The sequence below is a fragment of the Wolffia australiana genome, chromosome 14 (genome assembly GCF_029677425.1).
Source record: "Wolffia australiana isolate 7733 chromosome 14, ASM2967742v1".
NCBI lineage: Eukaryota > Viridiplantae > Streptophyta > Magnoliopsida > Alismatales > Araceae > Wolffia > Wolffia australiana.
This window is the reverse complement of record NC_135848.1, coordinates 5,138,546-5,210,634: the sequence shown is the minus strand read 5'-3', so window position 1 is coordinate 5,210,634 and position 72,089 is coordinate 5,138,546. Positions and strand designations below refer to the sequence as shown.

The window sequence follows — 72,089 nt, the reverse complement described above, 5'->3', positions numbered from 1 at the left end:
ACAGAGGCAAAATTAATTGGACCAATCAGTTGAATGAAATATGTTTTGATCTTATGAAAAGTTGTCCATTTAATCTGTGTTTAAGAGCAAATAATTTGATTTACTTAATTCCACTTTCACATGGCATGTCTCCAAAATTAGTTCCCATTTTAAACACATATCAATGGCATAAAACCTGTTCATCAGACTATATCCCCATGTTCATATACATTTTGCATATTCTTTGTAGTCTACTAAGCATATTTAGTCAACATAGAAGGTTAGGAAGATCAACTGTAAGGCCCACCAAACATCACATATGAAATGGTTATTAGAAGTGTACAATTTTTTTATTCTAAATGTATGAATGTTCTAACTTCTTGATTCTGAATTTTTCCATGTCTGATCTTTCATCATAACATAATAGACTAATGGAGTCCACATTAAGTACCATGCCAGAGATATCGGACGAATGCCTTGGGATAGAGGTTGATGACAACAACTCGTCCTTAACGACAAGGCAAACTTGGTCCAAAACTTTGGACAGGTTCATTGATATTGGTCGAAATGAGTACCGATGTGCACGTGAAGTGTGAAACCCCACACACAAGGTCCTCATCCAGAAAAATAAGGATAAGAGCATAAACATTTTCTGGAGAAAATTTTTCAATAGGAAAAAATAAAGCCCACTATGAAATCAGGGGTGTTTCAACCACGTAGGTGACATTGTTTCAATACGACTTATAGCCAAACAAGTTATACCTCCACGGTGTCACCCTAGAGCAAACAAAGGATGAATTTGTTAGAGTTATCTATGATAATGATCTAACACATGAATCTTCAAGGAAAAGGGTTTCCAGGGATTGTGGTTAATGGATATTATGTGGTTGTCGAGCCAAATCGCACCACCATATCTTTATTTAAGTTCATTATTATTCCAATGTGATGTTAATAATGAAGTCCATGAATCCGTGCAATGACCTAGTGAATAATGATGAGATCATTATACAAGGGTTGCTTGTCTTTAAACCTGTAGTCTAAATATTCCTTTTTGATGGATAGTCGAGATGGACATTAAATTATCTGGATATAATTATACTATTCTGATCCTACTTATATTATAAGTGGGGTTGATCCTGTGACTATTAGTGTGGAGACACTAAGGACTGATGGTGGGTACTCTCTCAAGAAAGAGCTCACTGAATTCATTCGAATGAATCCCTGAATGGTGTTACACCTAAATGTCAAGGTTGTATAAGTGATCAGTTGACCTAGGACACCAAGGACATCTCGTGGATGAAAAACTATATTTTGACTATGGCTTACGAGTCTCTAACCATGGGATTCAAACAAGTTATAGCTCGGATATAGGAAGAAGCTCTCGGAGATGATTGAGTAGTCAAGATGGGATCATTCGCCCTCAGTATAAGAGGAGATTAACTCAAGGAAGATGATGCAGCTAAATTTGTGGCCAGGATAGTGAGGATATTAGAGAAGTTGTTCTCAATTGATCCCCATTACACATCAGAACTAACCAAATGATGGATTAAGGTTTAACGATCAACCATACCCTAAGTCATTCAAGAGTCTCACGTGGATGAAGAATTATACATATATGGAAACTGATGATGGTAAATGTTCCATGAGAGAGTTCAAACACTACTCGGTATCTTCTAGAGCATGAGGTGTGACTTGGCACCTAACGTGCTGGAAACTCCACCTATCGATTGGGTTCAATCGATCAGTAGTTAATTAATCTATATATTGATATAGTTCATTATTAAGGTTGGCTAATCATTGTTATTGCGCCACTAAAGTTATTAGCTAGAATGATACATGGGCCTAGAGGATCACACACATAAGATCATAGGGGCGTAGGTGAATATATTTTAATGGATGGATTTTTTGAGAAAATTTTTTGTAAAATATAAATAGGGGAAGAGGCACCCGTTTTAGGCACCCAGACCAGCCAAAGCTAAGCACCCCCCTTTTCTTCCTTCTGAGCTTTTCTCCACTATTGAAGAAGAGTCTTCATAATGAGAAAGTCCACAAGATTTTCAAGAAGAGTTGGAGAATAAGAAGTGGAGATCCAAGATGAATCTGATTGCGTGGATACTTCTAGAGGCCAGGCACGTGAAAGGCTTTAGAGCAACGTCAAAGTGACCAATTCAAAGGTGGAACAAGTTCCGCACAAGGTACACGTGATATATTATGTTTAAGAGATCAATTGGGAATAGATCAATCATTCAATCACGCAACTAGAATCCAACATCGGGAAGAATGTTTGTTGATAAATAGAAGGAAAACTGATGGCCATGTTTCTTGACATGCGCACCATCTCTCTCACTATAGATGCATGGACATCATGAAACAACATTGCCTTGTTAGGCGTCATAGCCCACTAAGTTGACACCAGAGTGGAAGCTTTGTGAGATGGTTCTTGGCCTCCATCAAACCAAAGGATCACATAGCATGCAAACCTAGCAAGGATTGTCATGGAAGTCGTCTATGAGTATGGCATTGAGTCAAAGATATTGACCATTACAACAGACAATGCATCAAATAACAAAACAATGTTAGCGGCAATGGTGGATTAATTGAAAACTGGCAATCTATAGTTCACTATGGACTAACACATACATTGGGTCGCCCACATCCTCAACCTCGTCGCCTAGGATGGACTTGAGATTATTTGTAAACTAGAGATGCCAACGAGCAGTGTCCTATGCATATAAAGTCAAAATAGAAGCACTACAATACGCTAATGATGGAGGCAAATTGCGTAGTTATTTTTAAATTGTCGTTGTAAATTTAATTTTCCTACAACCAAATGAATTTGATAAAATATATAAATTTACTCAAATGTATAGTGTGAATAAGGTCGTATCCACGTGGACTGGCCTTTAGCGAGCTATTCAATATTTGAGTTGTTAGTTAATAAGATATAGTAATAATAGTAAAGATAATTAATATAAGAACAATTAAGTAATTAGTAAATACACGGAATATTAGTTTAATGAGATAACGAGAGAAGAGAGAAATCTGATATTATATGTATATGTATTTTATAGATACTAATAATAATAAAGAAGTGAGATATTAGATACTATATTTAAGGTGATAGCAATATAATTAGTGAAGAAGTATAGAGTACTTAGTAAGAGTAATTAGTAATAAGGGGGAAAAAGAAGAATACGAAGAAAAGAGTTAGATAGATAGGTATACGTATATTCAATTAATGGTAATTAAGTAAGCTAGAGAAGTATTTGTATATATAGTAAGAAGATATATAAGGAGAGAGTAAGTATCTAATATACTATACTAAGTGATTATATAGGTATGGAGAAATATTAAGAAATAATAAATGGGTAGTGGTAATAATTAAGAGGTAGTTATATGAATATAAGATCACCTATACTTATAGAATGCTACTTATGTAGGAGAGATATTTATTATAGAATTAATATGATTATTTTATATGTTTTTATATGATTTAATATTTTTTGTACATTTTTATGTTCGATTTCAGAAGTTGAAAGGCCTGATTTAGTAGAACATCTAAGAGTTGTTCGACCAAATACTCAAAAGGATGTCGAACTAAGAGAGACTTATTACTTAAGTTTTATATGTTTTTTATAGATTTCATATAGGTTTTTAATAGTATAAAATCGGGGTAGAAGAGGCAGTTCTGTCGAATGCCCCTCGGGTGTTCGACAGAATGCCCGATAGAAGTCGATTAGGTAAGAGGAATGAATATGTATTTAAATTTTATTGTCAATAAGGTCAAACTTAGATAAATTGATAAAAGGATCAAAAGCACATAATTTTTTTGTAAATATGCCTCAAAGAGACTGCAAAATCAAATTTCAATGAAAATTCAACCTCTATATAGATTGAATCAGAAATCAAGCATCAAGAGTAAGTGAAAACATAAAAACCAACCGAAGAAACTCATGAGATAACCTGAATCGTCCTGATTCAAAGAGCTAGAGTGGCGGCACCGGTCATCGCCGCCTAACACCAGTATTCGAGTTCCCTGGCTCTTCGCCTCCGTCCGAGTGCAAACCAAGCTGCTCCAGAACTTCTTCGGCACCGTCCTCGCTGTCCACAGCCGCTGGAGCTGTCACAATAGTGCCAAACGTAGAACGGATCTCCGCCGCTGTTGAGGGTTTAAGATCGAAAGATGATTTAAATGGGGGCCTTCGGGCCCCCTTTAATGGCTTGGGATAGGCCTCCCAGGGCATTCGATGGAGGGGGAGGGCCGTGAGGGTCCTCCCAGGCCGTTGGATGGCCTGGTGGTCCCCCCCGTCGGCTAATAATGTCCAGCCAGCATCGTCAACGGCCAGGAGCGGTGTTAAACCAAACTGTCCCTGGCCATTCGATGGGCCTCATCTGGGACCAATGGCTGCGATTAAATCACAGCCGTGGACCCAAATTAAACGCTGTAGCCACACCTGCCATGTCAGCCTGCCCCGTCAGCTGCCCCATCAGTCACCTAGTCAGCAATCCACTCTTCTAATTCATCTGGTGAGGGGTCTGGCGTCCGCGTCAACCTCGCTAGCCATAGGTAAGCCTATAAAACAAATAAAAAATATATTATATACGATGAGATAGATCTCACCCTTCGATCTTCTTTAAGAAGATGGGATGGCTGAGATCATCTCCCGCAATTAAAGTAAACCCGAAAAGACATGGGCTCCGAGCCGAGTTGGCTCAAAGCCTAGTCTCAATTTATTCTTGTTTTCTTAAGATCACTATCTTAAGAAGACAGGAATAAAATTGAATTAAAATGCCATACCTCCCCTTTTTACTGCGCTCTTGATACCTCTCTATGGGCCTGTGTGGGCTCTATGTTCCCTGTGCCTGGCAAGGCCTGCCAGGCGCTGGCCCTTGCCACCTGCGGGAGGGCATGAGCGCTCGCGCTCGCTTGCCTGTAGCTGGCTTGGGCGCTGATGCGCCTGGTTGGCTCCTTAACCAGCCCAAAATCATTTTTTATATATATGTTTTTTCTTTCTTCTTCATTTCATTCCCTCTATTTATTTCTTCGACTTTGACTTCGTCCATGCGAAAAATTGAACTGACATACTAGATAGAGCATTAAAAATTACAATGTCTTAAGCATATTTTTACTAAGAAATTATTGAGTATGTAAAATATGTATAAAAATGACATTAAAATGCATTCATTCATCCCTTGCCCTATTAAGTGCATGAAATGCAAAATTCTTATAAAATTGGATACAATAAAATTGAAATGATCCCAAAATGACTTTAAAATGTGTATGATTACATTACACATGTTGGGTCTATCACAGGACAACCATTTGAATCACACATGGACGAGTTTACATGATCTGAATTGGCTCATTTAAGAGCAACTGTTGGGTAAGAGCAATCATTAATGACATTCAGGGCTCTAACAAAATAGTGGTTGACTGTCCAACACGTTGTAACTCCACGCTTAATCTGTTAGAGGGCACTCTTTCCGAAATGAAAGTGCTTGACAATATGTCTCTATAATTCATCATTACACCAACGAAGGACTACGTCATTTGTGACAGTGACAGGGACGTGCTTGATGAATATGTGGGATTCCATTGTGCGATGGTTCACAATTTGTTTTCTCAGCAAAAAAGTTTCTTATCACTAAAGTCACAGCATTAAGCGGTGCGATCACAACCCATCTTAAAGATGTAATGCATAATTCATGAGGAAGATTGTCATTAGAGCTGAGGGATGTGTCAAGGACAGTGTGTGGTGTAGTGCATGTGAAGCTCATGCTAATATGAAATGTTGCTTTGTCCCAATCAAGCCTTTGCTTGTATGGCTATCTTGGATTCATGTTCAAAATTGGACACGGTGTACCCATCATGGAACCAAAGTGTGCCCTCTTATCTTGGTTATTTCTTCGAGAATGCATCAGATCTAGATACAGGCGATCATGAGTACAAACAGGGACAAATGGCGCAAGACCAACAAACACCAGCATACATCAACTTTACATGTTAGCTTTTGCGGTGGGGCCATCGTCATCAACCACGCTCGATGTCCAAGCAGGAACTGGTGAAGTACCTTAACATCTCATGTAGTGGTGAGGAGGAAGATATCCCTTTGAGATAGTGGAAGCAGTTTGGGACATGATACTTTCCCAGGTTGTCAAAAATTGCTCTTGAGTATCTTACAGTGAGCCCGACAAGCGGACCGATGGAATGGCTATTCTCCATTAGTTAAGAGCACTGAGACGTGGATGATGTTGTGAGCATAGTTTCATCGTCTTGACAAATGTTCCTCAGACTCCGATCACGATGATAATGATGAGGAAATTTGCGACCTGGCAAGTACGTACGGTCCATTTATTTCATTTGATCACTTATATTATATGTAGAGACTAATTTTTCCTTGACTAAAAAAATAACAAACGAGATCACCTTGGAAGGTATTATGTGGGATGCAACACACACGTTCAAACTTATTTTAGGCTATGTCTTCCCTTTTTATTTCTTTATGACTTTGTTATGCAGAATTTATGTTGGATTTTTCAGACATAGATGTGTTGGAAATCAGAAAGTATGCCTTCACTTTGTATCGCTCCATCTTAACCTATCCTATTGCATTGCTTCTTCACTTTCCTCTCTGTTTCATTCTTTTCTCTGTACCTCATGCTTGATATGTATCTCCATCTTAGCATATCCTCATTCTCACATCACTCATATTCTCATCCTGATTTCCTGGCTGCATTTGAGCCGCAGCTGTTATTTATACATGTGGCATTGCTTTATCTCTACCTCACTCTTGATATGCTTCTCTTCCCTCTCAATGTCACATCATCAATTTCTCCCCACTTTCCGTTCAGACTGTTACCATTTATCTCTATCACTTATCATTTGATGACTTGGACTGTATCAATATCAATTCTCATCTCTCTCCCTACCCATTTTTCAATAGCTTCCAAATCTCCCTCAGATTATTTTGGATCAATAAAACAATTTATTTACCAAAAAATTATCATATATGAAGTGGAATGTTCATCCAATTTTAATCGTACACTGTCTAATGCTCGAGAAGGGATAATTTTTTCATCCTGTATCAGGAAAGCGTCCCATCCGGGGACCGGCAGACGAATCTACATCCAGACCAACATCCGAGCACTAGGACAAGATGATTTCTTCGTCCACTTATAATAAAAACATCTCGTCCGCATCTCTGCGCTATATTTCTATGCACGAAATGGTGTAGTTTGAAAATGAGATACATGCTTCGAGGACTTGAGTGTAAAGTTAGAATAAATGTTCAAATGCCTAAATTTTAGGACGTTTCCCACGTACGAATATGACCAAGATGCACCAATCTCCTATCAAAGGTAAGTGGAAACTAGGTTTCAAGAGAAATCAGGGAAAGAGTTATGCAGATAATTGGTAGTACACTGAACAGAAATTTTAGCTTAAACATGTGTGTGAAATATTGAAATTTCCATCTTAGTTGGATAGAATACAATTTAAAAGTTTTACAATAGATAAACATTTTAACGGAAAAATATTTCAAAGTCAAATAGACCAAAATTTTTACTAACATCTTTAATGGGAAATATTAATGAATTGTCTTTCAATAAGAAAATTATTAGCGAACAAACTGTTTCTCAAAGGCATATGAAGTATAATCTTATCAAGTTTTGATAATTATTTTTTGGACATATAATTAGAAAATATAATTTTCTGCCATGAGATGAAATGCATTGGCTTAAGTTCATTCTTTATATCTCTGTATTATTTATCATGTCATGAAGTGCAATGATATGACAGTTCTGAAGGGTTATCAAATACATTGACTTTAATGTCATTGTGGCCTTTACTAGAATGCATCTATATATTATTGGTAAATTCACTTCTCATTGATCATTTTTTACTCAACAATGCAAGGATGATCTTCACATCCCCATGGATTTATTAATGTTTTCTATTGCTTACTGGAATTTATTGTGTTAAAAATATTGATAGAGATCAAGCTCGGTAAGGGAGTGATTAATTAGACAATAAAAACCCCATGTGACTGTTGACTTTTAGCACTGGATTTTTTCCGGCTTCTGATAACACCCTAAATTCTGTATTTAATTCAAGTAATTGGCACAATTTTATGCATTTAAAGATTTTAAAATTGGGTTGTTATCATATATTTACATGCTAATTAATTTTTCCAAGTAATTCTGATTTTCCCCTAATTTTCTGTAAATTTATGAATTTTATTGAATTTATTTAAGTTTGGAATAATTATATGTGAATGGAAATGGCAGTGTTTAAAAATTAATTTTAATTTTAATTAATGTGGGGATGTATTACGGAATTTTCTAGATTTTTCTAGAATTTTATTAGATTTGTTGGGAATTTATTCGTGGAGGAAATTAATTTTTAAATAGAAAAAGGTATAATTCTAAGGAAAAAAGAGTTTTAAAGTAATTTCTAAAGTCAGAGGGGTTTTTCTTAAACTTTTGTTGCAATTATGCCCTTTAAAAGAACTCTCGGTCACCCATTGCAGACCTAGAGATCTAATTCAAATATTTGCAGGGTTTTTATGCAGTTAACAAGGATTTTTTAATGGTTGTTAGGAAATATGAAGGAGAGAGAAAGTGGTGGGGTATATACATAACTTTTTTGGGCAGCGTCAATCTTTGCGAGCATATTTGTTCATGGACTTTTGCGCAAATTCCCAAGAATTGTATCTTTAGAGGCCACGTGGCCAAATCTCATTCGTCAGATACAAATCCGACGGCTTAAATGCAATACACATTTCTCTCTTCCCTTAGGCGGTAAGTTCACAGCCCCTGATGTGCATACAATGTGCATGCAGGGAGGTGATGTGGCAAAGTTTGATTTGCTAGCGGCTTACAAATGTACAGGTAAGTATGTATCGTTATGTATCTTGTGTTCTTTTTATTTTTTCCTTATTTCAGCCACGGGGTACGCGGTGCGCCGTGAGAGGAGGCACCAAAAAAACTTTGTGCCAGCCAATGGGAGATCGACGCATGATTGTGTGTTTCAAAATCTAAAATTTAATGAGTAAAAATTGATCCAACGGCTCAGATTGGTCAATTTTCATTTATTAATAGCTTTTGATCCTGATGTCAGATTGAGGTGATTTTTTTATGGATTTTCTCATCTTGACCTCTTTTTTTATCTATTTATTGTATCATTCAGATCAACACTACATTGATTTATAAACAGTAATTAATTATTGGGGGTAAATTTGAATTTTACCATTTAACCTAAGTATAAAAGCCAAATTTTGAGATGAGGATTTCATTCTGAAATGGGTTCTATCATAGCTGAAAGATAGAGTAGAGCACCAGCCTGGATCATCTGTATTTGGTACTTTTTAACTGCATTGTATTTGAATTTTAATGTGATTTGGATTAAGTGTTAGTGAAACTTTTGATTGTTATTCTTGATCTTGGTCTGAATTTCTAAATCACTAGACTTGAGTGGAATGTACAAGTCCTTCCTTAGATCAAGAGGAGTGAGCATTGAATGGATCTAACTATTCCAACTGCAAATTAATAACAAGAAAAAAGCTATTGAAGATTAAATTAATCCTAATTAGGGTCAAACTATTCCATTAGATCACTAATTCAATGCTTTACTAGCCTCCCTTGGACGATACATATACTTATCACTATACATCTTAAGTTAGTGTTTTATGAACTTTATTGTATGAGCTAAAATAAAAAAACGATAAGGGATTATAAAATTGCATAATTCACCCCTAATTTTTGGCTCATCTTCTTCCTCAGTAGGTTGATCTTTTCTTGATTTGATTTGATTAAAATTTTCATGGCCTTTGACTGTTTTTCATTTTTAAGGAATTCATTAGGTTTGACTATAATAGATGTAATTGATATGATTTGAGATAATGCGTCTACAAATCTTAACACTTTAAGAATCTATTATTCTCTTTTATTAAATAAATTTTTTCATTAATATGGAAGCGCATTCTTTAAATGGATACAAAAACTTCCATAAATTGAGAGATACAAGAGGAAGCACTAGGGATCCTGCCAGTCTAGTATAAGTTAACTTACTTTTGAACCAATATACAACTATGGTTAAAGAGGTGATATTTCAACAGTCATTTTAACATCTTCCTTAAGACTTGAGGATCTAAGAGTTTGATCTGATATTCTCCTTTTGAAATTGGACGATTATTCGGGATCCTTTTCAAAGAGATGTCCCCTCTAGTTAACAAAAAAATAATCTCGCAGCAATTTGTTTGTTATAAAAATAAGCATGTATGCTTAAAATGTCATATAAGTATGAACATATTTATGGTACTATTGCTTATTTTTTAAAGTTGAATAGATATGATTCAATTCATTGCATAAAATTTGTACTTAAAAATCAGTAATAAGCCCAGCCCCTACTGGGCCATTGGAACAGTTGGAAACCAGATCAAGGAAGGAGCAGCCCATCTGAAAGGGCATGTAAAAGAATCCATTAAGGGGCTCTATTGGTCATGTAAGGTCTTATGATAACTATCCACCTATCACAGAGCCAAATCTGCAATAAAACAGTTCTTTGAACTAGTCTCTCGATTTATCCATGTGGCCACAAATCCGTCTAATCTCCTTATCTTCTGTAACAAAGCCTCAAGAGTTCCATGAAGATTGCTCACCATTCAAATCACTTGAAGATGTGAATGGCACTCAAGAGGAAACACTAAACCAAGTTTGATTCATAGAAGAAATTATATAAATTGAATACAGGTTCAAATAAAAAATTAGCTCACGACCACATAATCTTGAGCATGAAAAAATACACAGTCATTTGTCTCAGACCTCTAGAATCATAACGATCTTCATAACATTGGAAATCCTTGTTATTCTTACCATATAGTATCACAAGGTAGGGATTTGAAAATAAAAGACAAGAAAGGAGGCACCCAGGTCTTCCTCATGTGTGCACCTAAAACTAGGTGTCCCCCTATTTTTTCTAAGATGAGCATGTATTAGTCTAAAACATTGGGTCCCTAAAATTTGATTTATCCTCAGATGTCCAAAAAATCTTATGTGGGAGACCCTGAAGAAATATGAACCAGACTAATAAGTAACTTTAACTGCCTCATAACATTCATCGACCATCCTTATTGACGTACCACAAATCAGGCATGTAAATCAAAGGGGTTATGAAGTCATTTAATGAAATGAAGATGCATTTTTATGTTAAATTCTATTTTTATGTGATTCTTCATCCACTATGCAAAATGTCCTATTTTTAATGAGTTGTTTCATGTCAAAAAAAATAGTATCAAATTTGTTGATTGAGTAGAAAGAAAATAAACAAAAAAAATTATTAAAAAAATAATAAATAAAATATATAAGAAAAAAATAAAGAAATGAAAAATAAAAAATGAAGACTCCCAAAGGAGCCACCAAGACATGTAAATCAACATTTATTAAGGGGTTATGATGTCATTTAATGAAATGAAGATTCATTTTTATGTTAAATTCCATTTTTAAGTGATTGTTCATCCATTATGCAAAATGTCCTATTTTTAATGAGTTGTTTCATCTCTAAAAAAATAGTATCAAATTTGTTGATTAAGTAGAAAGAAAATAAAAAAAAAATTTATTAAAAAATAATAAATAAAATATAATAAAAGCATTAAAGAAATGAAAAATAAAAAATGAAGGCTCCTAAAGGCCGCACATCGCTGGCGCCACCCACAGCCACAGAGAAGGTCATAATGCGCAGTGGTAGCCACAGGCGCAGCCCAAAGTCGGCACCTCGAAGCAGCCCCTCAGGTAATGCCAGCAAGCGCACAAGGTACGTAGTGGTATACTTCAATTCACTTATAGATGGTTACGGAATTTATATACTGCTTCTGCTTTTTAAAAATGACAATATGGGATCTTTAAAACCCAAATTTTCAAAGGCGATCGGGCCGGGGCCACAGATGGGCGACAGTATGATTGCAGCCCATCGGGCAACGATCTTTAAAAAACTTCATATAGAACCAGACCGGGCTTCGACCAACCCGGCCCAAAGCCCATATCGGTTCGGGCTTTTATTATTAATGTGATATAATCTTGATAGTCGATCTTCTCTTAGAAGATCGAACGGTCAAGATCCATTTTAACATTTTTTCCCTTTTTTATTTATTTTCAGGTGACAACTCAGCATGGAACTTTGACATGGACAAATCGAAGGCTGACACGTGGTCAACCAAAGCTGACTTGGCAGGCTGACGGAGCAGGGGTCTATCGGAATTAAAGGGGTCCACGGCTACGATTTAATCGTAGCAGTTGAACCCTCAATGAACTAGATCTAACGGTCAGAAGAATCAACCTGTTTTCTTCGCCCCCCACCCCGCCATCTTCGTCCCCCGAAGGTCAGTCAACCGTTCCTGACCTATAAAAATGATGTAAATTGGCGGGAAAAATGATCTTTTGCTGCCAATTTTCACGGCATAAAATCAACTTTTATTTTTACGGCGGAGAACCATTTCCATCTTCCCCTTGCTTGGTTCTCTCGGTCAACGGTTGTGACAGGTCGGGGTGACCTGAAGGGAGAGCAAAAAGAGAGGAACATTAGAGGAAAGATCAAGGAATACTTACCTGAAGGATGACGTGGCCGGAACAAAGATCAGGAGCCGTCGACGACCTCCATCCATTGCCAAAATCCTGTAAGTAATTCGATTTCACTTTAGTTTTAATTGATAAATCATTTATTATAAAGAGAGGATTGAGGAATTATCCTCATGATTTCTTGAATTAGTATAAAGAGATGATTGATTCTTGAAGTCAAAGTTATTCGATTTCGAGCAAAAGAATCAAAAGAACAAAAAAAACTCATTCACCCATTTCTTCAATGATTTTAAACAGCCATTTTTAAATATCTTTAGACCAATTAAAAATCCGTAATAATATATGATAAAATATAGGAAGATAAAATTCCTATTCTATAAATATTTTTAAGATAAAATACCTTAAAAATCACTTCTGTTCATTCTAAATATCCATAAAAGTCAAATATTTTCTTTCAGGCATTTAATCAAACACTTTTACTTCAATATTTGACTCTTAGTTTTCTCCAGAATTTCGACCTCTAAAAATTCCATAAAAATATCCCAAATTATTAATATTCCTTCACCACAAACATATAAAATTTGAGATCTAGATAAAATCATTAGGTGGGACTTCATTTATAATCTCATTATCCAATTCCCTCTTAGACATCACAACAAACACCTAGTGGTTTTTGTTTATTACGATTGTGGGGAGTTCCTTATTCATACACTGAAGTTCGCCAACCTTCTGCTAAATTTTACCTCATTCTCCTATTTTGAATCCAATTAAAAGCAATAATTGAATTCCCTTTTAGAATCGTCCTCCTAAGTCCCTTCGTTTCTTTACTCTCTAAGTCAATAGTCAATTCCAACTCGACTCTAAGAGCCAATCCCTGTGGAGAGGACCTTGATCGATACTATACAATTTTGAGTAATTTTAAAAATTAAGAATTTTATTTGATTGAAGCAAAAATAACACAATGACAAATTAACACCCATTTTTGCGTCGTCAAATTGGTGCCATTGGCGGGGATTTGTGTCCCCTTGAATGAATTGAGTTTTATTAGGAATAATTTCTACATATTCTAGAATTGTTTTTCTATTCTTTGATACTTGTTGCAATTACTTGCCATCAATTGAAATTATCATAGAAAATATGAGTTGGATATGATCGTTAGTATATTTGGCAAGCTAACTTGAACATGGAATTTTAGTAAGTGAACAAAGTAAAAAAGAAATATTCAATTGAATACAGGTAAATATCTCACCTATCCTTTTTACTGTGATTTGTGAAAATTTGTTCAATTGAGATAATTTTCCTAACTTGTTAGTGCAGAAGGAAATCGAAATTCAAGTGAACTTTTATTTTCCTTTTTTCTGAATTTTCTTACTGTTACTTTCATGCCACTAACTCATAGTGCACATATAAAAATTCAGGTATGTCATCACTATTTTACTGCAATTTGGAGTTTATAATCTGATGATATAGATTTTATTGAATGTGGTTATGGCTAGAACGATAAGGAATAAAAAAACCCCTTATCAATTCTACACAAAAGGCTTAGTGTGCCTTTTTGTAGTGGCCAGGTTACAATTCTATTTGAAGGTAACCTCATTAAGAGTACACTTTGATTGAGGAATAGGTTCAAGGAAATCCACCTCCAAGGTGGGTTGGTAGCTTATGAACAGGCTGAGATCATTACATAACTCCATAGTTGAGCCATTTGATTCGCCTTCAGAAGAAAAGGAGCTCTCATCTCACAACTCAAGCTCATCGACATTGGAGAGATTCATCATGGCTGCAGGCGAGCACAGCAACGAGAGGATGAGGTTAAGGGATCATTCGACCCCTTTTCAGTATAGGCCCATCACCATGGTGCATGTACCTATCGGTGAAGGGATAAACTTTAGGATCGACTCTCATACCGTTAGCTTATTACATATTTTTATGGGGAAGACCACCGAAGATCCTTACCGGTTAATAGAATACCTATCTAGGGTATGTGAGATGAACAACTACCAACATGTTCCCCTAGAGATAGTCAAGATGAGATTATTTCCACTCACCTTGAGAGATAGAGCAAAATAGTGGTTTAGGAGTCTAGCCATGGAGCTGAACTCTTGGGAAGAAATAGAACAGGCCTTCCTAAAGAAATTACATCCTATTGGAAAGACAAAGATGATAAGAAAGGCAATTAGGGAATTTCATCAGGAAGTAGGGGAACCATTCAATGAAGCATGGGAACGTCGAAGGGAATACACAAGGACTTGCCCTCATTATGGAGTGCCCAAGCATGAGATCGTGCAATTTTTTATGAACATTTAAATCACCATGATCGAATGATGTTGGATGCAGCAAGTGGAGGTGCCTTTATGAGAAAATATGATGATGAAGCCTTGGAGTTAATAGAGTTGGTAGCTGAAAACAGGGAGCATCATGCCGCACTCGCATACCCTAACAGGGGAATTACCCATAGAAGAGGAGAAATTATAGATGCAAAGCTTTTTCAAACAGATATGATGACGGATAAACTAGATAAATTATTTGAAACTCAAAAGGCATTGGTGGAAAGACTAACACCAACTAGCGTTCCTCAAGAAAGGTTAGGGCAAAATAATCAAGATGTACCATTCTCATTCATGTAAAATACCAACATAGAGCATGAGGAATGTGAGGTTCGAGATGAAGAAGAAATGATGGCAGTACAAGAACAAAATCGTTACAATCAATACAGCCGACAAGGTCAACAACACAGGTTGTTTTATAGTGATCGGCACAATGGCCATCCTAGCACTAGCTATTCATCTGGATTGAGGAGGGGAGTTGACCCGTCATATCATCAACCTCCCAGCACTTACCACCGTCCATCACCACTTGTTCAAAATAATCCAGCACCTGGTGATCTTGCTACTCAAGATATGTTGAGAAATATGATGGAGCAAATGACACTACTTACTCGACGAAAGGAGGTACTAATGGAGCGAGTGGAAAGACTCGAGACTCCCTGCACACCTAGCATCAAAGGCAAAAAGTGGTACTTGGAGAACCATTTCATTCTCAACCAGCTGTAAATCCTAGGAACTTAGGCGCACCACCTAGTAAACACCAAGTGAATCATATCAACTTAGAAGAACAGGTGAACAGCATTTGACTGTTATATCACAACTGCGATGTCCCGCTCAACTATCCATCGAATAGGAATATTTACAATATATGTTTAAAGAGTAGTGATCACTATATTATGAACTCATCATAATTCACTAAGTCATTAAACGTATTCATGGACATCATTATAAACATCACACGGAATAATAATGAACGCAAATATTTTATTCAATGAACTTAAATAAACATGGTAGTGTGATTGGCTTGACAGCCACATAATATCCATCACTTCAGTCCTAGTCATCCTGCATCAGTGTGTGATATTCACAAATATCATTCTCGTTTAAATATTAATTTTTCATGTATTCTATGTGTTATTTTCAATTCAAATGATCGTAAATGTATACTATTAGGGCTTAAAATTAATTATTATACTTTTAGATTGATTTAAAATTTTCCAATTTACTGGTATTTTTAGAAAAAATTTCTGCTACAAAATTCATAAATAAAATAAGTTCATATTTCATATTTTTGTATTTATTTTAAAAGTAAGGGGTTATTATTTTTTTAGAATGGTAGTATGAGTTTTCTCTATTTTTTATATTGGTCTTGGAACTTCATAATTCTAAACTTATGAAAGTAAACAATTTTATCAGTCAAATATTTCTATATATCTTGATTTATTTATTTATTTCTAACAAATAAAAACTCAAATTATTTTGATTTAATCTGCTTCCTCTAGTGTCGCAGTCTGATTCATAAAGGATTTGCATTGATCAATCACTGGTTGGGATGAATGCATTATGGCATGGATGGTTATTTTTAACATGTCGCAATGTATTTAATGATGAGTAAAGTGTTAAATACAAAAAAAAATCAATTTTCTTCTTTTTCCTTTTCAGGGTGCGACATTTTAAGCGCAGAAAATTATTTTAATGGTTAACAACCTACCAGAGAAATCAAGGTGTGTGTTAGCACATTATTTAAGGATGTTGATGCGGAATGACGGGTGGGGATGGAAAAAAATTTCAACGTCAATGAGGTGGGTGCAATGCGGTTGACAATGCAGGAGGTCCTGAAAGAAATAAAGGAGCGCTCAAAGGGGCAGTTGCGAGCGTACGTGCAGGCTGAAGCCTAGTCGCCCGTGAAGTTGTCGACAGAAGTTTGACGTGCGTTCCATCAATGTCAATGGCATCATTGGTCGGGGAATGATGGAGGCGTTCAGACTGCCAGGATTAGTGGATATTACAACGACGAGGGCACCGAGGTGAGTATCAATGTTAGGAGCGTCGCTTGCGGCCGATGGCAGTGGCAGGAACGGTGCACGAGCGGCAGCGCGAGTAGTGGAGCAGATGGCAGTGCTAGCATTGTGCAGCGGCAGCAAGGCTGACATGGTCATTGCCGCAGGCAGGTGGGCACACGGTAGTGGCAAAGTCAGTGCTGACGAAGCAGGCTGTAGCAAGGCCGCGGCGCAGCAATGGTGCGCGTTCGAGGCACTATGGCAGAGCTGGCACCATGCAAGAGACGGTGCAGTCGACACCGCAAACGATAGGCAGGGCAGCATGTGATGCCAACATAGGCAGTGCGCAGCGGTGGAGAAGATGATGAAGGTAGTGAAGTCAGCGCCAAAGGCGGCAGAGAACGCGGCACGTGGTGAATGTGAGGGCAATGAGCGACGATGGCAAAGGTCGCGGCGAAGGCAGCATGTGGCGGTGCAAGCAGAGAGGCGGTGGTGCGGTTGGGGGTGTGTTGGTAGAGCGGGCGGCAGCAATGTCAGTACATGGTGGCGGCTGATGTCATTGTAATTTAATTTTCCTCAAATCAAATTCATTTTAATAAAGATGTAAACTCACTCAAACTTATAGTTGGAGTAAGGTCGTCTCCACAGGGCCTAGCCTTTAGAGATGTATTTCATAATTGAGTTACTTGTTACTAAGCACTAATAATAATATGAAGGGTAGTAAGTATAAGAAGAAATAAACATGTATATGTTTAATAGGTCGACTATAGTAGTATAGTATGATTTATATAAGTATATTATTTATTATACAGTTAATATATATTATATGTTTTTATATTTTTATAGTCAATTTTTGGCAGTTTAAGGGGTAATTTAGTCTAACACCTGAGAGGTGCTCGACAAAATGCCCAAAAAAGATCAAAATAGGGGAGATATATATTTTATATAACTTTTATATGTTTTTTATAAGAAAAAATAGTAAGAAGTAGACGAAATTCTGTCGACACCTGAGGGGTGTTCGACAGAGTGCCTCTGAGAGTTTTTATATACAAATTTTTAGATACAAATTGATAAAAGCCTCGAATGCGCATAAGAAAAATTGCTATATGGACTTTGATCAAAAATGAACTTGTTGATTGCTGAAAATAATACTAACCAATCTATAGTGTTGTTTCATCTAATTGCAACATAATAGAAATAGAAAACCTCACTAATCCGCCCTAATTCGAGGAGCGAGGTGGTGGCACCAGTTGCCGCCGCCTAGCTTCTGTACGGGGGTTCCTTCACTGTTCTCCTTTGGTGCAGATCCAAGCTCTCCTAGCTCTTCACTGCACCATCCCGAGTCCTTCAGCACCTGCTAGAGTTATCACAATATCGCCGCAACCTTCTAGCCATGGAAGGGACCTCCGTCGTCTCCTTTGCTTTGCGGCAAGAGATGAAGAAAAATGAGCTTCCTGATCTCCTTTTAAGGGGTCTAGAAGGGTCCTCTCGACTCCTCAAGTGATCAAGCTTGATCCAACGGCCCTCCAGGGGCCATTGGAATGGCATGTGATCCCCTTATCGGCGGCCTACGCCGGCAAGCCAACAAGGACAACGACTAGGGGACGAAGAAAGACTGTATTGCCCCCCAACCGTTCGATCTTCCTTTGAAATGGGTCAATGGATGCAATTAAATTGCAACCATGGACCCATCTCTAATCGGCGTACCCCATCATCCACGCCAGCTTGCCCTATCAGCTGTCTTGTCACTACTCTTCATTCTAATTCGTCCGTCAAAGGGTCCCGTGATCCTCTTCATTCGTCATAGCCAATCAGAGAGCCTGAAAATAAATAAGACAACTTTAAATAAAATGAGGCAGATCTCACCGTCCAATCTTCCTTAAGAAGATCGAACAGTGGGGATCATGTCCATTTGCTTAAAAACAGCCCCAACAGACACGAGTTTCAGGTGAGGTCGGCTCAAAGCCCGGCCATGATTTAAATTTCATATGATCGTGACCCTTTGGGTCGCGATTATTTTGTAGCTCATCGGCCTAGCTCGATGCGGTGCTGAAAACAACAGCCCATTAGTTATCCCATATTGGAGAAGTTTAAAATTATAAAAAACGTAAAAATATGGAATTTATTACAAATATAAATAACAGAAGACTTTCCTCACATGCTAAACTCTGTGGGGCCTTCGTGGGCTTGCTGATGGTGCCCTTGGCTGAATGCAGATGGGCTTGTACAGGGCGGTGCCCTTGGCTGAATGCGGATGGGCTTGAGTGTCCTGCGTTTGCCTGCCTATGGATGGCCTGGGTGTTGCTGTGCCTGGCTCGGTCCTAGCTGTCCACAATAAAAAAAATTTTATTTATTTTTTTTATATGTTAACTTTTTTCCTTTGTCCTTCTCTCTTTGTTTTCTTCTTCAAACTTGACTTCACCCCTGCAAAAGCATAGATGACATACTAAATAGAGAATTAATCTCATTATAATTAACAATGTTTCAAATATATGTTTACTAAGAAATACTTGGGCTTGTAAAATATGTAAAAAATGACATTAAAAATGCATTATTTAATCACTTTCTCTGTTTAGTGCATGAGATGCAAATTCTTGTAAAGTTCAAGATAATACACATGAAATTATCCCAAAATGGCTTTAAAATATGTATGATTGCATGCCACATTTTGCGTCTATCACTTACTGATGGAAATGATGAGATATTTTTAACCATTTAGAATGATATTAGCATGTCTAAAAATATTCTTCCATGTTGTGGTAAAAAGTTGGATATGAATTAGTAGTGAAGGAGGATTGTCCATAAGTAGTCGAGCAAGGGGTGAAGCCAGTTTACACTCTGCCATGTTAATTTTGGGTAGAATGGTCAAAAAATATTTGGACTGTGAGAGAAGATAACCACTACAATGAGGAATAAGTTCAATGCCTAAAAAATAACATGCTTCATCGTGAGTAACAAAGTATTGATATACTTTCAAGTTTAGTAATAGTCATTTGCGTGCCACGAGAGGATGGACCAAGGATTAAAATGTTGTCAAAATAAAAAATCATGAATTATGTTGCATTTTTCTCGTATTTATAAAAAAAGGACATGTGATGAGATAAAATTGTATTGTTAATTTTACTGCCATTGTAATTTTAATCAAGTAAATTTGTTAAATTAGAAAATTCACTAAGGTTTTAATAATGGGAGTGAGGTCGTCTTCATAGGGACTGGCCTTTATAAGTTGATCTAATAAGTGAATTAGGGTGATGGAGAATTTAGGATGATAATAAGGGTAGTTAAAGATATTGGTTAGAGGTTGAGTAGGAGAAGTATTAATAATAATAAGAATAGTGAAAAGGTGAAGATAAGTATAAAGAGATAGCTAGGGAAATTGAGAAATTAGAAAAGGAAGAGTTACTATGATTGAGTGATATTTAGGGAGAATTATGATTATATATACTAATAATTAGTAATAAGTAGTGACATGGAGAAGTAGTGAAATGGAGTGTTCAGATAGTGATAAAATAAGATAAATATATCACCTTTTATGCTTAATATTTTTATAGATATTCAAAATAGTAAGAAAGTAAGATGATGAAATGGATTTATAATTTTACAATAAAGGGATGTATTAAGATAGGAAGTTGAAGCTTTATATATTAATAAGCTGATAGAATAATAATATATTCTTCTTAGTAGAACATAGGAGAATTATTTATTTAATTAATATTAGGTTATGTATAAGATAATATATAGATATAATAATGGAAGGAGAATTAAGATTAACGGGAGATAGGGAACGGATATAATTTTATTTAGTTTTAAAGGATTTTAATTAATTAAATTGAGAGAGGAGTAAGATAAGATATAAGGATAAAAAAGATTAATGAATAATTAAGTATATACATTAATATATAGCTAGGGAATATCATATGGTAGCATACTATGGTATATATAGTTTATATATTAGATAGATACATTTTTGGTATTTATTAATAAGTTAAAATTGATAAAATTTGTGTAAAATACCCAATGCTCAGAACGTGTTTGTCAAAATGCATGAAAGAGGAAAAACTTAGAAACAAGATTGAAAACCAATTCCAACTTTGATTTGAGTCAAATTTACGAATCTAAAGAGGGTAAACTTATAGAAATCTACCTTATGGAGTTCAGACGCTCACCTGAATTGACCTTATTGGGTTGGCAGAAAATGAGGGCGCCAATTGCTACCCCTAAGTGTTGGTGTGTGTCTCTTCCTGTCTTCCTCTGTGATGGCGTGAATCAAAACTATTCTAGAAACCATAAGTAACCGCCCTAGGCATTTCGAGCCATCGAGGAGGTGTCACGGTACTCCCTTGGCCCATCCCCCCACTAGAAAGGTATCCAGCCACCGATGTGTGTCTCAAATGGAAGATGTCAAAATACTAGGTCTTCAAGGCCTTTTTAAGCCCTTTGGAGGGACTCCGGTTACCGTGGATGAAGTAGTCCAGCCAGGGAGATCCTCTAGGGCCCATCAAATCGCATCTGGAAGTCCTCTGTCCCCGAAAAACCACTGTCCAGCCGGTGGTGTTCATGGCCAGGCTTGGAGATGGATGAATTTTCCCCTGGCCATCCAATCTATGTGGTAAATGGTCTAATGGCTGTGATTATATCTTAGCCCTGAACTCTTCTTTATCTGATGCACCCACATTTGCAATGTTAGCATCCTCATCAGCCTACCCCATCAACGTCTGCCCACTTGATGTTCTCATGGGGTCCTATAATCCTCATCAGCGATCGCGACCAATCAAAAGCCAGAAAAAAAAGAAAGACAAATTAATCAAGTGAAGAGTATCTCGCCATTCAATCTTCTTTAGGCCCAATATGGCACAGGCTTCGGGCCGGATAGACTTGAAGCCCGATCAGCTTTTCTTCCTAATTATCTTAAGCTCGCAGCTTATTGGGCCGTGATCTCTCTTATTTCTTGTCGGGCTAACCTGGTGTGGAGCTGAAAGAAAAAGTTAGATATGTTCCATATTGAAAAAATGCTAGAAAAATGAATGTTAAGTTAATGCCAAGCGAGATGACAAAATGAATTAAATGAACATTTTCCCTGCATGTGCAGGCTATCACTGGGCTTGGCAGCTACACATGGGCTTCTTCAGCTGGCCTTTGTCTCCGTGATCCTTGTGTTGTTGTTTGTCAGCTCCTGCACGCGGCTACACTCACCAGCTATGGGCGGGTGATGAGCCAAAAATAGGAGTGAATTTTACTAAATTTTAATCCATTCTCGTCAATTTCAGCTGATATAATAAAATTATAAAAAAACCCTACTTAAGATGTGTAGTGATAAGTAAAGGGTGTCATCTAGGGGAAGCTAGTACGGACTCCAAATGATGATCTGCTTGAGTAATTTGAGTCTAATTAGGGTTACCTTGATCTTCAATGAAGATCAAACTACCCTAATTAGATGATGAATTTAGAAAAAGGGGTAGAAGAGATGGGAAGAATAGAAGAAATTAGGGGCTCTAGATTGGCTTCTTTGATTCAAAGAGAAGGGTTAAAGGGGTCAATTAGAGAGGTTGAGAGGAAAATTTTGATTTGGTTTGGTTGGTTTTTAAAGATTGGTAAATCAAAAATAACTAAACTCTAAGATAATAAAATAGGGTAATTTAATATCCTACAAATAAAATCTTTTTTAATAGTTTTTTTAATGTGCACTTGGAATAGCTAGGTAAATCCCTAAATTTCTCCTCTCAATCTCAGTAACGGCTTGTACATTTCCCTCAAGCCTAGCGATTTAGAAGTTCAGACCAAGATCAAGAAGAACGATGAAGAAAAAAGTACCAAACAGGTTGATCCAGGTTGAAGCTCCTCTCTGTCTTTCAGCTGTGATAGAGCAACATTCAGAATGAAGTCCTCTCGAAATTTGGGTTTTATACTTAGGTTACATTGTAATATTTTAGTAATTAATGCAGGCTTTATCTGAATGATTCAACCATATAAATAGATAGAGGAGGTCAAGACGAGCAAATCTGTAAAAAAATCATCTCAATCAGACTTCAGGATTAAAAGTTAAGAATATATGAATTTCGACCAATCTTAGCCATTGGATTGAAATTCATTTATTTATTAATTTCTTTTGAAACACACAACGATGTGTCGAATGCTGATTGGCCAACGATTTGAATTTGCTTTTCGGGTTGAATCTGCGCGTGCCACATCACCTCCCGTGTGTGCGCGTTGTATGCGTCACGCGGGTGGTGAACTTACCGCCTGGTGGCCCCCCTCATCAAGCGCCATCGAATTCTCATTCGACGGCCGAGATGAGGGCACGTAGGTCAACCAAAAAATCGCCTTGACATTTTGCACATAAGTCCTTTTCGAAACATGACTTTGCCATTTGACGCCGCCCAAAAGTAATTGTGTATATGCCCTTCCACACTCTCTCTCCGAATGTTCTTGAAATCATAAAAAAGACCATGACAAATTGCAATTAAATCCCTACGCAATTTTCATAATTGTATCTATGCCCCTACCTAAATGACCGAGAGCTTTTTTAGGGGTATAATTGCATCACATATTCACGAAAAGCCCCTGGGAGTTTAAAAATTACTTTAAAACTCATTTTTCCCTTATAAATATATCATTTTCCTCTTTAAAAGTTCATTTCTTCCTCGAATGAATTCCAAAAAAATCCAATAAAATTCTAGAAAATTTAGAAATTCATCCCCACACTAATTGACATCAAAAATTAAATTTTAAACTTGCCATTTTCATTTAAACAGAATTATTTCAAGCTTAAAATAAATCCCATAAAATTCATAAAATTAATATTAAATTAGGGGAAAATATAAATCACTTGCAAACATTAATTACATGTAAATTTATAATAACAACCCCATTTTAAACTCTTTAAATGCGTAAAATTGTCCTAAATTGCTTCAAATAAAGTTTGAATTTAGGGTGTTACCAGCAGGCTTTAGCACCATGTGCTCGCCCACCTGTAGATGGCTTGAGCACTACTATGTGTGGCTCAGCTGCCTAGCGCTTCATAAACCCATTTTTTAATCCTTCAAATTTTCATCCCTGAAAAATATAACTGACATACTAGAGGGAGCATTAAATTCATTAATTTAATAATGTTTTAAACACATTTTTACTAATAAATAATTGAAATTTTAAAATATGTAAAAATATATATTAAAAACTCTACTTTTACGAAGGTTCTGTTTAATGGATGAAATGAGAATCCACATAAAAATGAAGATAACATGCGTCATCTGATCCCAAAAATGGCCTTAAAATACGTATAATTTAATTCTGCATTTAGTGTTCAGGATGTCAGTTTTGGATTCTTGAGAACTGATGGAATGGATAAAGGAAGAAAGTTATGTTAACCATTCAAGGGTGAATGGTTATAAATGGTAGAACAATTAGCAAAGTAAACACGCATTGTTTAAAAAAGGAAAAGAACTGAAATGATCATCTCATTCATGAGATAAGCTGGAAATCACAGCACCCAGTATTTTTAGGCATGGAGAGGGTTGCAGCATCAATAGACAGGTACAGATTGTATGGCAAAGCTTCTTTTCTGCCATCTCGTTCTGCACCAGAGTGTGGGGGCAGGAACTACAATGGAGAATATCTTTTTATTTGAAATAGAAAGCTACAATATCTCTCAAATGTTACTTCAAATTTGATTTTAAAACTTGATAAATTTGTGAAGGATGTACCTCTTCTTATTCAAGGAAAAATGCAGGTATAATTCATTAACTCATCAATGAAAATAATGTAGTTCTGAAAGCCAAAAGGAAACAGAAGTGGAATGGCCCTCCAGATATTGGAGTGAATCAGTCCAAGTATTTTAAAAACTTTAGATCTTGATCAAGATAATAGAAAATTGCAAGTCTTAGATAAATAACATGAAGCAAAATAATAAATAATTGATGAGTTAAAGGAGGACCAAAATTTTTAATCAATATTCTTAAACTTGGAATGAGGGTACTTCCCCTTCGGCAATAATTCACACCCTCATTCGATCCTTCAAGAGGAAATATCAGGTATTTTTCTTGCTAGTTAAAACATCAAAAATATTTTGTGAACATTGTGAGTGTTGCATTGCCAAATGAATTAATTTTCAAAATTTTCCCATTAACTATATAGATATAGTATAGAGGGGTTCTATTTGATGTTATTGCCATGTCATTGTCTTCTCTGGCCAATAAAATTTAATCAAACAGTTTACTAAGAGTCTAACATGTACTCCATAATCGTTAAGAGATTAGTGGTTAGGATTCAATAAAAGTTATAGATGATGAAAGATAGATGGTTAGGATTAAATTTAGATAATATGAGAATCAATGGATTGGATCAATGATAGAAGGTTGAAAATTATGGCTAGTGAAGCCTTAGAACTTGCTATATATTTTACTATAAATATGAATCCATATGTAACAATTTAATGGGTGTAATACAGTCTGTGTCAACAAACTATCTTGAGTGTCTCTCTCTTCTCTCCTTTTTTACCTTTATTATTTTACCTTGGGATTTCTTGAATTCTTTCATTTTATTAGAGGCAAGGCTTCACAATGTCTGAGGAAACACCAACAGTGGAGCCCTTTGCAGTTATGTTAGGAATTCTACAAATCAATTAGTTATGTCTACCATGGTACAAGTATCAATTATTGCTCAATCTAGATGATCCTTTGAAGGTGAAGAATTAAAATTTTCAGCCAAGGAAAAGCTCAAATGCATACGCAGAAATGTACTATTGTTCACATAGCTATTTCGATTTGTGGATCCCCCGAGTCATTGGAACAATACATATTAGGGATGTTTGGTCATTTATGTATGTGAGAATATCATCCAATATTTTTGTACACTTTTCTCCAATAATTTGTATCAGGTAATATTGGCTTTCCAACCAAACCTCGTAGTTATCTATTTTATGCATAAAATCTTTGGAAAATTAGCAAATGGTACTTTCATAGTTGATAATTAGTGCACAGGAATGAGATGTGACTTCTTGATCAAAGTCTTCTCATTTAGAAGGATTCATCAGATAAATCTAATAATTATTAAAAATGTAGAGTGATTGACTCAAATTTTACTTTGACTATCATACAGCAGTTCCCCTGGTTGCTACACATAGACGACTAGTTCAACATCTTTTTTCAGAGTTGAATTTAAAGTGACTGAAATTTTTTTATTGAAAAATAATTCAAAAATGTGAAAAAAAAGGGAAGAAGTTGACCAAAATATAAGTTATGTTAGATGACATTTTTGATTGAGAAAATAAAAACAACAATCACATGAAACTTGAGTCAAAAGAAATATACAGATGTTAACTTTTATAAAATAGAAAACTGAAAGAAACATAGTCTAACTCTAGTACGTAGGGTAGAATATATGTAAAATGTTATAAAAGAATTGGACATTATTTTGGATATTTGATCATGGAAAACCAATCAATCCAACATTCTAGTGAGGAGGAAAATTTTTAGGCGCATCAAGTCATCCATTTGGTTAATAGTGGAGCATATCTTTCGATTTTTTATAAGATGAGAAAATGGATCTTCATGCAGTTTTCCAAATGAATTTTGGATACCGATTTATATGAAAATGTCTTTTAAGAATGTTCAGAATAAGTTGTCTTTTACATTTTTTCATTGATTTTCAAAATTATGTGCAGAATCCAATTAAAGCTGTAAGATATGAATGTACAAAATAATTTTAGCCATGATTTTAGATAGATGCTTAATGTCATAGAAATTGTTTGTAATCATCCGCCATTGTCAGAAAGGATTTGTCTACTTATCTAGATAATTGAATTGCTATTCCTCCTAGAATGTGGAACATTTTTTTACTCAATACAATGAGGAAAGACTCCAATTTCGTTACCAAAAACTTTTGCCATCTTTCTCTTCGCATCAAAATTTCCCCATCATTTTTGGAGTTTTATTAAAAAATAATACATTTCTTCAAAATTAATTCGAAATTAATCATTTTGCATTTTGAGGAAAATAAATTGAATTACCTTTGAGTCTTCCTTTTTTCTTTTACCCCTCCTTAAGCTTTTAGTTGTTTTGGTCATCGTTAGTATATTGATTAAATGAGATGCTTATCATAATTACTAGTATGTTGATTCTACAAGATACTAAGCATTTTCAATAAGAGTAAATACTAGCACACATCCCAATTTAAACCCCTCTATATTCTCTGCTAGGCCATAGCAAGGACCAATATCTAGCCTCAGCAGTTAATCTTTCATGGGGCTAGAATTCTCTCTAGATAGAATAAATTTACAGTAAAATAGTAGTATGTACCATACATTTATTCTCCCTCTGATCCTGTTCTGTGGAAGTTCTTTGATGCAATCATTCTCTATTTAAAGAGTTTTCTCAAAATTATGTATCTAATGAGGTCACGCGGTCAAATCCCGAGCTATGTCAATCGCTCAAATCGGGTGTGTGCCAGCCTCAGTGCTTGGAGCAGAACACTGAGCAGCCTTGATCTCTTGCAACGGAAGTCTTTTGCAATAGCTTAAGATCGCATAGAAGGGGTTAGAGGAGAATGTGGGGACGCAGCCCTATCGAGGAATAGGGTCATTGCATTGATATCATAAAAGGTTACATCGTAGTCGTGATCATTACAGGGAGAAGACCAGGGACAATACAAAGTAATGAGACGAGGCGCATTGTGCTAGGGTAGTGTCGCCTCTCCGCCTCAAGGCCCGCTGCTCCAGGCGCGCGCCCCCGCCAGCTCTGCCGCTACACATGTGCCACCGGGCTGGGCGCTGTGCGCCCATGGGCAGGGCGATCACACACGCCACCCCTACCTTAACGATCACACACGCCACCAGCACCCACGCTGACACCTATTGCATACAGACTGCGCGATGCCGCCACATTCGGTGCCTCAAGACGAGCGGTGTGCGCCCGGCACTACCCACGGGGGCGCAACGCCCCCATGCCGCCTCGGCGCCCACTGTGCGCCATTGCCCCGCGCCATGCAAACACAATGCATGCCCAGCACATGCGATGCGTGCGAGGCCCATGCTGCCGCTGCCGGCTTCCCAGGCAACTCCGCACACTGCCCCGCAGCCCTGGCGCCCGGCCTGCGTGTCCCGCTCCCGCGCGGCGCTTGGCGCAGGCATGAAGCGTTGGCACTTGCACGTGGCACTTGGATCTGGCGCACGAAGCGTTGGCGCTCGCGCGTGGCGCGTGCCGCTTGGCGCCCGCACGCTCACACCAGTCGGCCCGCGCACCCAGCATGCGCGAACTTCACCTGATCCATCCCGCCTTAGCGCGAACGGGCACGCGCACCGTCCGCAACGTATCACCACTACGGGGGTGATCGTCTAAAAGATCAGGTTGGGCGTCACCACCCTTAGTGCATCGTAGCACTAAATTGGACTTTGTCATTACAGATGAACATACTTGCATTCTCCATCATAAATGGTATCTCTATTTTTCAAATAAATAAATAAAATTATAAAGGGTATCTCTTCCTCGCTCTTCCTGCTCTGCCCTCTTCCTCGAGTGATCGTAATTTGTGGGTAATAATTGAAGCAGCTGCCAGCATTCTCCGGAATCTCAAATGGGTTGTGGCGAGAAGCGTTGATTTCACTGTTTGGGCTCGCCCTTGGCCAATTTTCCGATCTGATTGAAATCATGGTGATCCCGCAGTACCCTTTGGTCTAATGATCACTAGAATGTTGTTTTTTCGATTGTTACTTGGAAATTTTCGTGTTTGATAGAGGATAATCTTTGCTCAATTGGGAATGAGTAATGGGTGTGATTGAATGTATGGGGATGGGTTTCTTTCTTGATCTTGCAGGCGACTTCGAAAAAGATTATCCCTAGGGAGGAGTGGGAGAAGAAATTGAACGATGTGAAGATCAGGAAGGAGGACATGAACAAGCTTGTGATGAACTTCCTTGTGACAGAAGGATACGTGGAGGCGGCGGAGAAGTTTCGGCTTGAATCCGGCACAGAACGTATCCTTGATTGGTTTTTAAGCGAAATTATGTTATTTTTAACTCCGTTTCTTATTCCCTTGATCGTATTCAATGGATTAAACATTGAATCATCCTTAACGTTGCACAGCGGACATCGATCTCGCGACGATTACGGATCGCATGGCTGTCAAGAAGGCTGTGCAATCTGGTAATGTGGAGGACGCAATTGAGAAAGTGAATGACTTGAATCCTGAGGTACTGGGCTTTGATGATATCGGTTGAAATAATTTGAATATTTATTTTTTTAAAACCATTAGAATTTCAACAAAAAAATCTGTTCGTTTGTGACTTTCTCTGTTTTGATTGTATGAGTATGATTGTTTCTTTCTCCAATTGTATATCCTCGCTGTGTTAATGTTTTTGTGAAATGGGTAGCTTTGAATATCCTCTGATTACTCGCTTTAGAAATGTTCCGTGGTCTATTATTATAACTATCGGTCTATATTCCGGATGAGCAGTATTTCTATACTTTTAGAAACTGAAATTGCTTGCACTTTTGTGAGAATTGACGACTGAGAATCTATTAGCGAATTGGTTTTCTTGGTTATAAATGTTTGTTGAATTAACTTTCTTGGGAGTATCATCTTTTCATTCAAACAATTGTCTCTTCCTGCAATTCTTTAATCTAAGAGCATCTCTATGATTACAACGATTGCTCTAATCGCATGTTAAATTATATACAGTATCTTAATCCTGGAATGACATTCTGACCGTTTTATGATCTCAGGGCCAACGTGTGAGGTAGGATTAATGTTTTCCTTGTCAAAAACTTAAATAATTGAATCATAAATCAAATTATTTTCTTTAATATCTACCCATTTGTGATATTTAATTATTTATCCTGTGGTCCAATAATAATTCTTTTCTCTTTCTTCGCGCCGGCGAATTTACTTTTTTCAGATACTAGACACAAATCCAGAGCTGTTTTTCCATCTCCAGCAACAACGTATGATAGAACTCATCCGCAACGGTAGACTAGAAGAAGCTTTAGAGTTTGCCCAGGAGGAGCTTGCGCCTCGTGGTGAAGAGAATGTGAGCGTTTGACAGACTTCAAAACAGTTTTCTCTTCGTTCAATTCATTAGTGAAGTTCTCCATGAGCTTACATTTGTGATCCATTCGATGGTTTTATAGCAAAGTTTCCTTGAAGAGTTGGAGAAGACTGTTGCGCTCCTTGCCTTTGAAGATGTTTCTAGCTGCCCAGTTGGGGATCTTCTGGACATGTCTCATCGCTTAAAAACTGCGAGTGAAGTTAACGCGGCCATACTCACGAGCCAGAGTCATGAAAAGGGTCAATCTATTACCTTTAGCTTTAATATTTTTGATTAATTTGTTGCAATTTTTAAAATATTCGTCGTCCATGAATATAAATAAGGTGCGACAATCGGCATAGATCTGATCAGATCAGTTTCAAATAAAATGTTTGATCGGTCAACCGAACGGCCTCGATCTTAACGGGATCAAGATCAGCCAATCCGACGAAAATAAGGTCGCCCATCCAATTGATTGGACGGATTGGATCAACTTGTTTGGCAAATTAAGCGAAATGGGCTGATTGGTCTAGTGGACTGTTTGATAGATTAGGATCAATCTGGTAACATCAATCTCAATCGAGATGCGGGATCTGGATCGATTGGATGGACTTGATAGTGATCTGATCGAGATCACTCTCCGTCGGCCAATCAGATAAAGAGGGCCATTTAATGATAGATAGGCCGGTCCAATCCATCAGACCAAGTGGATAAGTTAGATCAACACATTAAGGGGAATGGAGCTATGGGTCTAGTCAACAGCTCCATCGATCATGATCAATCTGATCAGATCATAATTGACCGGATGGATCGATCACTGTTGATCAAAAAAATCCATCGATTCTGATTGATAATAGATCCAACTTTTGATTGATCCAAACTCAGTCGATCTATATCAGTAGGATTGGTTTATATGTCCGAATATTCAATCTCGCCGGCCCTGTGTAGATTTCATTCATGATCATAATGATCAATTTTGTTCTTCGCTCATTTTTTGCATCTTTTATTGCAGATCCGAAGCTCCCAAGTTTACTGAAGATGTTAATATGGGCACAAAACCAGCTCGACGAGAAGGCTATCTACCCACGTATCACTGATCTTTCATCTGCAGAACTTGAAGGCCCCGTTGTCTGAAGTTCTTAACACATTCAGCATGATGGGTGTTACCTCCTACTCATGATAATGCATGAGTATTGACACAGTATATCTCTGTCTTTGATAGTAAAACTTTTTAGTTTTTTTGTCTTTGATCTGTTTTCAAATGAATTACATGTCCCAATCATGCAATGCAAGGATGATGGATGATGGATAGGTCAACTTGGAATGGCAGCCTGAAATTCATGGGTACATTAAGCCTATATTACAGGGGGGCATCGGTAGACCAGTTTAGGGAAAAGCTCAGTTCTGCCTAGAAAGGCAATGTTGGTGTTTTTAGAAAGTGAAATCCAACATGATTTCTGTGGAAGAAACTTGTGTTTGCTAGCTCGACTTTAAGAGCTGAAGCTGTTTTATAAATAAGGTTATGAGGCTCAATTTTAGGAGTAGAGCAGAAGGGACCACATTATAATATTACATTCTTCTTCACTCCTAAAGGCATGGCTTTTGCTCTTTGATTTGTTCATGAAGTCGCGCCACTCAACTTGCATCATGAAGTGTAGCTCCCTGTTGTATTTCTCTCGCTCTCTATCCATCTATTTTTATCCCTCTCTGCATCAATCCCTTTATATCTCTTAGAAATGTTCTTTCTAGAAGAAAACTTGAGATCTCTAAATTATGAACCAAATCTGTGGCCCAGTAGGGATAAGTTATGAAGGGAAAGAAGAGATGAGATTCCTGGTTCAGGATCTACAATTTTTTTTATCGTTTTGTAACAGGAGCTAATATATTTCCATTGAACATAGTTCAGGACCCGTTTATGTTGATGAGAATCAGAACCTTGGGCATGACCAGACCACATCAAGTGTGATGAGATTAAATCGCCTCCAGGTTCTTCATATATATATCTGATAAACTCAAAATGAAGTTATAAGGCCAATTCCAAGCTCCTCTGCCAGCCCATCCCACAAGGGAAGAAGGGTTAACACAACCAGGAAGATGGCAGCAACGAGCCCGGCCTGGCGCAGTCCCCCCACCTCTGTGACATCATTCAAGCAAGCTTTCTCTGATGCTCTCTGCGAAGAAAAGAGATGACACTCGTGAGAGAATGATTTATAAAATAACACTTTTTAGACGATAATCTTGGGATAAATTGAGAACTCAGATGAGAAAATGGAGAAAATGGTCTGTGAGAAATTGAAAGATGTATCACCTGGCATATTAACACATAAAGCCCCCAAGGAAGAGACAGCGGCCCACCCAGCTGATGACAGGTGATAAAATGAGCAATTAACTTAAAAAAATTACATAAGAAATGGGTGAGAAAAATAGCATGATGATATCGGACAGACACACATCAGTGGACAAGATAATATAGAGACGGGTTGAGATAGATACATAGATGGAATTTAAATGGACTGTTAAGATATGAACAAAGGTTTGAGAGACGGACAGATAGATAATTTAGAGAGAGAGAGAGAGATGTCCAGGTTGATCACTGTTTTCGGGTGGTCTTCCTTATTTTTTTCAAAAAAAAAAGAGAGATGTTAAGAAAGAAGGTAGACGGATGGATTAATACATAGACAGATATAGAGATGGATGGATGGATAGCTTGATAGTTTTAAGTTATCAATATCATAAATTAATAACTGAAGATAAACTGATTCTCGTAACAATTATTACAGTGACTGCCATAAACAACAATAAGCAAGGAATCGTACCACTCCTAGTCCAAGCATAGCATATGTTGTGAGCCCAAATGCAACGAGGGCATTTTTTCCAAAAGCTCCCTGGGAAAAAAAGTTGTCAAATAGGCAAGAAGTCTGAAAATAACTAAACTCAAGGACACCCAGTTAAAATAAAGGGAAAATTACAGTATTTTACAAAAATGCAATCCTCTAATGATTATCGTTCATCCCTCTCACTTTTATATCAGAAAAATGTACCTGCATTGCTCTTCCTCCATCAAGAGAGCCCACAGGAAGCATGTTAAATGCCGATGTGGTCAACCCACACCTGTAGATTGATGAAAAAAATCAGCATTTAGATCTTAAATGGCCACGAGAGTTGACGATGGTAGTTGTACTTCACCAGCCTGCAATCACCAGCGGATGGATGGAAACTGTAGCCGCGTGCATTGCTCTGCAAGATCAACAATAAAATCCTGGTTGAAATTCATAGAACAAACAAGGGTGATTCATTCATGCATGCATTCTTTATGGTTTAATCACTACCATCTAGGTTTATATTATCTCAGTGTCATTGACCCTTTTCAAAGTTGACAATGACATCAAAGATGACGATGATGTTGGCGAGGTCACCCTGACGGTTGATCTCAACGATGACAGGATAAAATGGATGATTGATACTGACCATTAAATTCAACGTGAGCTGTTTAAATCAGCAAAATTGCAGTTAAAAATCATCCACCCGTCTTGCTCAACTGGCTTAACTGATGATGATGATTAAGTTGATGGAAAGTTATGGAAGGTTGAACATGATGACGAAGATGATGCATGTTGGCGTTGGCGACATCATAGACAAACCATCAAACACCATCAAAGGGTTATGCCAAGCCTTACTCTCATCAATTACATGAGCATCCAAACAGGACTAAAATACTGCAAAGCCTTAAAAAATAATAACAAATGGTGAAGTAGGCAAATAACAAAAGTTGTGATAAAGTTCTTCTCCCTTCTATTATATGATAATTCTCGACTAAAGTGACCAATGTTCTTTCGTACAGACTTTGATAATGTCTTTTAACTGGGAAAACTGAACTTACGTGTAGCCAAGAGTCCAGCGGCTTATTAGCCCAAGAAATAAAGAGCCTTGGAAAAGCACGCTTGGGACTTTAACCAAGTCTCCGGCGACCTCGGGGTTAGATGACAGCATGAGCCCCAGGATGAACATGGAAAACGATAGAGCTGCGCCAGCGAAGGGTCCGGCAACCGAGATGTCAAACTTCGCCTTCCGATCCGGCAAAATGGATTTGAACTGTGATGGGATAATGTACCAGATAGTGAAAAATGGAATTGAATTTTACGCAGTGCTGGAACTAAAAATACTTCTTTTTTTCAAGAATGAATTTGCAATGAGCTTCAGGGTTTTCCTGTATCAATCAAATATTTCATGAGCCAAAATCCCGTGTTGACTGCACCCGTCTCCTAACTGTTGACGATAACAATTTAAAATTTTAAGAAAACAAAGAAACTATCGATGATCTCATAAAATCCACAGAGGTCCTCGACACCACTGGAATAAAAATCTGATCCAACTTTTGTAAGAAACTATTTATACTTTTAAAAAATCGGCAAAAGTAAAGAATCTACTGGTCCAAATTCTAAGCAAGTTTTTCCGATAGAAGGGCCAACTACAGCCATTGGATTTAATAAATCACCTGAGTGATTGCACCAAAGCTGCCAAGGGTAATATTTGGGATGAAGTATGGAATGCCCAGCTTCACCTTCTTGGGAAAAGCAGCCAAAAAGTGACCCACCTCCTATGCGAAGTAAAAAAACAGAAATTCAGTTAAAAGTACAAAAATGCCCCAATACAATCTGATTGCATCGACATAAAAGGCGGATTAAAACATTACGTGAAATAAATGAACCCCAAGGAGTCCATATGCCATGGGCAACGCAGACTCGACAAATGGGACCAGCAATTGCATATCAGGCGCCTCAGTGGCATTTGGATCTGTAAAGTATTTCACCACATCCGGTGGAAGGCTTTTCAACTGAAAAAAAAATACAAAAAAAAAATAAAAATCAAGATAAAAACAGATTAATAAATATAAAAAATCACACAGCTGAGGTGCACAATGAAACAAGTATTAATAAAGATAAATACACGAAAAAAAATAACCAGCCTCAAGATAAATGATGATTAACAAATATAAAAAGGCACTCACCTGAGATGCAATGCCAACTTCAACACAGGAGCCGAAGGTGAGAACGATAAGCAGCAGCGCAATTACATACTGCCAAAGGGTGGTGGGCCCAGGTTCAGAAACCTCCTTCCTCAAGAGCCCAAAGCTCACGCGTGGTCCTCCACGAGGATCAGGCGCATCCGAATTGGGCTCCTCCACCATGAACAGATTGTACTTATTGCCAGTGGTTTCAGTCAGAAGGCGTTGGAGCTTTGCAAAAACCTGCTCTCTATTGCCACGTAAATTACCAAGGAAGAGAATTCCTTCACCAAAATCGCCAAAAGGCTCTTCTTTGGTCACCCAGAAGGTTGAATATCCAAATAGTTTTTCTTTGATCAGCTTCACATCTGTCGGGTCAACCTTCTCCGGCCCCAGAAGCTCCATCAGTTTAAAAGAGTCAATTTGAAAGCTGGTGTAGATTGGTCCCTCCGGAGACACGCCAGAAGTCTTTTATAAGACGATCCCAAAAGAAAAACAATGCCTCAGATATCTCGTTTTTTAAAAGCAAAGGTTGAAATTTTCAAATTTCGGTAAGGTTGAGGAAAATATATTAATTTCCAGATAACATTTTTTTTAAAGAAAATTTCCAGATAACAAATTAAATGTTGAATCTATATTTCATGGTACCATTTGAGAAAGAAAAGTTGAAATTTTGAAATTTGGTTGAGTTTGTGGAAAAAATGTACTCATTTCCAGATAAAGACTAAACGATGAATTCAGATATCCTGCCAAACTTCTGTAAGCCCCCCACGTTGCACTATTTATAGAGAAAAGTTGAAATTTTGAAACTTGGGTCAGATTGATGAAAATTTATTCAGTTCCTGCTAAAGATCATGCTACAAATTCAGATAACACGACAAACTGCCAAAAGCTCCCTGACATGGCACTGTTAAAAAGAAAAGTAGAAAAATCGAAGCCTGGGTCAGGTTCAGGAAAAACCTATTCAGTTCCAACGATAAATTCAGATATCCTTTTAAACGATGGATTCAGATAACCTGTCAAATTTCTAGAAGCCCCCGACGTACCACTATTTAAAAAGAAAAGTAGAAATTTTGAAATCCAGCTCAGATTGAGGGAAAATGTATTCGGTTCATGGCTTCCTGCTAAAGATCATGCGATAAACGCAGATAACACGACAAACTGCCAAATTTTTTAAAAATTGAAATCCGGGTCAGATTGAGTAAAAATGTATTCAGTTCCTGCCAAAGATCATGTAATATATTCAAATACCACGTCAAACTGCTAGAACCCCGTCTATACGGCACAATTCATATCAAATTTTTGATGGATTATCAAGAAACATAAAAGAACTCTGATCAAATTCACATCTACGCGGACAAGATGAACATACTCTGGGAGAAACAGAGGCCGGCGTCTGCTCTGACATCAGTTCATCCCCGCTACTCCTCTCCTTCTCCTCCGTCGTCGTGGCAACCGAATTCGAACTCGATTTCTCTTCCTGACCATCTTCTCCGTTCAACGCACAGCATCTCAAGCTCCTCCAATGGCGACCCATCAAAATTACACTCGACCCATCGCGCCGGAGCGAGCGAACAGCTTGCTTAGAACACGAGGTCTTCTGGGCTACCTCCCAAGTTGCTCGAATCCTCCCTTCCAAGCCATTGCTGAAAGCCCGAGACCTCGCGTTTAAAGAGACGATTGAAGCGCTTGGAAGAGTACCCATCCCCACCATCGCCTCAAGGAAGAAGCTCGGCTAGAACCCAGATGCTGTAAAGCTGGAAATTGGGTTTTTTCGATCTCTGCTGGTCGTGAGCATGGAGAAAAAACGAATTTCTCACTGGCTGCGGTGGATTGGAGGGTTTGTTCTTCGTTCGTGTGGCGGGCAGTAGCGACGGAGAGGAGTTGTAATCGTCATCATCTTCGTCTTCTGGGGCCTTAGCAGATGAAATGGAGGATTGGGTCGAGCAGGGAATATCCCGATTTATCGGATTCTTCTTCTTAGATTTCGGCTGTTCATGGGTATGTTTGGTTCTCGAATACTATATCCGAAGAGAAGATTGTTTTCCAGTAATTAATCTCAAGTCCCTTTCAAGAACAGGCCACCTAAACTTATGTATCATTTCCAAAATTGAATGGTTCCATGAGTATTTTCCCTGTGAAATTCAAAGGTTTCAATGTTTCAAGGAGAGATATGTTTCAGAATATTTTCCAACTAATTAATCTTGTATCGTTGTATCATTTTGAAATTAGAATGTTTCAAGAGCATTTTCTGTAAAATCTTTGTTTGCAGGTTTCTAGTAGGGCATGGCAAACGTCATCCATCATGGCAATGGCTCCGTGACCGATGTCGTGATGTGGAGAGGGATGATGAATTTTAGCCTCGTGACGGATGATGTGACGAAATACCCGTGACAGGTCATAATGTAATGGTGACAGAGGGTCCTGAACAGGTGACGTGACGAGACGGCCATCACGGATAACAACGGTGATGGAATTTTATATGATGAAAAGTGGGGAAAAGAGGGGTAGGAAGTAAAATTGTTTATGTTTAACGATAAAAGAAGAGATTTGGTGGTCAAAAATTAAATTTTAAAATTAGTAAATATTGATAAATACAACATAGTATGTATAAATACATTATACTATAATATTTATAATATTTCAGTGAGAAAGAGAGTGGGTCTCCGAAAGAGAGCGAGGGAGACCAAGACAGAGATAAAGAGCGAGAGAGAGAGAGAGAGGGAGACAAGAGAGTGTGTGTGCGAGAGAGGGGGACTCAGAAAACTGTGTTTTAACTCTTGCTGAGATATCTTGAAAATGTCTCTCTTTGAGCACTTTGCTGAGGTATCTTCAAGAGTATATGTATTCAAAAATATAAGATTCAAGAGCAGAAAGTTCGTGCCCTGAAACTAAAACACAATAGTTCTAATTTTTAGAGTCATTCGATAATACATTTTAAGCACTTTACTTCGACTTTGATTTCAGTTTCACTTATTTGACTATCACTTGCACAAAAAAAATAGTTACACCATCCACCAATCCCTGCATCTCCGTAAGCTTGACTTAAGAGTTTGTGGGATATTATCCATACACCAGATGAGACATCCTATAAATATACTTTTATATATTGTATTAGTTATTATTTGAATGTCAGAGACAATAGTTATATTGGTGTCACTCTATTCTTTATATTTTGTCTCGTAAATTATGAGGGGAAAAAATAAATCAGGAATATTTGATTTTTAAGTTCAAATACTTTATTTTAAGAGGATTTTCTATAAAAATACTTTTACATGTTGTATTACATAATCACACTCGCTGATGCAAAATTTTCAACAAGCTTTTCATGTTACATGGTATAAATAGCCACCCACATTAGTTATATTCAGGGCAATGAGAAAACATATTCAAGTATATTATGGATTAACCCTCTGATTCTGACTGTATAAATCTTTTCATATCATAATTTGTGAACTAAACCAGAAAAAGACATGACATTTTGTGGACTGGTAAGGGTTTTTATCATGGATGCTGATATTCATGAAATTATTATTATTTTTCATCATCTAGTGAATGAACAGTTATCTCACCCTTCCCACTGTCCATTCACTTTGGTATGAGTGCACAGTTTACAGGACGTGCTTGCAAAAGCAAATCAGAGTTGTAAAATATGGAGTAACCTAAGAAACAGTCCCATGGATAAGATAACATCATTCGTAGGATGTGCATGTCATATATAGATTCATATATATGAAACTATGAGGTATATTACAAAAATAATCAGCTGAAGGTCCACCTAAATCAAGATGGAAAAAACAGATGCCAACCTGAAGAGCTGAATTCTCACAAGACAATATAACAATGATCCATCTATTCATCCTATTTAAAAAACTAGGAATTAACCCGGTACATATTGCAACATAACCAAGAGAAGAGACATTCCTCAGTAGTTGAGTAGTGAATAGCTTAAACCATTTTAAAATCCTTGAATATACCCATTTACTACATTATTTTTGAAATAACTGCATAATAGTTAGTGTATATGAGCATAAATACATGTATATCTAGAAGACATATTTATTAGTTCCAGGCAACAATATTCCAGACTGTGCCAGTCATGTCTAGGTTGAATATCATGTTATCTACTAGTTAGGTGCCGCGATAATGTACATCAAATATAGTTAGACTTAAGAACAATTCAATAATTTAGAAAATCACCAATACAAACCTTACAAACCGTCTTGGGTGTATATTGAATGCTTCTGAGACTTCTTTCTACACAAAAAATTGGTTTACACACTAAACGGCCCCATAAAGAAATCCTAAATAGCATGAATTTTGAACAAAAAATGCTATAGCATGTCCAATAATAGTTTTTCTAATATTTATTATGACACACCATTGTTTCCAATGTCTAGTATGTGTCTCAATACTCTTTGCAGCGTGGTTAGACATAAATTGAGATAGATGAATTATGGAGTTACCGAATTTTTCACCAATAATATGTTCCCAAATAAAAAAAGCATCATTAAAGGAACAATAAGAATAATGTCAAGTTTAATTAAAATTTATATAGCTGTAAGTTTCTCGATACCTTTGCCGTTTTAAAGGAAACATAATTATGTCGCACTAATAAAAAAAGTTATAATTTAAATAATTAGAACATCGGCTCCTTCAATTTTTCCTTATTTAATTGTTGGCCCTTCCGTATGCCCACGAGTACTATTTAAGAACAAAATTTCTATAACACATTCACTCTTGACATAGTCTGTTGGAAGAAATCAGTTTCATTTTTGGAACTTAAACTTGAATTTGATAGAATTAATTATAACTGTATTTTTCATGCTGTTTTACCACGTACAATCATGTGAGATTTCAGCTCAATCGGGTTGCATATGAGAGTACGTGAGTAACTACGATAAGACTTATGTCGGAATTTATTTGTTGACTGTAGCATATTGTACTAAAATTTATATATCTGAAATAAATTTACCAATGAGTTATTGCCATCTTCGACAGCATGTCTATCATTGGGATGTCTTTTAAATGACATTTTTTGCAGTCATCAAATACCGATCACAGTTAATATATCACTTTGTAAAAGACATTGGTACATGTTTTGAGTCTTTAATTTTTTTGATCATATAGTTAATAATTTCATTTAATAATTAACAAACTTGCGATACCAAAGGAACAGAAATTGAGCAACCAACTTTTCAATCTGCTTCATGTAATTCACTTCTTGTTTAATGATTAAACAATGCTTAATTCCAAAATGTTTAAAATGCCATTTTTTTATATTATATGCTAGGAAATGTCAGCTTGAGAGTTAATACTAACGAAATTTAGGATCCGTCTGGAGTTTTGAAGTCTAATAATCATAATTTGAAGATATTGAGATCCAAATTAGCCAGACAATTAAAATAACAAAGCTCTGAAAAATCTCTTAGATTGGGAACTCATTCGAAATAACTAAAATCGACTGCGACAAATTAACCATGTAACATTGAAATCTTCTTTACGCAATAGTATGATTAGAAGATGATTACCCAATTGTGAATGATCAATAAACACCAATGCTCCTTTCAACCTTTTTTCACATTGAGCAAGATGATTTTCATGAAGAGAAACAGCACAAAAGAAGAGGCAGAAAACAACCAAAGAAGAAAATGAAGAGAAAAAAGAAAGGAAAAAAAGCAAAAACCAAGGAAAGGGGGCGCACTTACTAGATCTACCAGCCCCATCTTCCACAGCCTCCGTTCATCACTAGATCAAAGCCTTAGACCGTCACTTCCACAGCCACCTCTTCATCCAACAGATAAGCCTTCCATGATCAGATCTCACCCGACAAGGCTAACACACATTCGCGGCGGCGACGCCATTGGGGAGAGCGGCCATCGTCGAGGCAGGCGCGGCGCCAGCGCCATTCTCTTCTGCCGGCTTCAGCTCTGCGAGAGCCGGCAAGTCAGATGGCTTCTGTATTCTCACCTTCCCGTTGGCGGCGACAATACCGTTCGCCTCGCCAGCCACCTTTCCATCCCACACCTGAAGCACCGGCATAGGTAATGATCAGACGAAGACGGCGACGCAGGATGACACGCAGTCCGCAAGTGAAGATTGAGACGAAGACGGCAACAAAGACGACGAGCTTACCGATAAACATGGTTGTTCTGTTCTGTTCGTTTGAAACGAACAAAAAATTTGCACAAAAGAACTGCACAGGGCCTTGTTCTTTGTTTTGTTCTTTAAAAAAAAACGAACAAAATCGCACATTCACACAAAACTAGAACAAAATTCGCACAAAGCTAACAAAAGAACCGCACACGGGACTGTGCGATGTTCTGTTCAGATTCATTTTTGTTCTGCTCATAAAACCAAACAGAACGAACAATTTGCACAAATTCGCACAAAAAGAACAGAACAACCACGTCTACCCATCAGTGCCCGGTGGTTCTATTCATGTTTGGGGTTTGGAGAGCTTACCTGTTTCTGAAACTGCTGTTGCTTGACTCTTCTCTCCTGCATGGTCTTCTGGCGGGCCTCGTAGAACTGGAAATCGTCCAAAATAGATGTCTTGCTGACGTGCTCCTTGAAAAGTTTCAGGATCTGGAGGCCCGGCTCCAGCTTAACCTAAATTAAAGAAAAAGGAAATAAGTTGAGATGAAAATAACTAGAGAGGAAGAAGTAGATAATGGGAATGGGAATGAATTCACCTCCTGCGTGTCCCGGCTGTTGGTGACGGGCTTGTTCTCGTTGTTCTCCAAGGTTATGTGCTTCAAGACCCGGTTGGGCACGTCCTTGACGATGTGCCACTTAAGAGGGAAGCAACCCGTCCACTTATCTTGTTGCCAGTACTCGACTGTCTTGTTAAAGTCCACGGGGCCAACCATCTCGGCTACGCCCACAAACTGCCCACTCGTGTTCACCTGAGAAACAGAAAAATCAAGGTTAAGTAAGAACTGATGGAAGACTTTTTATTAAGAGTGAACGGGGTTACTTACGGAGAAGAAGAGGAAAACAGGGCAATCGCCGTCTTTGGCCTTAGACTCGTGGTACGCAGCATCGAGCTTCTTGTTACCGCTGGCCGTGCTTGCCCAGACGTTATACTTGATGCTCTTGTGGACATCATCTTCGCTATATGATTTAATGACAAAGAATTTAGCATCCGGATAGTGCTCTGGGAAGTCTGCCTGGTTGTAGATATCCTTATTGGGGACAGCAGTGGAAACTTCCTTGTTGCCCTCTACGGGGAGGGCCTGCCCCTTGACGGCGATCGTCACGTTGGGCCCTGGGCCTTTCTGGACCTTGACTCGGCCTGTTCTTGGCCCTCTGTTCAGCTCGCCCATGCCGTCCATGTTCTCGTCGCCGTAAACTAAGAACCCGTTACCGCGGCCACGAGGTTTAAATTTGGAATCAACGGGCACCCAACCCCGCCCATCTGCTCTGGCATCGAACCCATTTGACATGTATCCCATTCCGGCTCTGTAGGCAGTTCCACACTGCCCAAACATTCTGGCATTTGGGTACAGACTGTTCATAATCCCCGGACCTCCTGGAACCATTCCAGAGTTCGGCCTGTGCGGTGATAAACCCTGAAAAATGTGATTCAGATAAAATAATGTACTCAGACTTCACCTTGAATTTTTTCAAAATGAATCAATTAATGATTCATAAATAAAAAGAAAATTAGCAAGAGGAAGAAATGGGTTACCATCATTTGCACATAGGGCCCTACATTGGGATTCCTGTTTGATGGATTGTTTCCCGCGTGGAAAACTGGGGAGGAGACGGAGCTTGTCGTGGGCTGTCTATTTTGCTGCCCTTCCGGAAAAGTGGGACAGTCGACCCAAGGAAGGGGTGAACGCACGCCATCATACGAGTACCTCGAATCCGGATAACTGGCGGGGACGCTGCCAGCAGTAACCCCTTTTGCATAAGAACCATTAGTAGAGACCGATGAATTTTGCGGTGCGGTCTTCAACGGCACACTCCAACTGTTTCCATTAGAATTAGAGTTCGGAGCGCCATTAGAGTTTGATTTAGTTGCATCTACAGTAGCAGGAGGCTGGTTGGAACTGACGGGGGCAGAGACTTCTGGTTGAGAGGAAGGTGGCGGGTTATTGGGGACAAAAGGGGAGTTTGTAGGTGTGGCTGGTGGGTAATAATGTCCTGGGTATTGATAATGCTGAGGTCCATACAGCTGACCATCATGTCCCATAGTAGGCACCGGAGAACCAGGCGCGTATGCACCATAAGCGGCATATCCATAGCCCGGGTGATATATGTCTCCATAGACTCCCTGCCATTATCAAATTCTATTCAGTATATGATGAAAATATAATGAAAAGGATGATGATTTAAAGAACGTGTAAAGAACTCACAGCGTGCTGCATCTCATCAGAATTCACATATCTAGAGTATTCATCCCAATCAGTGACAGAACCATCGAAAGCTAGAGAAGAAAAAAAAATCATCAGGATGAAAATTGGAATGAAGGGTTCAGTAAAGGTAGAATTGTATGGTTATCGAGCACAAAGATAATCTTCTTGATACCTCCATAGTAGTAAGTAGGAGAGGGGTATCCATTTGGAAGATAGCACATGCTAGGATCCATGAAATCCTGTAGCAGAGGCGTCATCGAACGGTCACTATGCGGTGCAGGCGCTGTGGCTCTGTCGGCTCCATCCGTAGTCCCGTAAGACTTCCAAATAAATCAATACACAATTAGAACAATTGGGCATAATAGGAAATGCTGCGTAGAATACAGAATTGGATATAATTTGTAAAGAGATGCACCTTCTTCGTGACATCTGAACCGCTATTGGGCTTTGTCTGCGGTTCCAGTGATAACTTCTGCAGCAAATCCGTCGCTTCTGCGGCACATAAACGATAAATCAGAGATAAAACACAGTGAAGATGAATACCTGAGAACATCACTCGTTGAAGTGCACTTATGAATTTCAAACTACAATGCCTTAAATTAAATTACTCTAAAGACACATCGCGAATTCAAAAGACAATCCTCTGACTCACAGACAAAAACAGCAAGTTGAAATTCAAATACAATTTGATTTCCATCATATACCAGAAACAGAAGAGGCGACTATCAACTTCAAAAGAACTACAAAAATAATATAGCACACAACAATCACACAAAACGGACGACTCTAAAGACACAGTAAACAGTAAGAATTCAAAAGGCAATCCTGCGACTCACAGAAAAAAATCAGCCGGTGAAAAATCACAAAACAACTTAAATTCTATCCCAAACCAGAAACAGAAAAGGCGGAATTTAAAGACAAATCAAACACCGGGATCACACAGATCTATCCTAAAAACAGAGCCAAAGAAGAAGCGCCAACCCCAGGAACTTCAAAAACACCACAAAAACCGCAAAAAAGAAAAGAAACCATCATTTCAAGTGAAAAGAGAAAAACGCTTACGGTCCGTTACAGGAGCGACGGCCGTCATGATTCCGCAGATCCGCAGATCGACGCCGCAGAGCAATCAACAGTCAGATATCACCCTCGGCCCTTCCCTAGCCCCCGAAGAGGATGCAATCGACGATCAAAGCAACCTTCCAAGGGTAGGGTAGGGCGAGGAACGGAGGAGAGATAAAAACCCTAGAGCGAGAAGATACCACGACGAGAGCCGCCACAGCCAAGAGAGAAAAAGAGGGTTTTATTTCTGCCATAAGAAGTGATTCAAATAGCGCCAGATCTCCGCGTAATTTCTCCCTCCCCCCCCTGTCTTTTTTCAAACTCTCTTTAAAACTCCCGTCTTTTCTCTTATTACGAGATTACTCTCTGTTTTCATTAATCTGTCCGCGCGATTTGGGCATAGATGCAATTAATTTATCCTCGCGGGTGCGCTTGCTATTCGGTTTAAATTTGTCGGTTTCCTGTTTGACTTCTTCTTTCTCTCTCTTTCTCTATCTAAATATCTTCCCCGGTTGCTTTCCAAGTCCGATATTTTTTGATTTAAATGGGCCTTCCATATCCGGCCCATTATAACGTAATGGGCCGAGGTACAAAATAAAATATCGATCTCCAATAAAAATAGAGAAAATTAAAAAGAAAAAGGCAATCCCGGAATTTCTTTCCCCCCATCCCCCACAGGAAGCTCACTGATCAACGCAGAGGCGCTGAAGCTTTGACTCCAGCTCCAGCTCTTCTTCTTCTTCTTCTTCTTCCTCGGGTTCACCCTCGACGTCGTTCTCGTCTAGCGGACCAAGTGCGTCCAGCGAGCCCAGCCCGGCGTGCAAGATCTCCCGGACCTCGTCCAGGCCTTCGTCGGAGATGGCATTGCCGTTGATGTTGAGGAGGACGAAGCCGGGCCTGCTGGCAGCAGCCCGGGCCAAGCACCTCGCCCCGGCGCGTCGAAGAGAATTGGTGCTCACGTCGAGCTCCATCAGCTTCGGATTTCTGCTCTCCAGAGCATTCCCAAGAATTACGGCGCCCGTGTCCCCGAGCTCGTTCTCCGACAGGTTCAGTTTCTCCAGGGACGGCTTCGAGTGGATGCAGGAGCAGAGCGCCGGCGCCGCCGCCGCAGAGATCTCGTTCCCGGCGATCTCGAGCACGGTCAGCGGGCAAGTGGCGCCTTCCAGAGCCTTGAACAGGGCCACGGCTCCCTCGACTTCGAGGTTAAGGTAGCTCAGGTAGAGCTCAGAGATAGCAGGGAGTTCAGCGATGGTCTGGCTCAGCGCTCGGGCTGCCCCCGCCCCGAACATGTTGTCCCGGATGTCGATTTTCCTCAGCAAGGGGCAGCTCAGCAGCGCCTCCGCCAGGGCCGTGCCGCCCTCACAGTCTACCCTCGTGGACGAGCAGCGGAAGTCGATCAATTCCGGGCTCCGGCGGAGAATTCCGGCGATGGCGGCGGCACCCTCGTCGCCTGTCATGTTGTTGTGGAAATGCAGCACACGGAGGCGATCTGTTGCAGGGACGAGCTCCGCCACCGCATTGGCCGCTTCGCCTGAGATGCCGTCGTTGATCAGGTAGAGCTCCTCGAGGCAGGTCTGAGTCCGGAGGAGCGGGCCGAAGGCTCGGACTCCCTTCTCACCCAGGGCATTGTCTGAGAGGTTCAGATATCTCAGCTTGGAGCCCTCCAAGGCGGTGGCGAAAGCCCGCATCACATCGAGTGCCTCCTCTTCAGGTCGCCCTGCCACAAAGTCAGACAGATCGACCTCGGTCAACTGCTCCGCCACAGACTGGAGAATGGGTGCTGCGACACGGGCTGCCTCGATTCCAAAGCTCCGGTTGCTGAAGCAGATTCTGGTGAAGGCGTTGCCCTTCTCGGTGAGGGGGGCGAGGAGCTGCTCGGCTTCCTGGGCATCAATGAAGGCTCTTTTCCCTCCAGAAATGTCAAAGATAACTGGCCCAGGCACGGCTGGCTTCACGGGCTTGACAGGCTTAACGGCCCGCGGCCCGCGCTTGAGGACCTGGAGCATGAACTTGCTGGTTTCCTTGGCGTAGAGTTGCACTGCCGAGCTGCCGTCGCCGTCGGGCTCTCTCTTAAAGTGCTCGTCGGCAATGGCGAAGCCGGCTTCTTCAATTTCCTTGGCATCTTTGGTGGCTTCTTCTTTAGAGAGAAGGCCATATTTTCTGGAGAAAATGGATTCAGTGGATAGGTTCTTGGCAATCCTCTCAACCAGAACAAGCCTCGTGGCTTGGCTTGTTGGCCAGAGCTTGATGGAGAAAGTCCTGTGCTGGAATGTGGGAGATACCATGGACTCTGTGGTTTCCATCTGTTGAGGTCCAAATTCCATAAGAGATTCTCATGTCAGATATGTCAACAAAGGGAAGGAATCGACGTAACTCCAGATTTAGAAAAATACATATATAACACACTGACTGAGCATCACGTGATAATGATATAAAGTGCAGCAAAATTTAGGCGGCACTGAAGAGCAGTAGGCACAAGATGGAGGTCAGTGATATATGAGGCAAAATAGACATGGTTGTTCTGTTCTGTTTGTTTGGAACGAACAAAAAATTCGCACAAAAGAACCGCACAGGGACTTGTTCTTTGTTCTGTTCTTTTAGAAAAAAAGGAACAAAATTTGCACATTTGCACATATTTGCACATTCACACAAAACTATAACAAAATTTGCACAAAGTGAACAAAAGAACCGCACATGGGTCTGTGCGATGTTCTGTTCGAATTCGTTTTTGTACTGTTCGGAAAACCGAACAGAATGAACAATTCGCACAAATTCGCACACAAAGAACAGAACGACCACGTTGAAATATTCGTGAATTGGGATAGATAAGATTCTTCGAGAAGGTGTCCAGTAACAAAAAAGAAGCAAACAATAAGAGTCTGTCAGGAAGATAGAAGGAAAAGTGAGAAGATGAGCAATAAAGAGCGATCAACCAACACTCTTAAATCAATCAGAGATCAAAGTGTATTGACGCATCCCCAGTACAAAATTTGTTGAGACATCTTGACTATCGAACAATCTTCCGACGCCTCATGAAATTAATACTAACAAGGACTTTTGATTTATCGTTTCAAACAATCATGATATCAGTATATCGGCGATGACAAAACCGAAAATGAATAATTGACAAACCTCATACCCGACAAGAATTTGTGGAATATTTCATATGCCAAAGCTAGTGGGTAAAAATCGAAGACTGAATTAACGCACAATATATTCGAGTTTTAAGTGAAATAGCGAATGCAGCTCTCCTTTATTAAGTGTTATACAAACTTACGAGAGGACCATATGCGCATTTTTTCCCACACAATAATTATTTCAAAGACATAATAATTTCAAAAAGTATAAATCTTTAAAATAGGAAATAACAATATCACTATAAAGTCAAAAAACTTTAATGAAGAACGACGCGAAAACGTGTAATACACAACTCAAAAGGTAGGAACTTTATTACGTGTATGATTGCCCATAGGGAGACATACGTATAACTGTGGGCTTTACAAAGAAAAACCAATGAAGCCCATATTCGATCGGCATTTGTGAGGAAAACACGCCATACCTAAACAATTCATCCCAACCACACGATGGAAAATCTAAAATATTGAAGCGTTGTTTCACAAAACGCGGCAGACGAAAGCACGAGTAAAACCATTTTTCACGTCTCAAGGAAGCATTTCGCTTGTCTCAATCATGAACTACCGAAAATTTCAACCTGATTTATTTTTCAAAAATTGTTCCTTCCAATAAGAATGACGTACTCTGCGAGAAAAACCGATAAATCTTTCCCGTCAGGCGGTCTCAACGCTCAGATACCCAAAAAACCTACGCATAGAGGCAAATCAGCCAAAAAACTTGCAAATAGGCAGCGGTAAACCCTCGCATTAAAACAGAACACAGGAAAAGAGGGAAACGCAACAACTAAACCGATCCAATTGATAAGAAAACATGTCGAGAGAAATCATACGAATCCGTGAGAGATAGATTACATACCGATCAGAAAACTGAAGATGAACAGGAACAAACTCGATCCGCGACCGCCTTCGTCGCCGCTAGCAAAGTTTCCCGTTCTTAAGAGTTCTATGTTCAGTTAGTCTACGAAGGACCAGTATATATAACGGATTTAAAGTCCGGTTATCAAATTCCCTTATGGGTGGAGTGGGGTCCGTCGTTTAGATTTCGAATTTTAACGGCTGAGTGGCGCGCGCCTCAACTTTCACCGTAACTTCCGGCTTATCGGATCCAGTCGGGTACGGACTATCCGATACACTGTTTCGAAACTGATTTTTTATTCGGATTGCTTAGTTGGTTCGTCAAGCATCATCCGTCACGTCACATGTCACCGTGTCGGAAACGTGACGGTGATGGTGACGGATGACGAGGTGGGTGTGACGGGGACGTGACGGTGACGGGGTGCCCTGGACGCGTGACGTGATGGAACAGCTGTCACGGATGATGGTCGTGATGTTATTTCTTAAATGAAATACAATCGATCAGATTCGATCTTTTTTTGGAAGGTACAGTCAACCGATCAATCTGATCAATCAGATTCTATCTTGCGGGACTGATCGACTGTGTCGTCCAAACAACTGAAGAAACGATGCGGATCGATCAGTTATCGTGAAACTGCCGTAAAACCTTCACGATAACTTCCACATCGGAGAGGCTGTTGGCTTGCTACTTGGCGTTGAATGCCGAGGAGTATCCTGCAGTTATTGTTAAGGTTTTACGGCAGGTTTTGCTGGAGCTTGATCCGCCGCCATTGGTTGCTTGCTCTGGGTGCCGCTGGGATGATCTTTGGGCTGCATGAAGTTTTATGATTTTTGTATCTTCCCCCTCTGTTTCTCGTGTGTTTTCGTCTCTACTGGTGTAGCAAAGCTCAGCTTCTCTCTCTCTCTCTCTCTCTCTCTCTCTCTCTCTCTCTCTCTCTCTTCCTCTTTCTCTCTCTCTCTCGCTCCCTTCTGGTATAAGGAAGCAGAGTTAACCTCCATAGAGTCATGCATTCCTCCTCTCTCTCGCATCTGCTCTTGCGTGGCAGGAATCATACACTGTCTCTCTCTCATTCCTCTCTCTATCACTCTTCTCTCGCTCTCTCATTCCTCTATCTCCCTCTTTCTTTCTCGTGCTCTTCTCTCTCTCGTTCCTCTCTGTCCCTCTTTCTCCCCCGTGCTCTTCTCTCTCTCTCTCTCTCTCTCTCTCTCTCTCTCTCCCTCTTTTTCTCTGAAGCTCTTCTCTATCTCATTCCTCTGTATATCGCTCTTCTCTCTCTCATTCCTCTCTCTATCACTCTTCTCTTTCTCTCTGGCGCTCTTCTCTCGCTCTGTTGTTCCTCTCTCCCTCTTTCTCTCTTCTGCTCTTCTCTCTCTCATGTTCCTCTCTGTCCCTCTTTCGCTCTCTCCCTCTCTCTCTCTCTCTCGTTCGTTCATCTCTCTATCGCTCTTCCCTCGCTCTCTCGTTCTCTCTCCCTCTTTCTCTCTCTTGCTCTTCTCTCTCTCTTGTTCCTCTCTGTCCCTCTTTCCCTCTCGCGCTCTTCTCTCTCTCTCTTTCTCGTTCCTCCCTCTTGCGCTCTTCTCTCTCTCTCTTTCTCTCTCGTTCCTCCCTCTTGCGCTCTTCTCTCTCTCTCTCTCTTTCATTCCTCTCTCCTTGTTTCTCTATCTCTATCGCTCTTTTATCTCTCTCGGGCTCTTCTTTCTCTCACTCGTTGTCGCTCTTCTCTCATCCTCTTTCTCGCTCTTTGTCATTCTTCTCTCTCCCTCTCTCTATCGCTCTTCTCTCTCTTTCTCACTATTCTCTCCCGCTCATTCTTCCCTCCCTCTATTGAGTCCGTCACTCGGTCCTCTATCTCTCACTCTTTCTTTATCATTTTCTCTCTCTCTCTCTCTCTCTCTCTCTCTCTCTGTCTCGCTTGCTCTCTCTCTCCCCCCTCTGATCACAATCATTTGTGCGATGTGCGATGCGATTTTTTCGAAAAAGATTCGCACAGGTCATCGAAATACCCCTTTTGTGTGATCAAAAAAATTGCACAGAGGCTGAAAAAACCGGACTGGACCGCACGACCATCCGTAACAATGAGCTCTCAACATCAATTTTCATCATTAATATTGACATTGATATTGATACTGATATTGATATTGATATTCATATTCATATTCATATTCATATTCATATTCATATTCATACTCATATTCATACTCATATTCATATTCATGCTCATATTTATATTTGTGAGAATAGAAGGCCCATATAGGGCTATGAAAGTAGGCCCCATCCCACTCCTCTCTTTCTCTTTCTCCCTATATAGGGATGTATCTCCTTATTTTGTTTATGCCTGCACATAGTCACATCACGCTTATTTCTCTCTTCCCCGATACTTCTCTTTCTTCATGGTATCAGAGCCTAGGGCTCCCGATCCCTAGTTCCGTTCCGGCGTCCTCCTCCATCTCCAGCAGTCTCGGTCGCTGGCGGCGATGGTTTCTCCGGCGGTCCTCATTCCGGCGTTCTGTCCTCTCCTTGTTCTGGCAGCGATCTCCTTCCGGCGGCGGAGTTCTTCCTTCTCCGGCGATCTGTCCTCATTCTGGAGTCCTCCTTCCTCTCCGGTGGACTCGATCGCTGGCGGCGACGATCTCTCCGATGGTCCTCGTCCTGTCCTCGTTCAGGTGTCCTCCCTCCGACGGCGGAGACTAGCTATAGTTGGCGACCTACGTCCATCTCCGGCGGCCTTCCTTCCTCTCGCTGATGGAGTTCTTCCCTATGGCCGGCGGTGGTTATTGTCCGGTGGTGTTCTTCTCTCTCACCAGCGGCGGTTATCGTACGATGGCATTCTTCCCTCTTGCAGGTGTTGTTATTCCCTCTCGGCGGCGATCCCTTCTACACACCGACAACGGTTATCTCATATTATCTATTTCATCGGCGGTCTTCTTTAGCCGGCGGTTACCTTCTTTGGCCGTTGATCTTTGATGAACTCAAAATTTGCGTTGAATTGTGTTGTTGTCGTGTGTTGAATTCATGCAATAGATTTATATTTTCCTCACTAATATAGAGACAAGTAAGGGTCGAATCCTCAGGGAGCCTAGGTAATGAGGTAGATGACTAATGAAGAGAAGAAGAGATACTTGTAGGTAAGAAAATGGAGAGGGATTCTATAGATTTTAGGAGATTAAAAAAAGATAGATTAATTACCGTAGTAATATTGTTATGAGAGGAATAGGTTTTTAAAGTTTTTAGGGGTTTCCTAGAGAAAACTTTCGATAGAGGAATTTCGTCGAACACCTTATGGGCGATGTGAAGGGTGGACGAATTTGATGACAATGGAGAGGAGAAATGATGGATATGGAAGTAGAAACGAGGATAGATCTCTTTATGGTCGAAATAGTGATGAATGAATGGTGGAATGATGGGATGGAGGGTGATATGGAGAGATGAGAGAGCTGGAATGGGTGGATGTATAGGAATGATGGAGATGATGTTTTTTAGAGAACTTTGTAATGAAAATCAAACCAAACCTAAGATAAAGAAGACAAACCTAATACACTATCCTTGGAGGGGATTACAAGAAAATCTCTCATCAGAATCGTCACACAAACCCCATTTTTGATGCCAGTCCTAGGCCGGGTGGTGCTTGATCCGCTACGATGTTGAGCTCTACTTGCTCTCCCTCTCCAGAGCAAACTTGAGCATCTAACAATGCCAAAGCTTGGGCCTAAGCTCCTCCCCCTTTCCTGCTGGTGACCTGGAGTCAAAGGAATGCCAAAAGACACAAATCGAAGAGGGAAAAAAGCTATTTTAAGAGTTAGGGGTTTCCTCAACTCAAATGGCATAAATTGCATTTATGCCCTTGCGACCTTACAAGGATAGGAAAATTATAACTAACCCCTCTAGCGAAAATAAAAGCCTTAAAAATCATTTAGATCATTTATAAAATCCATAAAATTATATTTTTCCTTTAAAAGTTCATTTCCTTATGATTTTTGAACCCGAAAAAATATGAAAAAATTACACAAAAATAGGAAACGTCATAACATCATAAAATCACAACAAAGGCAAAATTAATCAATTTAGTTCAATATAACATGCAAATGTAGTCATTTTGAGCCAAATATATGTGTAAAATGGATGAGTTTATGTCATAAATTTGCATGTTATCAAACACCCCCCACTTTACTCAATGCTAGTCCCTTAGCATTGACCATTTTAGTTATACTTAGGTAGTCCCTCAACTTTTCGACCTTGGGTGAGAATGAAAAGCTATAAGAGTACTGATCATCGTTTATGATATGGTCATAGGGAGCAGGTCATCTCCCCCAAGGTTATGGGAAAGCTCAGCACGGGAAGGAAATAGGGTCTAATACTATGGCATGAATGATCCTCACCACACAATGACTGGAGGAATTTCCTTACCCTCTCAATAAAGCATATCTCATTCTCACTTCCTCTCTTTTAGCTACTTGGTGTTTGAATCGCCCTTGACTACTCTCCCCTGGATGAGTGATGTGAATGAAAATTGGCGTAGAAATAAGTGCACAAAGATGGATGTGGGATGGTGAATAATTAATGTATGGAACAAGGAAAGGCTTCAATCGTGATGGCAATTTTCTGAAATAAGTGATTGATGGAGGGGGGAAAAAAAGATGGCATGGGAAATGATGTGTAAATGGTGTGAAGAATAGTGTGAAGATATTGCTTGAATAGTGGTGATGGAAGGTAGAGATGGAGAATAACAAAACAAATAAGAACAAACTCATGACAATGAATAAAATATAAACATTTCCTCTTTCTCTTTTATTTTCTTTTATTTTCTTCTTTTATTATTATTATGTTTTGGAAACATGTGGAAAACACTTCCAAGTGAACATTACAATTGATGATTGAAGAGAAATAAAGATTGGGAGAAAGAGAGAGATGATGGAAGAAGCAAGACCTTGGGCCTAAGTGATGACGTATGGCCATTAGTGGCGGACAAAATAAGAAGCATGAGTAAACGATAATGTATTCACCCTTCTAAAGACCACAAATGTCTCTCTCTTTTTCTTTCTTTCTTTGGCCGTTGATCTTCTCTACACGCAGGCGCCTATCTTCTTTAACCGGTGATATTATCCACGCCCGACATATCATGTTGTAATGGACTACTCTAGGGACTATTCGTCGCCTGCTAATATGCCTGCTCATATGCCTGCATCGGCTAGTCCATTTATCTCCCAGTTGCAGGCTCTGTGTTCCATCTTCTCTGGACGCGACTCTCTACAACTTATCTCCCCGACAAAGAAGATATGGGACGAGCTCTTCCGGATGTATGGTCCCGAGAGTAATATATTCTCCACGATTGGCATCTTCGAGAAGATGATGGCAACCACGGCAACACACCAGTACCGGACGTGCCTCCGCCTTCACATGAGACGTCCTGCACCATGACACGTCGCCAACGCCAACTTCAGAACTGTCCTTTGACGTGACACCTTGACACGTCGCCAACGTTGATTAATATTAGGTTTTAAATTAATGGTTATCTTATTTTTTTCTTTCCTCCAAGGCCTATTTATAGGCCAATGTTGTAAGAAATACTTGGTGAATTTCTTTTGGAATTAAAGTTTCTTCTTCTAAAAAGGAAGTTTTCCCTAGCCGTCGTCCCTCCCGAGCCACCGCCGATGCCTCTTGCCGCCGCCGCCACCATTGAGGGAAGACCATTAGCCTTGTGGCCCACCACACACACGTTGCCTGCCTACACCCTCCGTGTGCAGAGCCGCCCGCCCAAGCAGTCGCCTGCCCATGCGGCCACCCACCCACACGGCCTCCGCATTTAGAATCCAAAGGCTTCAGATCCTCGTTCTACAAGTGCACGCCTCGTATGCCGTTTAGGTTTCGGGGCACTGCCCCGAACCCCGCAAGGGGGAGACTCCCCCGTTGACCCCCCTGCCAACTGACTGCAGTTGGATCTGCAACACCATGTCGAAGCGCACATCATTTGCCCCACCAACGACGCGTCAAGAATTACCCGCATCGCCACGGCGCTTGTAGAACGAGGTAATTCTACCCTCTTTGGTGTCGATGTTCTTCCTCCAATGTTCCTCGATTGTTTTTCCACCGCCGTCGGATTGGCTGATTTGGCTTTTGAATCTTCTTGCAATTAGTTGATTAGGCCTTTGAATCTTCTCGCGATCGACCAATCGATTTATTGAAATTGTCGCTTGTTTTAACCACGGTGGTTGAAAAACAGTACTCCCGTCTTCGATCAAGGAAAGGGGATGCACCATCAGTACTTACACCAGATTTAATCTCCGAATTCGATTGTGTGGGTTGTGGTCTGATTTATCCTACCCCAGTTAAGTTAGCCTACCCTATCCGGTCAATCCTATCATCCAACATTTCCTGTCATCCTGCATTATAAGATGTTTAAACTTCAAGGCTCTAAGGGCCAACTTGAGACCATCTATGCTACTCTTCGTGGATGTGATTCTCGACTAGAGGTGTATCAGTCGTATACTAATGATTTAGCAGAGCAAAAATATTATCGGGAGGAGTTACATGTATCATTATTCCTTAACTCTATTCCTACGGCCATCAGTACGCAGATACGTGGCTCCATTCTGAGTGGCGCGATTCTATCCTCCTTGGCTGATGTCTTTAATGCGGCCCAATGGGTGGACAACCTCACTCCTATCATAGGACCTTCTTCGATCACTTCTATCGCCTCATCCGACTCTTCAACACTCTTTACTTCTGCTCTTGCGACTCTAGCCACCACTGGGAGAAGCTCCAGCAATTCTCAATAATCTGGCGGTCGCTCTTTTGACCGTCGTCGCAGCAAATATACTTGTCCTCCATGCATTCATTGATCTTGACCGACACATTCGTCCGCTCGGTGCAATCAGAAGTGGGGCTATCCCCTCGGACGTCCTTGTCATATCCCTTCTTCATCGGCCACTCCACCGTTGTCGCCGCTAGGGTTTGTGCAACCCTCCTCCGTATTGGCCACTCCATCTTTTGCGGCAAATGTTTCTTCTATCGGGCTTCCCGATAGCTTCACTGTCCTTACCACTGTTACGTGTGGTAACTCGTCATCTGGCCAAGGTACTACCTCTCGATCTTCCTCTTCTGGGTCTTGGATTATTGACTCCGGTGCCTCATGTCATGTGACAGGTGACGGCACCATACTTTCTCGCCTTTCCAAACTCGCCAACCCTGAATCCGTATTTGTTGCAGAAGGGTGCTCCTGTTCGGTTATTGGCAATGGCACCACATCACCTATATCTCGGCTTCTGCTTCATATTTTCTCTATATTCCGAGCTTTCCAGTCAATCTTATCTCCATTAACACCCAAACTGAAGCTCTTCTCTATTCGGTGTCTTTTTTGCCCTATCATTGTGTGTTTCAGGACTTGAGGACCAACGACAAATTGGTTCAGGGTGGCATTTATGAGCTCGTGTCCAATACTCCATCCACGGGCCTTAGTGATAGATATTATGTGGCCGTCAAGTCAATCACACTACCATGTTTATTTAAGTTCATTGAATAAAATATTTGCGTTCATTATTATCCCATGTGATGTTTATATTGAAGTCCATGAATACGTACAATGACGTAGTGAATTATGATGAGATCATAACACAATGATCATTATTCTTTAAACATGTATTGTAAATATACATATTCGATGGATAGTCGCGACTGACATCAAATTATCCGGATAGAATAGCACTAGCTGATCCTACTTATACGATAAGTATAGTTGATCCTGTGGCTATTAGTGTGACGACAGTAAGGACAAACAATGGGTGCTCTTTGGAGAAAGAGTTCACTGAATTCATCCATATGAATCCCTAAATGGTATTATACCTAAACGTCAATCAGGTTGATTCAAGTCACGGTTGTACAAGTGATCCACTGATCTGAGATACCAAGGATATCTCGTGAGTGGACGACTACGTTTTGACTATGACTTATGAGCCTCTAATCATGGGATTCAAAGAAGTTATAGATCGGATGTAGTAAGAAGCTTACGGAGATGATTGAGTGGTCAAGATGGGATCATCCGCCCTAGGTATAAGAGGAGATTGACTCAAGGAAGACGATGCAGAAAAATCCCTGGACAGGGTAGTGAGGATATTGGAGAAGGCATTCTCCAATGATCCGCATTATCCATCAGTACTAATCGAATGAGAGATTAGGGTTTGATGATAAATCATACCCTATGTCATTCGAGAGTCTCGCGCAGATGATGGATTATACATATACGGTAACCGATGATCGTAAATGTTCCATTAGAGAGTTCGAGACTACTCGGTATCTTTTAGAGCACGAGGTGTAGCTTGGCACCCCACGGGTTGGAAAATTAACCTATCGATTGGGTTAAATCGATCCTTATTTAATTAATCTATATGTTGATATAGTTAATTAATAAGGTTGGTCAATAAATGTTATTGGGCCACTAATGTTATTAACTAGAATGATACATGGGCCTAGAGGGTCACACCCACAAGGTCATAAGGGCATTGGTGGATATATTTTACTTTGTAGGGTTTTTGAGAAAAACCTTAAGTGAAATATAAAGAGGGAAAGGGGTATCATTTTAAGCACCCATACAAGCCTGATTTGAGAGCCCCTCCCTTTCTCCACTCTCTTCTTCACTCATCCAAGGAAGAGAGTCTTCATGGTGAGGAGATCTTCAAAATTTTCAAGAAGAGTTGAAGAAAAAGACGTAGAGATCCAAGCACCGAGTGATCGCGTGGATACTTCTAGAGGCTGGACACGTGAACAGCTTCAGAACGATCTCATGGTGTCAAAGTGAAGGGTGGAACGAGTTCCCCAAAAGGCACTTTCAATGTTTGTTTTAAAGATTGATTGTGAATCAATCAACACGCTTGTGCATCCATGGAACGTGTTTTCCATGGCCGAACAAAGGCATCGAACCCAACACTTACCTATCACCTTTCCCATTCCTCTACCTCTATTGAGTGGCATCGTCGACTTGGCCATCCTAGTATCACCAAGGTTCCCCAATCTCTCCCATGGGTTACAATTAAAGACTTTGTTTGCGAGTCATGTCAGATGGGAAGACATTTCAGCGTGCTGAATCTATTAGTTCTAAGCCTTTTGGTTTAGTGCATTGTGACATTTGGGAACCATCACACATTGCATCAAAACTTGGTTTTTGATACTACATGGTTGTTATTGATGATTACTCCAGCGTGTCGTGGGTCTATCTTTTGACCGACTACACAGATGCTCTCCCGACAATCCTCCAGTTTCTCCAGGAGGCATCGACTCAATACTCATGTACTCCGAAGATCATCCGTACAGACAATGCCGTAGAAGTTGTCCAATGAGAATTTCAAGAATTATGCTCCGCGACTGGTATTCTTCATCAAACGTCGTGCCCTCATACCTCTCAGAAAAATGGAGTGGCAGAGCGGAAGCATCGTCATTTTCTCGACATGACTCGGACGATCTTATATGAGATGAATGTCCCACATGAGTTATGGGCAGATGCTATTATGACCTCGACCTTCCTCATCAACTGCCTTCCTTCCACACCCCTTTGCGGTGATGTTCCTCTTCATCGACTTCATTTGGATAGGGAGCTCTTTCCCTTACCACCCCGCATATTTGGGTGTGTGGCCTTTGCTCACGACCATTCGGCCACCAAATCCAAACTTGCCCCTTAGGCGACCAGAGGAATGTTTGTGGGCTACTCTCGCAGGGGATATGTGATCTACCTTCCCAAGAGTCATCGATATATCGTCTCAGCCGATGTTACATTTCATGAGTCGACACCCTACTTCTCCACACTCTCCCCATCTTGGGAGCATTCAAGATCACCTCCTCCTGTTTCCCTGGTGGACCCGACCGCTCCTTCTCTTGTGCATGACTTGCCTCTTCCTTTACCTTCCACTCCTCTACCGTCATTACTTCCACTCCCAAAACCTACTACCACCTCTTTGCCAACCCTGCCTCTTCCTCCCCTTCCAGCTCCTAGCTCTTCGTCCCCTGAGCTCTCCACTGAAGCCCAATCTGCGGCCTCCTCGAGTCCGCCTTCAAATGACCTTCATCTTCCAATCACACTTCGGAAAGGTACCCGCTCCTGCACTCTTCATCCCTACTCTAATGTGGTCTTGTACGCCAGACTATCGGCTCCTTATCGGGCATTTGCTATGGCATTGGCTGCAGAAACTATTCCTCAATCTCATGAGGCTGCATTATTGATTCCTCACTGGAAAGCCGCAATGGTTGAAGAGTATTCTACTCTTGTTTGTCAAGGTATGTGGGAGCTCGTCAGTCGACCATCTACTGATAATGTCGTCAGCTATCGCTGGGTGTTCAACCTCAAATATCATCCCGATGGCACTATTCATCACTTCAAAGCTCGGTTGGTCGCTCGAGGTTTCTCGTAGGTTCACGACATTGACTATGATGAAACCTTCTCTCTGGTGGTTCGGCTTAACTCCATCTGCATACTCCTTTCCATGGCAGTCAACCTTGAGTGGCCACTGCACTAACTTGATGTCTCCAACACCTTTCTATATGGAGACCTCTCTACGTGTGTTTATATGGAGCAACCTCCATGCTATTCGATTGAGGGAGAAAATGATACGGTATGCCTTCTTCGTCATGCTCTTTATGGCCTCAAACATAGTCCGTGGGCATGGTTTGAGAAGTTTAGCGAACTAATCTCGACGTGTGGACTGGTGGCTTGTGATGTGGAGCCCACCATATTCCGCAAGACTACTTCGGCTGGTTGTATCATTCTCGCCGTCTATGTGGATGACATGATCATCACAGGCAGTGATCGTGTGGGCATTCAACATGTCAAGACCTTTCTACATCAGCATCTTGACATTTGTGACTTAGGGGAACCTATTTCCTTGGCATCAAATTTGCATCTCGACTAGACGCTCTTGTTCTCAACCAACACAAGTATATCCTTGATATCTGCAAGAAGTTGTCTATCTGGATGCAAGCCCTACGCATCTCTGATAGATAGCAAGCCTCAACTTTGGAGTACTACATCTCCACTTTATATAAACCTTAAACAGTATCAGCGCCTGGTTGGGAAGCTCATCTACGCTATGCTGACTCCACTCGACATCACCTTCACCGTAAATGTTTTGAGCTAGTTTATGCATGCCCCTCGAGAAGTTCATTGGGAGGCTACTCTACGTCTGCTTGCATATCTGAAATATCCCCCAGGTCGAGGACTTATCTTCCGACGTCATGGTTACCTACAGGTCATCGGGTACTCCGATGCAGGATTTGCCAGTGATCGTCAGAACCGCAAATCTATGATTGGCTACTGCGTGTACATGGGTGGTAATCTTGTCATTTGGCGAAGTCACAAGCAATCTGTCCCATCGTATCAAGTGCCGAGGCAGAATATTGAGCAATGACAGAGAAGTCTTCCGAGATGTTGTGGGTACGTAACTTCTTATTTGAACTTAGCTTTCTGGTTAAAGGGGCTATGCCAATAATGTGTGACAACCAAGCGGCCATGTTCATTGCCAACAACTAAACCTTTTCTATGCGTACCAAGCATATCAAAATCGACTGCCATGTGATTCATCACCGTATCATCGCAGGACTTATTTCCACACCCTATGTGGCCTCTGCAGATCAACTTGCAGATATATTCACTAAAGGGCTAAGTGTGACGTCCTACGCCACCTTCTCAAGCAAGCTGGCCGTATATGACATCTATGCTCCAGCTTGAGGGGGAATGTGAGAATAGAAGGCCCATATAGGCTATGTAAGTGGGCCCCAGTCCACTCCTTATTTTGTTTATGCCTGAACGTAGTCACATCACACTTATTTCTCTGTTCCCCGATACTTGTCTTTCTTCAATATTCAGATCCATATTCATACTCATGTTGATACTGATATTGAAATTGATATCGATATCGATATTTGGTAGTGAATTTTTTCAAGATAACAAATATTGACTACATACACATCTACTCAAACCCTAGTTGGAGCATTCCTGGGATAACAGTACTGTCAAGCCTGTAATGATATCAATATCGATATTGCTAACAGAATGGATAATGGATATTGTAAAGGACAATGATTAACTTTTCTAATATTAAAATTAATCGCCAACTCCTTTATAAAGCTTTAATCAAAATTTTAATAAATCATTAATGTATGAAATTTTCATGTGATTAATCATTAATGTATTAAATATGCTATATAATTATCATGTTTTAAGATAAATGTGAATATATTTTAAAATTATATCATAATTTCAATAATAATAAAAATTATATTATGAACAGTCATAAATATGTAAGTATAAAAAAAACAACTGCTTGTAGTTAAATATCCGAGCAAAATTAAAACAATTTTGAGCCTTTTCTCTCAGCATAAATTATATTTTTTAGAAATGAATACATGGACAGGAGAAAATTATAATTAAGGACAATAAATGCCAACACAAATATTCTGAAATTAAACAATCCAAAATCCAATGAAGAAGATAATGAAATCTGTCAATAAATATCAGTTTTTACAACTTATTAAAGTTACCGAGTATAGATCCTTCGATGCATCATGTTGAAAATATTAGACATTTAAATTAAGAATGATAAATTTTCAGGTAATTTTCTTAGAATTCCAATGACGAATATAATTCAGTAATCATAAAAATATAATAAGGTTAGCTTTAATACACAAAGATCACATAATATGTAAAAAATGTTGGATTTTGCCACAAACGAGAATCCTATATGAGATTTTCATAATTGGAAAAAATAATAATTTGATAGGATTTTTAAAACTAACCAAAATCAAAGGGTTTGACAAGGGGCCTGCAAAAGCGATGAAACATGTGGTTTAATTCGATACAACGCACAAAACCTTACCTGCCATTGACATTTCAATTATGGAATTGCAATGTGTGGAATTGAATGCACTATCCTTTGTGATGGGGGACCATCCAACAGACCAGGAGATTATTCGTGAACAACCGCAGCACGAAGATCGAGTCGATGCCAAAAATTCAAGCTCCAAGGACACAGCCTAATAATGGGCCTCTATGGTCTGATTTTATTTTATTTACTTAGTTTTTTCTGAATTGTCAGATGGGCCCCGTCTGGTGTCATTTTATTTTGTATGTAATGTTGGGCTTTAGGGGAAAAGTCCTTGTCACGGGACATTTTTTCCCTAACTCGGCCCACTTGGGATCCTCTTTACCCTATATAAAGGGAGGCATGCCCAAGGGACCACTAGGAGTTCATTTGAAATTGAAAAGTTTGAAGTTCCTTCAATTGGACTCCCACCCTCCTCCCCTTGGTAGTTATTCTACAGTTCTCTAGGTAGATTTGCAAAAGAAGCTGCACGTCGCCGCAACCGTCAGATTCACCATAATCGAGCAACCATCTCCGCCAGAAGAACAACTGTCGCCGCCATCAACGCCCCTTCTTGAATGCTCGTAGCAGTTCATGAAGTTCTCATCTTCGCCTTCAAAAACTTGTTTCTTGGAAACTCTCGCCCTCCATCAAGAACCTCACCACTGCCGATTCTTGGAAGCCAACGCGAAGACCAGCACCGCCACCCGCTCTGCCGCCGTGCTCGCCATGCTGCTTGTGCACTGCGCCCGCCCGTGCGCCTTGATCACCGTGCACGACACCCGCCAGCGCGCAACGCTTCTTGCGTGCCGCGCCCACCTGCATGCCACGCCGGCCTGCACATCTTGTCTGCCACACATTGTGCCTTCATGTGTGCCACGTTTGTCCGCGCATAGGTCTGCCACCATGTTGCACCGCAAACATCAGGGCTCTGGCCCTCAGGTTACACCATTTCCCTCCTACTTTTGCAGTATTATTACTTCTTTCAGTGCTGTCCGCGTCTACTCCGCTGCTGAGAATTTATGATCTTTCTAGGATTATCCATCTTTCTTCGAGGGATAGGATTTCTTCTAGGTATCAAACTACGCTCACTCTCAGAGAAGGCCGTGGACGCCTTTAGACACTAATTCTCCCCCACCTCGTGGGTTTTCAAGCAGAACTAGCGGGTCATTGGGAGCTTGATCTCTACCTAGCCCACCTTCGCATCGTTATCAGATCATTACTTAGTCAGTGGTTATCAACGTATTTTTTCTTTGAATTTTCATTGCGTCCACATCATACTAACTTGTTGCACTCATCTTATCATTTTCCCCCTATGGTGTAACACGTGCCGCTCGATCTTGGCTATCATGTTAGATCAATTTGGTTCCCTGAACTATAAAGCTGATAGAAATATATGTGGCCAACAAGCCAAACACACATTCCATATCTCACTCCATGTTCATCGATATAATATATTCATTATAGTGCAGGTGTGACGCTTATAATGAAATCCATGTATACATGATCAGACTTAGTAAATTATGATGAGATCGTAATACTGAGATCACGAGTCTTTAAGAATGTGTTCTAAATATTCTTATTCAAAGGATACTCGAGAAGTACATCACAGTATATGGATAGAATATCACTATCTAGCCTCAATCATATGATGAGTATGGCCTGTTCCATAGCCGTTAGGATATATAGTGGGTGCTCTTGAATGGAAAGAGTTCACTGAATTGATCCGTACGAATCCCTGAATGGTATTATACCAAAATGTCAATCAGGTTGATTCACATCATGGTTGTGTAAGTGGTCCTTTGACCTGAGACACCAAAGATGTCTTGTGGATAGACGGTTGTACTTTGACTATGGCCAATGAGTCTCTAATCATGGGATTTTAAATAATCTTAGTTCGGGTGCATTGACAAGTTCATGAAGATGATTGAGTGATCAATATGGGATCATCCACCCTCAGTATAAGATGTGATAGCTCATGGAAGACAATGGAATGAAGTCCTTAGCCAAGGCAGCAAAATATCTAGAGAAGAGTTCTCCGATGATTTCCGAACGCATTAATACTAACTCGCATGGCAGATTAGGGTTTGACAATTGACCATACCCTAAGTCATCCTAGGAGCATCAAGTGGATGAGGGATTATATGTACACGATAACCGATGATGAACATGTTCCATGAGTGAGTCGATGCACACTCTTTTGTATCTTTTAGAGCACGAGGTGTAGCTTGGCACCCCACGTGTTAGAGACTCAACCTATCGATTGAGTTAAATCGATCCAATGTTAATTAATCTATATGATGATATAGTTAATTCATTTGGAAGGCTAATAAAGGTTATCGCACCGCTCGAGTCGTTAACTAGACTGATACATGGGCCAAGAGGGTCACAGGCAAATGGTATTTTGGAAGTCGGAAGATATACTTAAGTTTTGGGGGTTTTTATGAAAAATACTTTCTTAGAATAAATATGGGAAGGCCCTGAATAAAATTCACATACGCCAAAATTTTCTAGGGGCCTTCCTGATGTAGCACAAAGTGTCGGGATCAAATGGCTCGTGTCACATCACTGTGAGCGGGCGATAATGTGTGATGCAAATGTGGATAAATGATGCGTTCGTTTGGAGATCAACAAGAAGTACGACGAAAAACTTTCTGACCCGGGACGGTAGTTGATGACGGACATCATCGGTGACATTGTCTGATGGGTAATTTCCTACGATAATGAAACTACATTATGCAGAGGTCATAGATGAATGTACGGGCATGCCCCGACTCATAGAGTTTCGTCGAGGACCAGGCTCAGGGGTGGGCGACCGATGATGGTGACGGTGACCTTCTGACCCTCGTTAGAGCAACGATGGCGATTACGACACCAAGAGGAATAATTCTGTTGGCGTTCACATGTAACAGACGGGCTTGACCCATACCTAAGAATTCAGTCAAGTCGCAGTTTTCAGAATGTACTTGTCTCTCACCTATTCTAACCCGAGCGCGGCAGAGTGCAGCTGAGGAATATACTATAGAAGATAATTTAATGGACGAGCAAGGGGAACGACATACCTTGACGGTGGTGCCACCTGTTGTCGGCGTATTCATCGGTGCGATGGCCGGTGCGGCTAATTGCTGTGGAGGAGACGGCAAGGCGTCGCTTGACTGGCGGCGGGGTGCGGCACAGGAGGCGTGACTCTAGAGGGTGAAGGCGAGAGGGAAGGAATGCGACGGCAATGGCGCATGGGCGCAATCACAGAGACGTGCAGGTGGCCAGCAACGTGCAGTGTGCAGCGCGGTGCAACGTGGGTGACGTGTGTGGGTGACTAGCAACGACGCCGAAGGTAACGTTGAGCAGACACAGGTGGTGCAGGGTAGTGATGGCCCAACCGATATCCGTCCATCATCCGGTATTAGACAATCGATATCCGATATCTGGTAAAAAATGGGACAGTGTCGGATATCGGATATCAGATATCGGTCGATATCCATCTATAAGGGGTTAGACGGATATCGGTACCGAATATTAGCGGGGTGAGGAAAAAATGGGTATTGGATATCAGATTTTGATATTCGGATATCGATACCCGGTATCGACCGATAAAAATAAGCATCAAATCTCATTTTACCTGTAAGGTTAATATGCGTTGAATAGTTTTAATTTATTTTCAATGTCAGTTAATATATAGAGAGCGATTTTTTTTTTCTTCCATATGGGATAACAACAGGATTCGAAGTTAATGTAAACTCAGAATCCCGTTATCCCACATGGAAGATATTAGAAAAGTTTCTCTGTATATAATAAATGAGGCCGACAATATATTTAATGTTAAAATAATATCTTTATCATTTAGCGCCATATTTTAAGAGGCCTTATATATATTAATTATTTAATAAATGAGTAGACCATCCAGTAAATAGAAACAAAGATTTCTATTTCCTTCCATATGGGATAAAAGGATTCCGAGTTTAACACAAAACCCGAATCCTTCCATCCCATATGGAAGAAATAAAAATGCTCACTTGTATATAATAAATGAGATGTATGACCAAATAGAAAGCTCTTCTGGTACTCACGTGCCCATGTTGTCTATGCGAAATGTGAGACATCTGATAAATAATATTATTTTTATTATAATTTGATGCGGATATCGGTTTTCAATATCCGCATCCAATATCCGATACCGTCATCTGCCCCGTTGAGACGGAGACGGATGCCGACATCGAGATGGATATCGGTATCAGATATCGGCAGTGTAGCAATCGATATCCGTTACCGATATCTGGTATCCGGATGTTGAAGAAAATGGATATCGGAAATTTTATTTCCGATATCCGATACAGCATCTGTCCCGATACCGGCATCGGGACCAGCAAAGCCTAGTGCAGGGCATGGCGGCAGTGGGACACGCACAATGGTAGCGTCAGTGCGTAGGCCGCGGTGCGATACAATGCGGGTGGCGTGCACGATGGCTTGCTACGACGGTGGTGACGAGCGGGCAAAACGAAGACTGGCAGCGAGGGCATGGTGGGGATGACGTGCGTGGCAATGAAAGTAGCGTAACACAACCAGGGTGGCGTGGGTGGCTGGCTTAGCGGTCTAGCGACGCAAGTGCACAGGCGACACACCCTAGCCGGTGGCACGTCGCAAGGGTGATGCAATGGACCTGGCAAATTGTGTGGCGGTGAGACGGCTGGGCAACGCTGTTGTTCCAGCGGCTTTAACGACGATCAGATTGAGGGAGCGGCACGTCATCACCGGTGGTAGCTCAAGCGGTTGGTGCGTCAGCTTAGCGTCGCAGGCGTACTGGCTGTGTGCGTGGCCGTTGGCATGACGTGCAAGTGGTGCAACGACTCAATATATGTGGCCGGCAAGCCAATCACACATTCCACATCTCGTTCCATATTCATTAATAGAACATATTCATTATAGTGCACATGTGATGCGTATAATGAAGTCCATGAATACATGATCGGACTTAGTGAATTATGATGAGATCGTAATACGGAGATCACTAGTCTTTAAGCATGTGTTCTAAGCATTCCTATTCGAAGGATACACGAGAAGGACATCGAAGTATCCGGATAGAATAGCACTATCTAGCCTCACTCATATGATGAGTATGGCCGTTCCCGTAGCCATTAGTGTGGAGACACTAAGGATAGATAGTGGGTGCTCTTTAATGGAAAGAGTTCACTGAATTGATTCGTACGAATCCCTGAATGGTATTATACCGAACTGTTAATCAGGTTGATTCACGTCACGGTTGTGTAAGTGGTCCTTAGACCTGAGACACCAAAGTCGTCTTGTGGACAGACGGTTGTACTTTGGTGATGGCCAATGATTCTCTAATCATGGGATTCTAAATGGTCTTAGTTCAGGTACATCAAGAAGTTCACAAAGGCGATTGAGTGGTCAAGATGGGATCGTCCACCCTCGGTATAAGAGGTGACAGCTCAAGGAAGATGATGCGATGAAGTCCTTGGCCAAGGTAGTGAAATATCAGAGAGGAGTTCTCTAATGATTTCTGAATGCATCAGTACTAACTCGGATGACCGATTAGGGTTTGATAGTTGACCATACCCTAAGTCGTCCAAGGAGTGTCAAGTGGATGAAGGATTATACATACACGGTAACTGATGATGAACAAGTTCCATGAGTGAGTCGATACACACTCCTTTGTATCTTCTAGGACACGAGGTGTAGCTTGGCACCCCACGTGTCAGAGACTCGTTCTATCGATTGGGTTAACTCGATCTGACATTAATTAATCTATATGTTGATATAATTAATTAATTTGGAAGGCCAATAAAGGTTGTTGGGCTGCTGGAGTCATTAACTAGACTGATACATGGGCTAAGAGGGTCACACGCAAAGGGTCTTTTGGACGTTGGAAGATATACTTAAGTTTTGGGGGTTTTTATGAAAAATACCCACGTAGTATAAATAGGGGAAGGCCCTGAATGAAATTCACCCCAGGCCAGAATTGTTCAGGGGCCTTTCCCCTTCTTCTCCCATCTCCCAACACCCCCTCTCCCTCCCAGATGTGATCGGGACGACGTAATGATGCCGACAGAGAAAGAATGGGGCTCGTCAAAGAGAAGGAGGAGATCCGATGTGCCAAGGACCGCGTGGATACATCTAGAGGCTGCACACGTGAGCAGCTTGACTCGGCTCACTCCGGGATCCAAGAAATCACAGATGCAATCCATGGAAAGGTACTTCATTTTAATGTTCTTGTTGATGCCGTTCGATTCGTTTAAGTCTTCCGCTGTGAATTGTTTTGTTCATCTATGTCAAGGCCTATAGAACCCAACACTAACGGGTACGAAGACGAGGTCGAACGGGTATGGCGGCGTCACGCGAAGGGAGAGCTGCAGAAGGGCATCGATGCCCAGCGGTCATGCGACATCGGTTCCCCTCTTCCCTTCCCCTTCTTCTTTTTGCTCCCTCTTCTTCCTCTCTTTTCTTCTTCCTTCATGAGACCTAGGGTTTGCACGATAACTCAACACAATGAAAATCCCAGTCTATCTGTTTTGGGTGCCCATCATGCCCTTATATAGGGGCATAATAGGCCCCTACAAAGGGTGTGATAGCCCTCGGTAAGGGCACTATGTCCCTTACAAAACTAACATATATGCATAATAAAATACGAGAAAAACAAAGTATGACATCACGAAACACGACATCACGAAAACATGACACACGACGTGTACACGACCATGAACACACAAACATGGTAAAACGGTGAACATAACAAGTACGTGCCGCAAAAAATCAAAATGTTTTGAGTGCACGGACGTGCTTTACCCTGTGTATTTGAACTTGGGTGTTTTCACCTTCGCCTTGGCATGCTGGTCAGGTTGGACACGAACCGGCAGGGCCATTGACCATGATGGTAATGGCTCCAAAGGCGTCTTCGATGAAGTGGGCTTGCTCGCTCCATCAGTAGTTCAGATGGTCGACACGAGGGGTCTTGGCAACGAACAAGCTTCCAATGACCCGGATGATCAGCTCGAGGGTTGACGGAGTGGGGAAGAATCATTGTCCATGAGCTTCCATGACCATCGCGAGAGCAATGCAGATCCAACACTGAGAGACAAACATTTCTAACACAATTTTGGTTGCTCTTCCTATGTCTCAAAAACTTCGGCAGTGGAGCCGACAAGGACATCACTAAAGAACATAATAATACTCTAAAGAAGGGGAAGAGGATGTGACCTGCGGACTCAGCCCTGATGTTCAAAGGCGGGCGAGGCTGTTGCTGAGGGGGGGGAATTGGTGGACCACGACGTAGACGATCGAGCGGTCACAAGAGACCCACGTGTGGAGTTAGCCATGAGAAGGTGCACCGGTGAGGAGTAACTGAGACTTGGCCGTGGCGGAAGATCGGTGGCTGTAACTGGGAATGAAGGCAGCAGCTTGCACCTAAAAAATATTTTCAGAGCCCCATGAACACCACGTCCCAAGCGACCTTGGTGGTGGGGACGCACAACCGTGGGCACCCTAGGGAGTGGTAAACGATGGTCGCTGACCACACCAAAGAAAAAGGAGAGCATAATCACAAGCCGTAGATAATCAACGGCGGTTGATGGAGATGTCCGCCAGCTGAGGGATCCTGAGGGGGGGACCCATGGACAGTGGTGCTAGCTGGTGCTTGATGACGATCGACCGGCGGGAAGGGCACGGCCTCGACCAGATGGTATCAGTCGAAGAAGATACACTTGTGGGGACGAGCCAGCGACGGGCACCCGGCGGTGCAGGAAGTTGGTGACGGGCGCTCGTGGGAAGGGCCGTAGGATGGCCTCACAACATCGGCGTTAATGATCTATAGCTTCGGCGCAAGGCAACTACAACATCGGGGACTGGGAAGTGCAGGATGGCGGGCGATTGTCAACGAGGCGATGGACAGAGACTGTCAATAGCATGGATGTGTAGCGGTTGTTCTTTTGGGCGGCGGCGGCATGCTTCTTCCATAAGTTAACCTACATAACACAAGAGCTACTCCCCATGGAGGGGGGAAGATGGAGACCCCGCTCTTATATAGTAGGTGGGGGTTTTTTTCTTCAACAAGATTTCCAAAAACATGCTTCACCCCCCACCTCTTATATAGTAGGTGGGGGGGGGGGTGCGGTTGCCCTAATGGGCCACCGTAGGGGAGAGGTCCAAACAAGGGCTCTCCCCTAATGGGCTGAACAAAACAAACCAAACCAATGAAAATGTACGGACATGGGAGGCGCGTACACGGGGGGAAAGGGCCTCCATAAAGTCAAAGAAAATGACACGTGCAAGAGATAAATGACGCTAGGAAGCTATCGTCAAACCTGATATCAGAAATTTGGGTTCTTCATGTCGGCTCGGGTTCCACGACACGGCTGTTGACAAGCTTGGGCTTGATCTTCCGGATGATTCTCCATCACGTCCCTTCTTCTCCCTTCTCCCTATGACTCTTCTCCATGCCCAATGCGATCGGGATGATGTAACGACGACGACGGAGATTGAACGGGGCTTGAAAATAAGAAGGAGGAGATCCGCCGTGTCAAGGATGGCATTGGATACTTCTAGAGGCTGCACACATGAGCAGCTCCACGCGACTCGTTCGAGGATCAAAGGAATCACAGATGCAATCCATGATGAGGTAATTCATTTCAATGTTTTATCGATGGTGTTACGATTCTTTTTAAGTCTTCAGCCGTGGATTGCTTTGATTTGTTCATCCATATCAAGTCATGTAGAACCCAATAGAAGCCACACAATGTCAAACCTCTATAAAATGTCAATGTCATTCTCCACACATTGAATCCCTTTTTTTCTATTACATTAACACTTCTAGATCTCTTAGGAGGATCTCACATCATTATGCTCGCACCAAAAGAAGAGGTTTCTTGATGAGAATGAAGTTGTTGGGTTCTTGATAATCTCAGAATTAGGGTTTTAATTTTCCATTGATAATTGAGATTATTCAATAAAAATATAAAGCTGTACTTAGTGGTTTTAGCCGGTGATGAGTACGGATCGTCTCCATGAGAACGACAATTAATATGGTGATTATCGATATGAGAAGATATAATTCTTAATACAAAATCAGGAGATGAGGAAATGCAAAGCGAGATAGTGATATTGAGTTGAGGGGAGTAATTAATAGATAGTGATAGAGAATGAGTCGAATACAATAACTAACGAGTGAGTTAACGGTACGATGATGGCAAGATGTGATTTGGAAGATGTATGGAGGGGGCGTGACAATGAAATGTGATTGGGGAAACAAACTATGTAACCGGTGATGTTGAGAAAGAGAAATGTAAGGCGAAGAAGCGTACCGTAGATCTTTATGTTCTGCCTGGATTATGACAATTTGAGAGTGTAGGTAAGCACCCCCTCTTCTTTGTTTGTTCTTCCCACACATCAAGGGCACCAAAACACACTTGATGGATCTCAAAAACTCACTATCTTTCAATTAACCTACATAATTATGAAACAAGTTTAAGGATGATTTTGGCAATGATCCACACTTCTATTTATAGATCGGAGGTTATGGATGGAAAGAGTAGGGGGAGATGAAATATCCCTGAAACTTTCAGCACAACTAGACTTGTGGATAGTCAGATACCACGTTGTGAATTTGGAGCAATCGTAGCCATTCATTTTTCTCTCTCCTCATCATAGGCGCTGATGCTTTCTCTTATTTTTTATTTTCGGTTGAGCTGTCCAATCGTTAGATATTTTCATGATTGTGATATCCTCATCTTTTGCGTTCACGCTCTTCGAAGTCACCATGTGTGCCTTCAAGAGAAAAAGACAAGAAAAGCCTTTTTTGTCATCTTTATTGAATCGTGACGTGGCGACACATCACCGCATGCCACATCACGTATCTCTCTATTTTTCTAATTTCTTAATGAATGACAAGCTGGCGCGTGTTTCCGTACGGCACCTCAAGATCATCCCCTTTTTATCAGTCATTGTAGTACACGTGTGCGCCACGTGCACCGCCACATTTTTTGACTTTTCATTAACGATTTTTACATTATAAATATTCTCGATCTTCAAATCACATTTATTGAAATTTAAATTGTTTCTTTTTTTATGGGTCCACGTCGTCTCCTGCAAAAAAGTGCATAGTTTGTTGGATAGTAAGTGGCGCATTGCGGCATCGTGCTTTGCAATTCCATAATACACTTTCTTGCAATGATTAGCATAGCTAATCATTGCAGACACTCGTGATTGGTCACCATTCGACAAATTGAATGGCTACACGTGGCTGGTGCATATTAAAGCCAAAAAAACTTATAAATCGTTATAAATTAAATGCTAACTCATAAAAATATGATAAAATTATTTTTGGACTAAGAAAATTCATATCTATATGAATATGAGTCCAAACAATTCACAAAAAATATTCTGAATTAGAAAATTAAATTCTTTAAGGATTCAGTGTCAGAAAAATTATTTAAAATCTGATTAAATCCCCAAAAATCAGAATATCAAGCTAAAAATAGGTTTAATCATTTAAATATTTATAACACACATTTATATTCATTTATATGCATAAAAGGTGTAATTTCCCCAGAATTAACCCATATTACATGTTATCAGACCCCTCCAATTAAATTTATAGCTACTCTCTTATCAATGGCATTGATTTATCCTTAGATTGTTCACTCACCTTGTGATCCTAGAAACTTGGGTACGAAGTGTTTACAATATCAAATATAGCTCAAAGTATGAATATATCCATGCATTGTTAGGCTACAAATGATGAAGTCCCTCAGGGTTTTGGAAAGAGCTGTTGGTCATGAAGAGGGAAGCATAATTATGAAATATTTTTGCACTTGTGTAAATTAAAACACCGGCATAAATCCCTAAATGTGGACATATGATTTACAGTGACGAATCATGAAATGCTCATATTGATGGATACTATGTGGCCTTCAAGCTAATCACACCACCATGTTTT

General features: G+C 40.4%; 4 protein-coding genes and 1 non-coding gene across 5 annotated transcripts; 1 reads left to right on the top strand and 4 right to left on the bottom strand.

Annotated features, from left to right (window-relative positions):
- Positions 1–14,709: 14,709 nt before the first annotated feature.
- On the bottom strand, positions 14,710–14,816 carry LOC144712569 (small nucleolar RNA R71). The gene has a single exon (XR_013583834.1). It is a non-coding gene; the product is annotated as a small nucleolar RNA R71 (small nucleolar RNA).
- A 13,541-nt stretch (positions 14,817–28,357) lies between these two features.
- On the top strand, positions 28,358–31,138 carry LOC144711639 (LisH and RanBPM domains containing protein). The gene is made up of 6 exons (XM_078585631.1): positions 28,358–28,518; positions 28,682–28,841; positions 28,951–29,057; positions 29,763–29,894; positions 29,995–30,151; positions 30,904–31,138. Exons 1-6 carry the CDS (start codon positions 28,516–28,518, stop codon positions 31,023–31,025), a joined length of 681 nt encoding a protein of 226 aa, XP_078441757.1. The 5' UTR covers positions 28,358–28,515; the 3' UTR covers positions 31,026–31,138.
- A 702-nt stretch (positions 31,139–31,840) lies between these two features.
- EGY1 (Peptidase M50 family protein) lies at positions 31,841–36,846 on the bottom strand. Its single transcript, XM_078585630.1, has 10 exons — positions 36,269–36,846; positions 34,900–35,364; positions 34,585–34,725; positions 34,387–34,488; positions 33,772–33,983; positions 33,078–33,128; positions 32,933–33,002; positions 32,708–32,776; positions 32,200–32,250; positions 31,841–32,062 (listed from the first exon to the last, which is right to left on the bottom strand). The coding sequence occupies exons 1-10, from the start codon at positions 36,608–36,610 to the stop codon at positions 31,904–31,906; spliced, it is 1,662 nt and encodes a 553-aa protein (XP_078441756.1). The 5' UTR covers positions 36,611–36,846; the 3' UTR covers positions 31,841–31,903.
- Positions 36,847–40,458: 3,612 nt separating this feature from the next.
- Positions 40,459–44,541, bottom strand: LOC144711709 (YTH domain-containing protein ECT4-like). Its single transcript, XM_078585726.1, has 9 exons — positions 44,322–44,541; positions 43,675–43,751; positions 43,432–43,579; positions 43,260–43,330; positions 42,590–43,177; positions 41,880–42,470; positions 41,592–41,804; positions 41,362–41,508; positions 40,459–40,923 (listed from the first exon to the last, which is right to left on the bottom strand). The coding sequence occupies exons 1-9, from the start codon at positions 44,347–44,349 to the stop codon at positions 40,732–40,734; spliced, it is 2,055 nt and encodes a 684-aa protein (XP_078441852.1). The 5' UTR covers positions 44,350–44,541; the 3' UTR covers positions 40,459–40,731.
- Positions 44,542–44,908: 367 nt separating this feature from the next.
- Positions 44,909–48,406, bottom strand: LOC144711710 (RAN GTPase-activating protein 2-like). The gene is made up of 2 exons (XM_078585727.1): positions 48,309–48,406; positions 44,909–46,621 (listed from the first exon to the last, which is right to left on the bottom strand). The coding sequence occupies exon 2, from the start codon at positions 46,619–46,621 to the stop codon at positions 45,002–45,004; it is 1,620 nt and encodes a 539-aa protein (XP_078441853.1). The 5' UTR covers positions 48,309–48,406; the 3' UTR covers positions 44,909–45,001.
- Positions 48,407–72,089: the final 23,683 nt, after the last annotated feature.

Bases quoted from the DNA above. Each gene is read 5' to 3' on its own strand.
- LOC144711709 (XM_078585726.1), bottom strand. From the start codon at position 44,349: ATGACGGCCGTCGCTCCTGTAACGGACC. The intron at 41,805-41,879 runs GTAAGTAACCCC...TCTGTTTCTCAG, and splicing joins CTGTTTTCCTCTTCTTCTCC to GTGAACACGAGTGGGCAGTT. The intron at 41,509-41,591 runs GTGAATTCATTC...TCTTTAATTTAG, and splicing joins ACAGCCGGGACACGCAGGAG to GTTAAGCTGGAGCCGGGCCT.
- EGY1 (XM_078585630.1), bottom strand. From the start codon at position 36,610: ATGGTGGGGATGGGTACTCTTCCAAGCGCTTCAATCGTCTCTTTAAAC. The intron at 35,365-36,268 runs GTATGTTCATCT...GTCTTATAAAAG, and splicing joins CGGCCTCTGTTTCTCCCAGA to ACTTCTGGCGTGTCTCCGGA. The intron at 33,003-33,077 runs GTGAAGTACAAC...ATCAATCTACAG, and splicing joins CCGCTGGTGATTGCAGGCTG to GTGTGGGTTGACCACATCGG.
- LOC144711710 (XM_078585727.1), bottom strand. From the start codon at position 46,621: ATGGAAACCACAGAGTCCATGGTATCTCCCACATTCCAGCACAGGACT.
- LOC144711639 (XM_078585631.1), top strand. The intron at 29,895-29,994 runs GTGAGCGTTTGA...ATGGTTTTATAG, and splicing joins CGCCTCGTGGTGAAGAGAAT to CAAAGTTTCCTTGAAGAGTT. The intron at 30,152-30,903 runs GTCAATCTATTA...CTTTTATTGCAG, and splicing joins GAGCCAGAGTCATGAAAAGG to ATCCGAAGCTCCCAAGTTTA.